General features: G+C 44.4%; 5 protein-coding genes across 6 annotated transcripts in view; 3 read left to right on the top strand and 2 right to left on the bottom strand.

Annotated features, from left to right (window-relative positions):
- Window positions 1-27,182: 27,182 nt before the first annotated feature.
- On the top strand, window positions 27,183-31,897 carry LOC4346459 (tropinone reductase-like 3). Its single transcript, XM_015795684.2, has 6 exons — window positions 27,183-27,492; window positions 27,563-27,679; window positions 28,906-29,040; window positions 29,140-29,265; window positions 30,181-30,282; window positions 31,582-31,897. The coding sequence occupies exons 1-6, from the start codon at window positions 27,361-27,363 to the stop codon at window positions 31,729-31,731; spliced, it is 762 nt and encodes a 253-aa protein (XP_015651170.1). The 5' UTR covers window positions 27,183-27,360; the 3' UTR covers window positions 31,732-31,897.
- Window positions 31,898-36,068: 4,171 nt separating this feature from the next.
- LOC4346458 (upstream activation factor subunit spp27) lies at window positions 36,069-38,696 on the top strand. Its single transcript, XM_015755354.3, has 2 exons — window positions 36,069-36,490; window positions 38,321-38,696. The coding sequence occupies exons 1-2, from the start codon at window positions 36,314-36,316 to the stop codon at window positions 38,450-38,452; spliced, it is 309 nt and encodes a 102-aa protein (XP_015610840.1). The 5' UTR covers window positions 36,069-36,313; the 3' UTR covers window positions 38,453-38,696.
- A 1,305-nt stretch (window positions 38,697-40,001) lies between these two features.
- LOC4346457 (GDSL esterase/lipase At2g42990) lies at window positions 40,002-42,694 on the bottom strand. Of its 2 annotated transcripts, none has more exons than XM_015756740.3 (3): window positions 42,257-42,694; window positions 41,667-42,156; window positions 40,002-40,411 (listed from the first exon to the last, which is right to left on the bottom strand). In XM_015756740.3, the coding sequence occupies exons 1-3, from the start codon at window positions 42,629-42,631 to the stop codon at window positions 40,218-40,220; spliced, it is 1,059 nt and encodes a 352-aa protein (XP_015612226.1). In that variant the 5' UTR covers window positions 42,632-42,694; the 3' UTR covers window positions 40,002-40,217. The 2 variants fall into 2 exon arrangements, with proteins under 2 accessions (XP_015612226.1, XP_025876006.1); XM_026020221.2 differs by having other exon boundaries at window positions 41,667-42,132.
- Window positions 42,695-50,836: 8,142 nt separating this feature from the next.
- LOC4346456 (multiple organellar RNA editing factor 8, chloroplastic/mitochondrial) lies at window positions 50,837-54,506 on the top strand. Its single transcript, XM_015756739.3, has 4 exons — window positions 50,837-51,219; window positions 52,660-52,757; window positions 52,851-52,916; window positions 53,633-54,506. The coding sequence occupies exons 1-4, from the start codon at window positions 50,861-50,863 to the stop codon at window positions 54,304-54,306; spliced, it is 1,197 nt and encodes a 398-aa protein (XP_015612225.1). The 5' UTR covers window positions 50,837-50,860; the 3' UTR covers window positions 54,307-54,506.
- Window positions 54,507-69,776: 15,270 nt separating this feature from the next.
- The window catches only part of LOC4346455 (GDSL esterase/lipase At4g26790), a 15,773-nt gene continuing 14,339 nt past the window's right edge, over window positions 69,777-71,210 (bottom strand). The window contains exon 3 of the mRNA XM_015755876.3: window positions 69,777-70,040. Coding sequence (XP_015611362.1) covers window positions 69,847-70,040 — 194 coding nt within the window. The 3' untranslated portion in view covers window positions 69,777-69,846. The remainder of the gene's footprint in view (window positions 70,041-71,210) is intronic.

Here is a 71,210-nt window from a genome sequence, read left to right as displayed (position 1 = left end):
GCCATCTTTATAAATCAAGAGGCGTTGCATCAATCTTCGTCACACACATGCCAACATTAAGAAAATACTCGAGCTTCGATATCTTCTCAACAGTTTGATGGGTTATTGTCACTGACCTCATTACCAACGCCTCTACTTCATCGGCCCTGACGTCTAAGCCCTTGCTAAGGGGTGACTATGTCTTCGCCTTCGATTGCTTCTGTCATCACTAACTTTCCTCGCCGACTTTTTATTTTGTCTTCACGGTTGGCTTACTACGCAACCGCCGATGGGAGACCTCATTGTTATCATTGACTGCTACACTGCTATTGATTGGATCAACGATATCATTATCTTCATCAACATCCTGTCAACCCTCTTCAACATAGTCTACTCTACTGCTATCAATGGGCAACTTCGTCATCATAGTTGATCATGTCTGTTGCTGCTAATCGTCATTACCGTCGGTTGCGTTTGCCATCGCCGACTATTTTCTTCATTTTCATGATTGGTGGATTTCGCCATCACCGTTGATGCACGTCTACGTCTTCATCGTCGGCTTGTTTTCATCGCGACCGACTGCTCTGTCGTTGTTGTTGGGCGTCTTCATCTTCATTGCTAGCTGACCTGACTGCTGCCGACTAGTTTCTTCGCCTCCACGGCTATGCGAATTCATCACCTTTCATTGGTGTCACTGTTTTTACTACCACTGACATCTTCCGTCACCTTTGATGAGCAATATCATCTTCATGTTGGTCATTTCATCTCCATGCCGATTGCGTCTGCTACCATCAATAGACAATTGTAACTACGACAGAAGGATAAGCTACATGCATAGGGGCTCATCAACTCAAGCGCGAGGATTATATCTTCAATTTGGACTTGATCCGGATACATTCAACATGAATTTATTGCCATGAGTCGATTTCTTATGCTCAACGATTGGACTATTCATTATTCCCCGTAAGGGCTATCAACCGAATACTTACGCCAGTCGGGATTCAATTTTTATATCTATTTTGGAGTATCCCATAAGGGATAATCACTCAGATCAGAAGCTATTCATATGAGCTACACTTGGTCTATATCACCCGGAAGATTTATTACTCGGGAGCATGTTACATGCGTTATCCTTTAAAGGGTGTCGAAGGCATATTTTTTGGCCTAGGCCAAATATGTCTGCAGCTCATATTTTCAGGTGTGGCCTGTCACATTCTTTTAGGGACTTAGGCACTTTTTGCTTAGGCCAAAGTGCGCGTGATCAAGTGCCCGATACATTAAAATCCTTTTATACCGCAGTTACTCAACTTTTTAGGAGTTGATACAATGCATCTTAAAAGGTGTCAAAAAGTAAAGCTTTATATAGCTGCCCCGCTGACTTTTTTATATAAGTCAAGGTGCTGTTTGGGTTTTTAAGCAATTGATTGGATACAATATCGTTGCTTTTTGCCACGTAAGTGTGCATTTTTATTGACCAATATTATGGCTTAGGCTGATTATATATCTTGGTCATTTTCCAGGCAGTTGGTAAATCCTTTATGAGTTTATTTACTCGGATTTTACACCACATATGCCATATATTTCCAGGTGTGATGAAACCATGTGTCTTTTAGGGACTTAAGCACATCTGTTAAAGCAGTGTGCACATGGTGTGTGCCCAATACTTTGGAAATTTCTTTATTCACAGCATATAAGCTTCTTTATGGCGATTTTGCTATGTGAATTTTCAATGATGTAGCCAACTTTAGGTTGAATGCATCATATTTTATAAAGCAGTCGGTATATCACTTGGATCATGTTATTCAGGGATTCACACCGCGTCTACTATATATTAATATTAAGTCACTTGGTTGACTACAATTATTAAAACCACTCAGTTGGTTGGATTATTTACCCCTTGACTATATGTTCAGTTTGTTCAGCTAATCACATAGTCGGGGGCTACACCTATTAGGTGCATCTATTCGATGCACCTGACTTTATTTTTCAGCCCTCCACAGTCTTCAGATTTGGTAAAAGTACTCAGGAGACCATGGCGAAGATGATTGAAGCATTCGACTTTGGAGTAATCTGGTTTGAGAGAAGGCTATTTTTTCGACTATGAAGGTCTCAAGGGCTACTGTGGAGATTATGGGTACCCCATACCCACAAGGCATGGTTATCCGACTGGTTATAGGGGATAACTTATATCTATAAAATATGTAACATATCATGACTTGGGTATTACGTTTCCTTGTAAATTATGGAACAGCCTAAAGTTCTGGTTTGATAATATTGTAAAGTAGATTTAGGAAACCGATACCGTATTGGTTAAGGTTTCTATCTTGTAATCCTGCCTCCCATCCTATATAAGGTGGGCAGGAGGCCCTCTAGGGGGCATGAGCACATATGATCGTCAGATCTATAATACACCCGGCGGATTCAAATCCCCAAACAGGAGTAGGGTATTACCTCTCATTGAGAGGGCCTGAACCTGTCTAAATCCTTGTCTCCGCATCCATCCACTTTCAGGTCTCGTGCGCTACCCCTTTTATTATTGCCGAATTCATGTTTCGACACAAGTATAGCTCAACTGAGAAGATGAAAGGAGATGAGAGTTGGAAAAGAAGACCGGTTCATTGTGCAACTATCGTAATGTTAGCCGGTCCAGTATGAAAAGGTTGATTCATCCCTAGTCCAATCTGTAAACTAGGTAAAAATTAGTAGCCCAATATGCAATTTGCTCATTTTTTTTCAAAATTTGCTACACGATATTCAAAGATCGTGATATTTGTTGTTTGACATAATAAAAACAAGATCTTTTAGACATTCTAAAAACTTGGTAATTTATTGTTGGACACTGTATCGATTATTTTATTATTTCCTATCTGTTGGGAGAGAGAATCATATCAAAAATACCAAAATGCCCATGCTCGCGGATGTGTATTGGTCAGTTCGGCTTTCGGGTGTCTACCATTGTGCCTATCGATCTTTTTTTCTACCCAAAATTGATCAACCCAGTCAAAATCCCTAAATAAATCGTATCCCCGACTCTTCAGCCCTTCCGATCCAGAGATATACGACATCGACGGCGGCGCAATAGGCAACAACACCCTCCACAACCATCCGGCTGTCACGTACATGGGCTCATACAATTAGGTTTTCAAGATCAATCAATACGCTGCTATAGGGCATCGACACAGGAGAGACAACAATACTATAAAACCAACCTGATTGCATCCAGTGGGACAAAAAAAAGATATTGAATAGAACCAGATGGTTGCGGCCTCTTCCTCCTCCTCTTGATCCCTTCTCTGATCCCCACTTCTGTTTCTCCAATTCCCCGTCTATTCTCTCTAATTCCTAACCTACACTGCTCATCCCCAATCCCCAATTCTATTATGCTACTTTGTATCCAATTGCTTAAGTTAATTTTTGTGGATTGTTGGGTGTTCTTGGATGTAAGCTTGTTGAATTGATGAGGAAGAGCTAGGTTCGTGACAATATGATATCAGAGCCGTCGGTTCATGGCATTCCTAACCAGGAGACAAGGTGGGCGACGCACGGTGGCAGTGGTGACTTCCTATGGTAGGGATTGCACCATGGAAGAGTTGGTGCTGGATGCGCTCACCAGGTGTTCGGTGAAATGCCGAGTAAGCTGGGAGGTGATGCAGTCACTGCTCTTTATGTCCAAGTGAGCCACCTCATCTACCTAGTGACCGGCGAGGTATTGTACCAAGTCTATGACCCCTATGGTGCGCAGGAAGTACAGATACTTGTGGCCGACGCATGGCGAGTGGAGGCTCTTGTTTGGTCCCGGGCGAGTGGTGATGTGGAGAAGGCTCGGGGGCCCACCCATGGCCGCAACATCTATGATGGAGGGGTGCCTGCTTGATGTCCAACACGTGCAGCCTTTCAACGGGAAAGGTGTCGACATGACGCCCACCAAGTGTTTGACGTTGGGACCAGGCAGCACCACCACTAGGCCAGCAGTTGAGAACTCTCTTGCTGCACCAAAACATGTGTTCCCAGCCACTATGAACTCATTCACACCCTCAACTACCGCAAGTGCCATTGCAACACCGTCGCCATCCATCAAGACCAACAAAGCCGAAGGCGACATGGTTCAAGTTGAGATGAAACCAGATGAGACATTCCAGGAGTTGTGTGCCAAGATGATTGCCATGCTCAACAGCATGCTCGTGACATGCCGCGACATCAAAGTTGAGTCAACCGCGAGCGTTGGTATCACCAGGGTGGTGGCAGCTACAAGCACCAACACTAAATCTATCCCCAACACATTGGAGGTCAGTGATGATGACAATTCAATCAGCTTGGTTGATACTAATGGGTTGTGCATGGTAACAGCCACCAAGTGTTTGACAAAAGGCAATGAACAAATGATCAATAATGATGATGACGACATGGCCACTGAGGATTTAGTTAAGTTGACAGAAGTGAACTCCAAGTTCACAGTACTGCAAACATCCTTCAACAATCCATGGTTTGGTCATCAAGCTATTTTTGTTGTTCACTTGACATGCTATGGTTGCCTTGACCGGAGCTCAAAATACACAGCTAGCTTTCCACCAGTCCTTGGAGAGCAGCTGAGATGACCTTAGGTTCTCGGCCCTTACCATGGCCTGGTCCACAGCTAAGTCAAGGCAGCGAAGGCGTGGTGGTGAAGATCTCACGCTATGGGCCACCTCTTCCTTGCGCTAATTGCAAAGGTGTCTGTGCGGAGAAGCAACTTGAACCATGGCCTGATCCACTAACTAGACAAGACAACGGAAGTGTGGTGGCAAAGTTCTCAACCTTGGCCACCACCTTCTCAGGCAGAAGTTAAAGCGGAAACTGGAGTACTACAAACAATTGGTGAATCTTCTGAAATTTGCAAGTTATTAATGAGCAAGACAATTATTTTTAATGATAATTGGTTGCAAAACTTGGTTGCAGAGTGGTGCATTTGCTATTGGCTACCATCCTATAGGCTATCTTGGAACTCCCTTAAATATCTGCAGCAGTTAGCTAACAGATGGGCAATTGATGACAAAGGCAATCCCCAGTTCTTTCTGCTAAGATCCCCAATGTATGGAAAGGAAAAATATTTTGGGTGTTTGTTCAACAGGGCTAACAGAGGTTTCGAAGATCATCAAATTTTGGTCTGTAGTATCAAATGGCAGGGAGGATTAATTCATTCAGCGCTAAAAGTACCTTGGCCATCACTTCCTTGGAATGCCATTGATTACTTCTTGACCAGTACATATGCAAGTGTCACATTAAGTGGAGTGGATTTGGTTGAGGAAAAAGAAGATGAGCTACTAACAAGGGTTAATCTCTATAAGTTTTTCTCAATCTCCCTTGGCATTGTAGAGCAGTTCATGTATCTTTGTTCCAGTGAAAAATGTTCACAAGTTCTTGCTGAATTTGGAACAGAGTTTGCTACATGTTTCAAGATGAGAACTTTTTATTGTTGCCTGTATTTTGCACCAGAACATAGAGTACTTGTCTAGGATACTTTATTTGATGGATTCCTTGAGCAACAAATGGATTCCTTGATGGGGTTGCAAGCATGTTCAAGCATGGAACTCATCATGTTTGATTACAACAGATATATGGAAGCATCAACTTTAGCACCTATCTGTTTTTTCTATAGGAAGTTGAATGCCACAATTATGGATGGTGTCACTTTACACATGTTGATGGCGATGCAACATCCTGCAAGCAATTGTTTATACAAGGCTAAACTTGCATGTAGCATTTTGGATTGCCAAAGGATAGTCAGGGGTATTGGGGTTTTTACAAATGATGATTTAGGAACTCAGCGGATTCACTTTCTCAGACTGAGATAGTAGAAGCGTGGTGTCCTAGTATACTCTAAGGAGGCTTCATTCGCTCTATGGCCACTTTCAGAAGAACTATATTTCGGAAAGATCCGCAAACACTGCTATCTCAAGTACAATAACAAGGGAGTGCTTCTAAAGGCTGATGGTGCACTTTTTATTTGCCCTGAAGATTTTCATGTGCTATGGGATCCTTGTGGACCCAAGGAGGTGGCTTGGGGGCAAGCCGCTTCTCAAGGAGGGAAGAATGTCACGTACATGGGCTCATACAATTGGGCTTTCAAGATCAAGCAATGGGCTGCTCTGGGCCATCGGCACAGGAGAGGCAGCAACACTATAAAACCAACCTGATTGCATCCAGTGGGACAACGAAGATTTTGAATAGAACCAGATGGCTGCGCCCTCTTCCTCCTCCTCTTGATCCCTTCTCTGAATCACCACTTCCGTTTCTCCAATTCCCCGTCTATTCTCTCCAACCTATACTGCTCAACCCCAATCCCCAATTCTATTATGCTACTTTGTATCCAATTGCTTGAGTTAATTCTTGTAGATTGTTGGGTGTTCTTGGATGTAAGCTTGTTGAATTGATGAGGAAGAGCTAGGTTCGTGACACTGGCCTCCTACCTTGGAGTTCAGGTCGATGAAGAGCTGCCCCGCCGCCGAGGATCACAACGGAGATGTTCTCACATTGGTGGACGGTGCTCCAGTTCGTCACCAACAACATCGGCTGCTCATCACCGTTAGTATCCTCTCCCAGATGCTGCACACGTTCTTGGCTTCTTGGCTGTGAGGGACAGTAGCGGTTGGGCCTCCTAGAGCAGAGATGAAGGTGGAGTAGGAGGCGTCGGTATCGGCGCACGCACCGCGTGACAGGAGACAAAGAAGCACTAGCATGCTATGGCTAGTTAACTAGAGAGAGATTTTTTTAAAGTGATATATGTAGCCTTTAAAGTCAGGAACTTTCCCTCAAACAACCCAATCTGAAATTCGCTCCTATAGAGATTTGAACTCAAGACCTTGGGGTACTACTCAGGTCACTGCAACCACTAGGCTACATGCCCTTTCATAGCTAGAGAGAGATATAGCTCATATGTGTGTGTGCGTGGTGGCCGATGCTAGCCACGCCGCTAGCTGAGAATATCTCCTTGATAATTTTTCTGGAGCTTACGCACGTCGCTGGCATGGCAACGCGTGGTGCAACATCCTGTTGAGCACTAGTACCACCTTCGAAGGATGCCCTCTACGAGGGACGTCACTTCGGCGCGATGGTCAGCAGCGAGCTCGGTGTGGAGGGCCGTGGAGAAGAGCTCGATGCTGAGGAACCAACTAGAGAAAGCGAGCAGCATAGCCTGGACACGGTGGAGTAAAAGAGGAGGAACAAGAAGAACTTGGTGAAAGAAGAGGGCAGAAATGACATTTCGCATGGTTTCTCTCTCCTCTCCTGAGTGTATATATTATTTTATTGCCTGTAGTGTCCAGCAGCCAATTATCAAGTTTTTAGGATGTCCAAACGCAAAACCACGTTTTTATGTTGTCCAATTCTGCCCCTTTTTTCCAGAACTTTTAAACTGGCTTTACATTGTCCATATGATTGCACCTAACATCGTTGTTCAATTTTCGTGATCACTAGTTTTTTAACTTGCCGGCGCTTAGAAAGTACGAAGTTTCTTAAATATACTAGAACAAATTACAAAACTATAACTTTGAAAATATTATAGTTATCAGGAAAAAAAATTTGCTACCTGACATTCTGTGGTTTTAGTTATAAGACACCACACGAAGTGACTTTTGGGGAAGATAATCTCAAAATGTGAAAAATTGTTGTTGCACACTATGCCTATTAAAATATCCATGTCTAGTTCAACAGGAGAGAGAAAACACGTGAAAAGTCAAAAAATGCCCCTTGGCTCACTTATCTTCTTCCTTTTCCTCCTCACTCTTCACCGGTGTCCCATACTGTAGCAGCTCCGATGTGTGCGTTGAAGGAAGTCATGTTGTCTCGTTTGGATGTACATGAGGGCTTGCATGTTCCATCCTGCCACTGGCACCGCTAGCGTGCGCTCTCTATGCCATTTGTCTCTCATTAGACCATCACGATGAGCAGCTAATCAAGGTCCTCACCCTCGACAGCATGGGCAACACCCACACAGGCGGGAGGAGGAGGGACATGGACCACTCCTATTTAGAGCAAATCTGAATCCGACACTTATCATTATGGAAAGAGAATCAAAGGTTGCATTGCATTTCGATGCAGATCTTGCTGTATAGATGAGCACCAAGTTCATCTTGATGTACTGCTGTTCACATCGCCAACCATGTGGCATCTCCGTTGTCAGTCGCCGTCGTCGACATTCTGTCATCAGGTGAGTCCCATAAGACCGTTGCTCGCCTCCCATCCATGGAGTCCCTCGTCATCGACTTCTTGTGTGCGTATGGGCTCGACGCTACCGTAGAGCTTGGAGTCCTACTCACCGTGGGGCTGGAGAGGAGCAAGCATTCTTTCCTTTGGGGCGTGCACACGCCGGTGGCGTCGGACACGGACTCGATGATGTCTCGAGAGGCGCGGCGAGGCGGCGTTGCTCCCAAAGGGGTTCATGGACAAGACTCGGGGGAGGAGAGGCATACTGGTGTTGCCGTCGTGGGTGCCATACGTGGAGGTTCTACACACCCGATGATTAGTGTGTTTGTGACGCACTGTATATGGATGGCGTACATCTCCGGCGGCGAGAAGGGCTTGGCTGCTCATGTAGGCGAGGGTTGTCACGGCGTGGCGGAGCAGGCGTAAGTAGAGCCCAAGGTCATTCTTGACTTTTCACATTGTTTATCCCTCCTGTGCAACCAGAAATAAATATTTTAATGGGTGCGTTGTCCGGCAACAAATAATCGTATTTTGAGAGTGTCTTCCCCCAATATCGACTTTTTTTACTTGAATTCCTGCCAGGCTTTGCCTTGCAGTGTGATTTTCATAAAAAGTCTCAAAATATTTACAAGTTACAAGTTACAGAAGAAGGAGGAAGGCGAGAAACTTAAAAAGATTACAATGTTTGCAACCAATCAAAAACTATCTGCTTTAAAGGATCCTTCATTCTACACATATGCAGAAGAACATCTTTTTTAAACAAGATTCTCCAGGAACTAAAGAAGGGCAGTTCATTCTGAAAATTTTTCCCATTTCTCCGTTTCCAAATGTGCCGAGCGGCAATAAAGAAGATTTCCAAGAAATCCTTTGAAACAATCATTTGAAAGAAATTGAGATTAAAGTCCCACAAGATTCCCAAATGCTCCCAACACCTTTGACTGAAAGGACAAAAGAAGAAGAGATGTTCTCTTGTCTCTCTCAAATTATTCACACATAACTCACAAGTGAGATCATCATTCTCCTTTGCACTCTGCCCTCTGCCAGGGCCTTGTGGATGAGCGACCGTCTGGTGGTGCTCTTGCGGGCGGTGATCTTCAGGCTGTGGCAGACGCGGCGGCGCTTGGGCAAGCTTGAGCTGGCGCAGCTCCTCCTCCAGAGTGTCGAGCTCCTTCTTGAGGCTCAGGTTCTCTTGGTGCAGACTCAGGATCCGCAGGTTGTTCTCCACCAACCCGCGCTTCACAAGCTTGTGGAAGTCGACTCGCGCGGCGTGTAGGCCTCCACCAATCACGCGAGGTGGCGAAGGGTGGTGTCGTCCTCCAGGCTGATCCCCCTGAAGCTGGTGTAGTTGTTCGGGTCCAGGCGGCGAGGGTGGTAGCGGAACAGAGTGTGCTGCAGCTTGGAGTTGTACGTCATCCCCAGCATGCCGATGAGCAGGAGAGCGGCGCTCTAGCAGGCGCCCACAAACTCATCCACCCCAGCCGAAGCGGTCATCGAAGAACGACCATAGTGGGCGGCGAGGAGCATGGCGGTAACCTCCCATCTTGCCTGGGGAGCGTCATCGTCACCGGTAGGCGGGAGCCGCACCCCCGTGTACTTCACCTCGTCGGAGTAGCCGAGGGCGAGGCAAAGGTGTTGCAGCTCCAGCACGAAGCCCAGCTGCCAGTAGCCGTGGTGGGTCAGAGGAAGAAACATCTACAGCATTTTTAAACAAAACCAGAGACCATGGTCAGAAAACAAAATAATTTTTAAAGGAATAAGCAGGTAAAGACAGAATACATATTTTTCGCAATTAGGAAGGATTTTTAGTAAACTATTCCCTAGGGTCAAAGGCTGCTCTGATACCAACCTGTCACGCCCAAAAAAGAGCACACTAAATTCCGTTCGTGGGTGCATTATTCCTTGTCCCAGGAGGCAAGGTACACATAACCAAGTTGATACATAACAGAGTTTTCAAGTGGAAGCGTAAATATAATACTTTATTACATGGGCGACAGAGGCCCAACACAGCAAGGATAAACGAAAAAGAAGAGGCGACGACCAACACACGGGCAACCACAGGCACTTGATGCGAGGCACGAGCTAGAAGTCGAACCCACCATCTTCAACGAACTCTTCTGCTGGAGGGAGAAAGCAGAGCAAGACCGAGTACACCCACCGTACTTAGCAAACCATGCAGGAACAATGCAATAAAAATGCTAAGGGCGTACAAGGGGATTTATTAAGAGTACGGGGTTAGCTTGCATCAAAAGAGCATTTTGTTTAGCAGACTTGCTAGAAGGCATTTTATTGAACCACGTCCTATCTCTAGTCCAATTGTTACGAAGCCGCGCTTTGACGCGAACTCGCATGAGCCGTGCTTCAACGCGAAACCCACTCAAGGCACTCTACAACATGACCTTGCCTTAACCCACTCCCACAGGCTCCAACCATGTGCTCCAGCCTAACAGACATAAACTGCTAACTTTGGGTCATTGTTGTTAGATTGATGGGCTAGCCCCAATTAAATCCTAATAAATTCCATTGGCCCACATTAAGTGCTATGGGTAATAATACCACCTTGGAAATCTAAGTGAAGAGGTCTCATTTTAAATACGGAGCTAGTGGAGAGTCTCTATTGACCGGTTGAGATGGTGCGCGGACAGCTAGGCGGGGTGGGGTGGGGCGAGGCAGGCAGCTGCTCTCTCTCTCTCTTGTTTTGTAACGGACGGTAATAAACACAGAGAATTGATTTCGTATTAATGAGTGCGTCGGTTACGTAATTAAACGTCGTGAATTGATTCCATCGGTTACGGAATTAAACGCCGTGAATTGATTCCGTATTAACGAGCGCGTCGGTTATGAAATTAAACACCGCGGTTGATGACTCCGAATGTTACTCTCGCGCTTACATATATATATATATATATATATATATATATATATATATATATATATATATATATATATATATATATATAGTAAATTTGTTTGGTGCTCCATATATATATATATATATATATATATATATATATATATATATATATATATATATATATATATATATATATATATATATATATATATATATATATATATATATATATATATATATATATAGGACACTCATAGGACACTCATATGGGGCACCATGGTGCCCGGGCACCATGGTATCTAATGCACAAAATCACTCAAATTTTTCAAAATTTTCAAATTGTGAGTATATACCTAGTTATAATAATTTGATTCATACCTATACTTATCAACAAAACAACTCAAATTTAACTTTATTTCACAATCCATAATTACATACCTAACTAATTATATGTATGGATGCTATATACCTAGAATCAAAATCTAACAAAAACAAGTTCAAATTCAGTTCAAACTTGCTTTAAACTAGTTAGTAAAGTAGTTAATGTTAATACCTAAGTAATTGAAAAAGTTTCATACTCATTTGAATTGGGTATATACTCAATTTCAACAATGGTGCCCGGGCACCATGGAGCACCAAACAAATTTACTATATATATATATATATATATATATATATATATATATATATATATATATATATATATATATATATATATATATATATATATATATATATATATATATATATATATATATATATAAAATTTTCAAATTGTGAGTATATACCTAGTTATAATAATTTGATTCATACCTATACTTATCAACAAAACAACTCAAATTTAACTTTATTTCACAATCCATGATTACATACCTAACTAATTATATGTATGGATGCTATATACCTAGAATCAAAATCTAACAAAAACAAGTTCAAATTCAGTTCAAACTTGCTTTAAACTAGTTAGTAAAGTAGTTAATGTTAATACCTAGGTAATTGAAAAAGTTTCATACTCATTTGAATTGGGTATATACTCAATTTCAACAATGGTGCCCGGGCACCATGGAGCACCAAACAAATTTACTATATATATATATATATATATATATATATATATATATATATATATATATATATATATATATATATATATATATATATATATATATATATATATATATATATATATATATATATATATATATATATATATATATATATATATATATATATATATATATATATATATATATATATATATATATATATATATATATATATATATATATATATATATATATATATATATATATATATATATATATATATATATATATATATATATAGAGAGAGAGAGAGAGACCAGAAGGACGAGGAGATGTTCTTCCTGACTCTTGCACTTCGAGGAGGGGTTGTGGGGTTGGGCCAGGGCGGCCCAGGCGGGAGAGAAAGGGGAGGAGGAGGCGGCTGGACCGGGCCGAGGGAGAGAGGGAGGGAGAGTGGGCCGAAAATGGCCCACAAGCCAGGAGAGGGATTTAAACTAGTTTTTATTTATTTGTAAGCTGACAGAGGTTATTGTGGCATCAGGAATATTTCCAGTGCTATGTAAGTTCACGTGAAAATGGGTTACGTATTCGGGGGCACTGGGAACTTAGCAAAAATTCCCACACACCCCTTTTGGGTTGAATCTTGATGCTTTCTTTTAAAGGTTCGGGCTAATTCGACTTTTGCAGCTTCTATATAACCATTTATAAAGGTAGAAAAATTTTAGGGTGCTTTAGGGCGCGACAGGTGGCGCGTGAGTGACTGCCAGGGCCATCGTTTTGTCACGAGCCGCTGCTCGCCACTTGCCACGGGCATGCTAATTTGGTGGGTGTAGATGGCCACTCTAGCCTACGACCTGTCTATTGATCTGGCCGTGAGCATCTGAAGAACGACATCATTGACGCCGATGGGCACCACACACTTTCCTAGCGCCGATGTTGCGACGCCCCTTTCCACCATTCGTGGCATGGGGTAGACTCTACGGATGAAAACCTTGTTCTAGATGTTCCAAATAGTGATGGTAACATTCAAGATGCCACGACCTTCTTGAAGGTGTTGTATTGGAGGTTCCTTGTGTTGGGTGGTGTCCTTGTAGCAATGTTTCTGTCACACCCTGAAGTTTCCCCTCTTTTTATTGCTTTAAAAATTGGTTAAATAAATTGCCTGAAGAAATTATCTTAATTAACCTAGAGCTAAATCCCTAATTAATAAATGCATTTAATAATCAAATTCGGCGTGGTGGAATTTTTCTTGGGTTCCACATGTCACAGAGGAAGAGGCCACTTGGGAAAGAGAAGATGAGTTGAAGGCCACCCATCCGTACCTCTTCGCCAGCTCTTTCGAATCTCGAGGTCGAGATTCCGTTTAAGGGGGGTAGGTTTGTCACACCCTGAAGTTTCCCCCCTTTTCTTGCTTTAAAAATTGGTTAAATAAATTGCCCGAAGAAATTATCTTAATTAACCTAGAGCTAAATCCCTAATTAATAAATGCATTTAATAATCAACTTCGGCGTGGTGGAATTTTTCTTGGGTTCCACATGTCACAATACATTAATAGGATTTTTAGTGGAATTTTCAGAGCCTTGGAAATAATTTTAACCAATTAAAAATGAGCAAGCGCAATATTTTTAATCCCAGGAAAATCCTTTTTCTCTTTTTCTTTTCTTTTGCCTCCTTTTTCTTCGTTGGGCCGTTGGCCCATCCCTCTCCCGCGGCCCCTCCTCCTTGTGGGCCGGCCCAAGCCGCCCCTCCCTCCTCTCTCAGGACGCCGACAGGTGGGCCCCACCTGTCGGTCGTCTCCCACCTCCGGCCGTTGGAGCCGGAGCTCCAACCGCTGCCGCCGAAACCGCCGCGCCGCCGCCTCCTCCCCTCCTCCCGCGCCCACGCCACGCCGCTCTCGCGTCCTCCCCACGTCGCCGCCCTCTCCCCCGCATCTCCCGGCCCGCGTGCGCGCTCGCAAGGGGCGGGATTCGAATTTGAATCCCCCATTCTCTCTCTCTCCACCCCCACGTCGCCGGCCAAATTGGCCACCATCCTGGCCACGTCCGCCCCATCCCGCACCTTTAAATCACTCCCCCGAGTTCCCTCTCTCGTTTCCCCCATTTGCCGCCCTCCCCCGTGCCCCTATCGCCGCCGCGCCTAGCCGCGGCCACTGCCTATCTCCGGCCGCGTGCCGCCGCCGCCGCGCCGCGCAGCCGCCGCCTCGCCGCGCAGTCGCCGCCGTCGCGCTCACCGAGCCCGCCCGCACCTCGGCCGCCGCTTTGTTGTCGCGAATCACCGCCGGAGCTCCGATTCCCTCGCGCCGCCGGTGAGCTCGCCATTGTTTCCATCTCCAGCCATTTCTCCTCTCCGTGCCGCGGCTCCTCTTTTCTCCCTAACCCCTTCACCGCCTTTTCCCAGGTCGCGCCGCTCCCGTCCGCCGTTTTCTGAAGCGCTGCCGCCGCTCATCCCCTCCCGCTCAGGTCGCCGCCCCTCCGGTGAGGACTCCCTCCCCCTCCCTTTTCTCCCCTTCCCACTTGCGCCGCCGCCTTTGGCCGTGCTGCCGCTCCGGCCGTCCGCTGCTGCCTTTCGCGCCGTCCGCCGCCGCCTCCCTCCGCCGGTCGTCGCCGTCGACAGCCGCGCGCGCCGCCGCCGCTCGCCATGGCCGGTCGGTCAGCTTTGTGCCGAGCCGAGCCATGCGTAGCCGCCGCCCGCTTCGTCCGATCGGCCTCGGGCCGATCCGGACCGCCCGTGGACCGGCGGTGGACCACCCGCGTGGTCCCGGTCCACGGCAGACCGGCCACCTTGTGCCGCTGCCAGTGGGGCCCACATGCCCAAGCCCCCTCTCCCTCCCCTTGTGCACTGACAAGCGAGGCCCACCTGTCGGCGCAGCCCCCCCTTGATGACGTCAGCCCTGGGATTTATTGCGCAATAAATTGATTAAGGACTTTTTCTTTATTAATAAAAACACAGTTTATCTTCTAAAATTCATAAGTAATTCATCCGAGCTCCGTTTAAGTCCATTCAAGTCTCAGTAAATTCATAAAAATGCAAAGAATCCATTAAAAATGGTTTTGTTTCCTGTTTCAGTAGTCTTATAGCATGTTTTGCTTGTGTGCTTTGTTTGTCGCGTAGTTTTCGGCCGTTTCGTCGATCCGCGGTTTCTCGAAGACGTTGCTGAGGTCTCATCAGTGCGAGAGCAAGGCAAGTCATGCTTTATATTTGATCATATTGTACCCAATTTACAAACACCCTGCATTTCTATTAAATGTTGCATTCTTTAACAATGTCATGTGGGATGGGTCCTATTACTCAGCCATTTATTGTTTACCATATGCCATTGATTACTTGGGTATCAAAATGATTAGATGTTGGTTTAGGAAATGCTTAGCCATGCTTAGCTCAACTAGTACACAAATGGGGATCACATTATTACATAGACTTTGGCTATGAGCATAGTTTTGGATTGGTGCCACCGCAATGGTGTTAGTTAATTAAAATACACTGAATGGTGGGCTGTGGGTGCATGGTTTTGCTGGTCGCACTCATGGCAGTTAAGGACCGGTTCATGAGAAACCCTGGGAGACTTACCGTGCTTACCACAAGCGGGAGTGGGTAACTGCTTGATCTGAAGTATAACTCGACCCTTTCCTAGGCACCGGTGGCGAGGGTGGGCGTGATGGAGTTGGGTCGGCCGGGGTGTCCGGTTGTCCAGCTGCCGGATTCACCGCGGCGCAAGAGGGGGCCGCCCACTGCCTTTTGAGGGGTGGGGGTGAAACCTTAGCGTGGTGTGGATGGTTAGGGGAGGGTTATGTGGAGGGTCTTGTCACGATTTCCCCCTTGCAGTATCATGGTGATACTTCGGGGCATGGCGACATGTGTGGAATCGTGTTTTGTGGGTACAGTTGTACACCTCTGGCCAGAGTAAAACTATTCGAATAGACGTGCCCGCGGTTATGGGCATCAACCAGATTCACCATGATTAGTCTCACCCCTAGTTTAGCTTAATGAACTGGTGTAGTTCAGGTGGTTGGTTGGGCCTGTTGCAACGTGGTGTAGCGTTGGACAGTGATTGGTTAATATTGATTAATTACTACAGCTGTTTTACTGCTTTCAACTACTGCTTTTAAATGCTAGCTTTGTGCAAAAGAACCCCTAGCCTCCTTTGGTTATATCCTGCATCATACCTCCTCTTCCGGTATGACTTGCTGAGTACAGTGGGTAGTACTCAGTCTTGCTCTCTTTTCCCCCACACCAGAGCTGAAGATCTTTCTAGTTGGAGCTATCTTGCTGAAGTTGGTTTTGTCGCTGCCGTCAAGGATTGCCTGTGGAGTTGAGTCGCCCGCTACTGAAGTCAAGCTTCCAAGGCTAGCTCGTTTTATCTTTTCCGCTGCAGTTGTAATCTTTTATATTTTTGTAAGACGTGGATCTGTATGTCAACAATTGTCATTTATGTACCCTGGCTGGTCCTGGACAGGGGTCTAATGCACATTCAGCTTAGAAATTCTGGTTCATGAATTTCTGGGCGTGACAAGTTGGTATCAGAGTCGACCTTGACCGTAGGACAAGCCAACTGGAAACCTAAGAGCCCTCTGAACCCCTTTTCATATGCATATGCCTTTTTCACTTGGATTTGTTTCGGGAAAATTTTGAGTTTTGCCTCTTTGGTTTGCGGGAAAAATCTTGGTCGTTCATTCGGGTCGGATTTTTTTAAAAAATTAGCTTAGTCTAGGGCTTTAGAAAAATTTTAGTTGGAGTTTATTCTACAGTCAATCGGGAATCTATTGGGGGTATGCATTAGGTCGTGTCTATGTTCGATGGGGCAATGTTATGCGCATCATTTTCCATGCATCTAGTCTATGCATTAATTTATTGTTTAGTTGCATTAGTGTCTTTATCTAGGTTCATGAAAAATGTTCTATGCATAAAAATCATCATGTTCAGTTATTTGTTTGAGTCATTTGTTGCTTCGTTCAATTTGGATTCGAGCATGAATTGGTTGTTATGCCTTGTCCATCTTTAGATGTCAGTCCTATCCCTCGATTGCAAGCGTCGCTCCGAGCTCCAGAGTCGCCGCCCTTAGCTTTATCGTCTTCCAAGTTTTGTTTGCTTGCTAGTTTCCGTGCATAGGTTTGTTGCTGGTGGGTTAGTCGGCGGTCGATATCATGTGTCAGTGGTATGGTTGCCTCAATTAGGAGTTGCATGCCTCTCTTTCAGTGTTTTAATCAAGATTAAGATAAATGCACTTAAACTTATAAGAAAGATTAGTTTCTGAGCCCCCTGTTTTTCTTCCTTTTCTCATATTTCTACCTATCCCCCTCCAGATGGTGAAGACAAGGAATGGTTCCTGTGACTCCAACAACGCCAGTGGCAGCAAAGAGCAGATCAGTGGAGCATGTGCCAGCGATGCACCTAACAGCAGTTCATCCCCACTGCCCGAGAACCTAACGATTGCTCAGGTGTTGGACAATCAAACTCAGATGATGACGATGATGATGCAACAGATGCAACAACAGTACCATCAGGTGTTGCAGCAGGTGCAGCAGCAAGCACAGCAGCAGCAGCAGAACTTGCAGTTTGGTCTTCAACCACCCCAGTCCAAACTGTTAGAATTTCTCCGTATCAAGCCACCCACTTTCTCAAGCACCACCAACCCAATCGAGGCCAACGACTGGCTTTATGCCATTGAGAAGAAGCTAAACCTTTTGCAATGCAACGAACAAGAGAAGGTTGCTTTTGCTACACACCAGCTGCAAGGTCCCGCTTCTGTTTGGTGGGACAACTACATGGTGACCCGTCCAGCTGGGACAGAAGTCACTTGGTCAGAGTTTTGCCAGAGTTTTAATAAGGCACAAGTTCCCGAGGGAATCATGGCACAGAAGAAGAGAGTTCCGTTCTCTGCAACAAGGAACCAGAACAGTTATAGAGTATTTGCATGAGTTCAACCGCCTCGCGCGCTACGCCCCTGAGGACGTGCGTACCGATGACGAGAGGCAGGAGAAGTTTCTGTCTGGTCTTGATGATGAATTGACTAATCAGTTAATCTCTAGAGATTATGAGGACTTTGAGAAGCTGGTGGATAAGGCTATCCGTCAGGAGGAGCACTGTAACAAAATAAACCGTAAGAGGAAGGCAGCTCAGTTCAGGACTCCCCAGGGGAAGAGTCAGAAGCCTCGTTTCACGATGGGACGTCAGGGTGGACCTTCCACCATGATTATCCGGCAGCACCGTCCCTACCACCCGGGTAGCTTCAACAAGAACCACCATAGTGGCAGTCACAACAACAGTGAGCAGCACAGCCTCAACCCTAGTCCGAGTTCACTAAAGATTCCGGCTCAATCAGTTCAGCCAGCTCTGCCAAAACAGCCCAAGAGGTTGGGAGAAAAACCCGAACTCTGCTTCAATTGTAACAAACCCGGACACACGGTTGGAAAGTGCCCGAAGCCAAGACGTGCTGGACCCAAGTTTGTTCAGGCCCGTGTCAATCATGCGTCTGCAGAGGAGGCGCAGTCAGCACCAGAGGTTATATTGGGCACATTTCCCGTCAACTCGACACCGGCAGTAATATTGTTGATTCTGGTGCAACTCATTCCTTCATTTCCAAGCGTTTTGCTGGTGCACATGGGTTATCTTTAGTGAAGCTTAAGATACCTATGCGAGTTCATACTCCTGGAGGTGGCATGACCACAACTCACTATTGCCCATCAGTAATAGTTGAAATTCAAGGGTTGATTTTTCCAGCCAACCTCATTCTTCTCGAATCCAAGGATCTAGATGTTATTCTGGGAATGGATTGGCTGACAAGGCACAGAGGAGTGATCGATTGCGCTAGCCGCACCATCAAGTTGACCAATGCGAAGGGAGAAGTGGTTACCTTCCAGTCTCCAGTGCCACAGAAGCCAGGGATCAGTCTGAACCAGGCTGCTGGTGAAGAACAAGAGGTAGCAGTGGAGGAAACCACTAAGAAGTTGGAAGATATTCCCATAGTCAGAGAGTATCCAGAGCTTTTTCCGAACGATCTGACAACAATGCCACCAAAAAGGGATATCGAGTTCCGGATTGACTTGGTACCTGGAACTGCACCGATCCACAAGAGGCCTTACAGAATGGGAGCCAACGAGTTGGCGGAAGTCAAGAAGCAAGTTGATGAACAGTTACAGAAGGGATACATTCGCCCGAGCACGTCGCCTTGGGGTGCTCCAGTTATCTTTGTGGAAAAGAAAGATAAAACCAAAAGGATGTGCGTCGACTACCGTGCACTCAATGAGGTCACTATTAAGAACAAGTATCCGTTGCCAAGAATTGATGATCTGTTTGATCAGTTGAAAGGAGCTACTGTGTTCTCTAAGATAGACCTACGATCAGGCTATCACCAGTTGAGGATCCGCGAAGAGGATATTCCAAAGACAGCATTCATCACTCGGTACGGGTTGTTCGAATGCACAGTTATGTCTTTTGGACTCACTAATGCACCTGCTTTCTTCATGAATTTGATGAACAAGGTGTTTATGGAATTTCTAGACAAGTTTGCCGTGGTTTTCATCGATGACATACTTATCTACTCCAAGTCCGAGGAAGAACATGAGCAGCATCTCCAGCTAGTACTTGAAAAGTTAAAAGAGCACCAGCTATATGCCAAGTTCAGCAAGTGTGACTTCTGGCTTAAGGAAGTTCAGTTTCTCGGTCACATCGTGAATGCTCAAGGAGTAGCTGTGGATCCAGCAAATATGGAGTCAGTTACCAAATGGACCCCACCAAGGACAGTCACTCAGGTTCAGAGTTTCTTAGGACTTGCGGGCTATTACCGCTGGTTCATTGAGAACTTCTCTAAAATTGCTAAGCCAATGACACAGCTATTGAAGAAGGAAGAAAAGTTTATCTGGTCTGCTGAATGTAATAGGAGTTTTGAAGAACTCAAACGACGGTTGGTGTCTGCACCAGTCTTAATCCTGCCTGATCAGACGAAAAATTTCCAGGTCTATTATGATGCATCTCGCCAGGGGCTAGGATGTGTGTTGATGCAGGATGGCAAAGTGGTTTCTTATGCTTCACGGCAGTTGCGTCCTCATGAAGGCAACTACCCGACGCATGATCTGGAATTGGCCGCAGTTGTTCATGCTTTAAAGATTTGGCGGCACTATCTCATCGGTAACCGTTGTGAGGTATATACAGATCACAAAAGTCTAAAGTACATCTTCACTCAACCTGATTTGAATCTCAGACAGCGAAGATGGTTAGAGCTGATCAAGGATTATGATATGGGAATACATTATCATCCCAGCAAGGCTAATGTGGTTGCAGATGCCTTGAGCAGGAAGAGCTACTGCAATGTTGCATGGGTATAGCAACTATGTTGTGAAGTTCAACGCGATTTGGAACATCTAAACCTTGGTATAGTTGAACACGGATTCGTGGCTGCCCTAGAGGCACAGCCCACACTGGTGGAGCAGGTTCGCATAGCTCAAGCAAGTGATCCTGAAATAGCAGAGCTCAAAAAGAACATGAGAGTTGGAAAAGCCCGAGGTTTTGTTGAGGATGAACAAGGAACAATCTGGATGGGAGAAAGATTGTGTGTACCCAAAAACAAGGAATTAAAAGACTTGATACTGATAGAAGCTCATCAAACTCAGTATTCTATTCATCCTGGCAGTACCAAGATGTACCAAGACCTCAAAGAAAAATTCTGGTGGGTCAGCATGAGAAGGGAAATAGCTGAATTCGTCGCACTCTGTGACGTTTGCCAGCGAGTAAAGGCAGAACACCAAAGGCCAGCAGGTTTGCTACAGCCACTTCAGATTCCAGAATGGAAGTGGGAAGAAATCGGAATGGATTTCATTACGGGTTTGCCCAGGACGTCATCGGGGCATGATTCTATTTGGGTAGTCGTTGATCGACTCACTAAAGTGGCTCACTTCATTCCGGTGCATACTACCTACTCAGGGAAGAAGTTAGCAGAGCTTTATTTGGCAAGAATCATGTGTCTACATGGTGTACCTAAGAAGATCGTGTCTGATCGAAGAAGCCAATTCACCTCAAAGTTCTGGCAGAAATTGCAAGAAGAATTGGGAACCCGTCTGAACTTCAGCACAGCCTACCATCCACAAACTGATGGCCAAACTGAGCGGGTCAATCAAATACTAGAGGATATGTTAAGAGCTTGTGCGCTTGACTTTGGTGGAGCATGGGACAAAAGCTTGCCGTATGCTGAGTTCTCCTACAACAACAGTTACCAGGCTAGTCTGCAGATGGCACCATTTGAAGCACTGTATGGACGGAAGTGTCGTACTCCGCTCTTTTGGGATCAGACAGGGGAACGCCAGTTGTTTGGTACAGAAGTTTTAAATGAGGCAGAAGAGAAAGTCAGAGCTGTCAGGGAAAGATTGAGAATCGCGCAATCTCGACAGAAAAGCTATGCAGACAACCGCCGAAGGGAGCTCGTTTTCCAAGCAGGGGATTATGTGTATCTCTGTGTCACTCCGCTCAGGGGAGTACACCGCTTCCAAACCAAAGGAAAGTTGGCACCACGCTTTGTGGGACCATATCGGATTTTGGAACGCAGGGGTGAAGTTGCTTACCAGCTTGAGCTTCCCTCCAACATGCTTGGCATCCATAATGTGTTCCACGTCTCCCAGTTGAAGAAATGTTTGAGAGTTCCTGAGGAACAGGCAAGTCCGGATCAAATCGAAATCCAAGAAGACTTGACGTATGTGGAGAAGCCGACTCGTATCCTCGAAACCAGCGAGAGAAGGACCAGAAACAAAGTAATCAGATTCTGCAAGGTTCAGTGGAGCCACCACTCAGAGGAAGAGGCCACTTGGGAAAGAGAAGATGAGTTGAAGGCCACCCATCCGCACCTCTTCGCCAGCTCTTTCGAATCTCGAGGTCGAGATTCCGTTTGTCACACCCTGAAGTAGGTTTGTCACACCCTGAAGTTTCCCCCCTTTTCTTGCTTTAAAAATTGGTTAAATAAATTGCCCGAAGAAATTATCTTAATTAACCTAGAGCTAAATCCCTAATTAATAAATGCATTTAATAATCAAATTCGGGGTGGTGGAATTTTTCTTGGGTTCCACATGTCACAATACATTAATAGGATTTTTAGTGGAATTTTCAGAGCCTTGAAAATAATTTTGACCAATTAAAAATGAGCAAGCGCAATATTTTTAATCCCAGGAAAATCCTTTTTCTCTTTTTCTTTTCTTTTCCCTCCTTTTTCTTTGTTGGGCCGTCGGCCCATCCCTCTCCCGCGGCCCCTCCTCCTTGTGGGCCGGCCCAAGCCGCCCCTCCCTCCTCTCTCAGGACGCTGACAGGTGGGCCCCACCTGTCGGTCGTCTCCCACCTCCGGCCGTTGGAGCCGGAGCTCCAACCGCTGCCGCCAAAACCGCCGCGCCGCCGCCTCCTCCGCTCCTCCCGCGCCCACGCCACGCCGCTCCCGCGTCCTCCCCACGTCGTCGCCCTCTCCCCCGCATCTCCCGGCCCGCGTGCGCGCTCGCAAGGGCCGGGATTCGAATTTGAATCCCCCATTCTCTCTCTCTCCACCCCCACGTCGCCGGCCAAATCGGCCACCTTCCCGGCCACGTCCGCCCCCTCCCGCACCTTTAAATCACTCCCCCGAGTTCCCTCTCTCGTTTCCCCCATTTGCCGCTGACGGAGCGTGGGGCTCCTCACCGGGAGACCGCGCAGGCCCCCCTTTGCCGGTTCGGCCGGGGGCCCTGGGTGAGATTCTAAGCTCCTAGTCTGTGGAAAGTTCGCGAGAATGGAAAAAGCACAAGACACGGGCGATGTATACAGGTTCGGGCCGCTGAGAAGCGTAATACCCTACTCCTGTGTTCTGGTGGATCTGTGTATGAAGAAGCTACAAAGAGCTGGAGAGCCATAGAGCTCTTATTCTAAAAACCCTCTTCTCCTTTTTTTTTTCTCGTGGGATCTCCTCTCCAGATCATCCCCCCTTTCAGCCCCCCTTCTTAAGTGGGCAAGGTCCTCCTTTTATATCTCAAGGGGATACCACATGCACCACTTCTCCCTCTCTCTTTTTGGGTGGGGTCCCATCCTATCTATAGTAAAACTTGGCTTACCTTCTCTTGGAAGCTGAAACACTGCCTGTTTTTGAGTGTGGCCACGCGTCCTCGTTCGTCTGACCTCGGGGATCACCCTGTCCTCTCTTCATAAATGGGCGGAGATTTGCAACGGCTGCTGCCCGAGTAACCCTTCTGATGGGACGGCCCATACCTACCTCCACTCCGCCGGAAGCAGGTGCAACGTGGGAACACGGTTGTCTTCCGGCGACATAACCAGTGTCAGACCAGTCACAGACCGGTCACCTTTGTCCACCACGTGTCAGTTTAGCAATCTGCATGTTCGCCCTTCTTCATACAACGTCTTGCTTATAATGGTTGGGATAAAGCCTGGCATATATCTGACCAGGACCAACGTGCCATCTCCAGGAGCTAGCACGCTGGCTCCGGCTAGGGACGAGTGCCTAGAGACTCTCATCCTGACGGGACGGGGCGAGGCGTGTGTCAGATCGCCTGTTACCTCCTAACCCGCAATCTGACCGATCTGTGACTGGTCACAGACCGGATAAACGAGCGTGCCATACTGCGCTACATGTGGCATGACGCGCTCGTCCAAACCGCAATAAATGCGGTTAGGTGAGCCCCGCTATGCTCACCTACCCCATATACGCGGCGCAAAACCCACAAGGGGTCGGGGCGCCTCGGCCCTCGGGGCCGAGACGGGAGCGGTCCGACCCCTCGGGGAGACAAAGAGAAGGGCGGCCGTATCACCCTCGGGCCCGACCCCCCCCGAGGGGGTTAGGCCACGTGGGTGATCGTGTCTGCCTCAAGTCTCTAAGTCATGATACTCCCGGTCCCATGTCACCGACAGCCGCCCTCCCCCGTGCCCCTATCGCCGCCGTGCCTAGCCGCTGCTGCTGCCTATCTCCGGCCGCGCGTCGCCGCCGCTAGAGCCGCCGCCGCGCCGCACAGTCGCCGCCGTCGCGCTCACCGAGCCCGCCCGCACCTCGGCCGCCGCTTTGTTGCCGCGAATCACCGCCGGAGCTCCGATTCCCTCGCGCCGCCGGTGAGCTCGCCATTGTTTCCATCTCCGGCCATTTCTCCTCGCCGTGCCGCGGCTCCTCTTTTCTCCCTAACCCCTTCACCGCCTTTTCCCAGGTCGCGCCGCTCCCGTCCGCCGTTTTCCGAAGCACTGCCGCCGCTCATCCCCTCCCGCTCCAGTCGCCGCCCCTCCGGTGAGGACTCCCTCCCCCTCCCTTTTCTCCCCTTCCCACGTGCGCCGCCGCCTTTGGCCGTGCCGCCGCTCCGGCCGTCCGCCGCTGCCTTTCGCGCCGTCCGCCGCCGCCTCCCTCCACCGGTCGTCGCCGTCGGCAGCCGCGCGCGCCGCCGCCGCACGCCATGGCCGGTCGGTCGGCTTTGTGCCGAGCCGAGCCATGCGTAGCCGCCGCCCGTGCCGTCCGATCGGCCTCGGGCTGATCCGGACCGTCGGTCCCGTGGACCGGCGGTGGACCACCCGCGTGGTCCCGGTCCACGGTAGACCGGCCACCTTGTGCCGCTGCCAGTGGGGCCCACTTGTGCGCTGACAAGCGGGGCCCACCTGTGCGCTGACAAGCGGGGCCCACCTGTCGGCGCAGCCCCCCCTTGATGACGTCAGCCCTGGGATTTATTGCGCAATAAATTGATTAAGGACTTTTTCTTTATTAATAAAAACACAGTTTATCTTCTAAAATTCATAAGTAATTCATCCGAGCTCCGTTTAAGTCCATTCAAGTCTCAGTAAATTCATAAAAATGCAAAGAATCCATTAAAAATGGTTTTGTTTCCTGTTTCAGTAGTCTTATAGCATGTTTTGCTTGTGTGCTTTGTTTGTCGCGTAGTTTTCGGCCATTTCGTCGATCCGCGGTTTCTCGAAGACGTTGCTGAGGTCTCATCAGTGCGAGAGCAAGGCAAGTCATGCTTTATATTTGATCATATTGTACCCAATTTACAAACACCCTGCATTTCTATTAAATGTTGCATTCTTTTACAATGTCATGTGGGATGGGTCCTATTACTCAGCCATTTATTGTTTACCATATGCCATTGATAACTTGGGTATCAAAATGATTAGATGTTGGTTTAGGAAATGCTTAGCCATGCTTAGCTCAACTAGTACACAAATGGGGATCACATTATTACATAGACTTTGGCTATGAGCATAGTTTTGGATTGGTGCCACCGCAATGGTGTTAGTTAATTAAAATACACTGAATAGTGGGCTGTGGGTGCATGGTTTTACTGGTCGCACTCATGGCAGTTAAGGACCGGTTCACGGGAAACCCTGGGAGACTTACCGTGCTTACCACAACCGGGAGTGGGTAACTGCTTGATCTGAAGTATAGCTCGACCCTTTCCTAGGCACCGGTGGCGAGGGTGGGCGTGATGGAGTTGGGTCAGCCGGGGTGTCCGGTTGTCCAGCTGCCGGATTCACCGCGGCGCAAGAGGGGGCCACCCACTGCCTTTTGAGGGGTGGGGGTGAAACCTTAGTGTGGTGTGGATGGTTAGGGGAGGGTTATGTGGAGGGTCTTGTCACAATTTCCCCCTTGCAGTATCATGGTGATACTTCGGGGCATGGCGACATGTGTGGAATCGTGTTTTGTGGGTACAATTGTACACCTCTGGCCAGAGTAAAACTATTCGAATAGCCGTGCCCGCGGTTATGGGCATCAACCAGATTCACCATGATTAGTCTCACCCCTAGTTTAGCTTAATGAACTGGTGTAGTTCAGGTGGTTGGTTGGGCCTGTTGCAACGTGGTGTAGCGTTGGACAGTGATTGGTTAATATTGATTAATTACTACAGCTGTTTTACTGCTTTCAACTACTGCTTTTAAATGCTAGCTTTGTGCAAAAGAACTCCTAGCCTCCTTTGGTTATATCCTACATCATACCTCCTCTTCCGGTATGACTTGCTGAGTACAGTGGGTAGTACTCAGTCTTGCTCTCTTTTCCCCCACACCAGAGCTGAAGATCTTTCTAGTTGGAGCTGTCTTGCTGAAGTTGGTTTTGTCGCTGCCGTCAAGGATTGCCTGTGGAGTGGAGTCGCCCACTGCTGAAGTCAAGTTTCCAAGGCTAGCTCGTTTTATCTTTTCCGCTGCTGTTGTAATCTTTTATATTTTTGTAAGACGTGGATCTGTATGTCAACAATTGTCATTTGTGTACCCTGGCTGGTCCTGGACAGGGGTCGAATGCACATTCAGCTTAGAAATTCTGGTTCGTGAATTTCTGGGCGTGACAGTTTCCATCAGAATGGGTTCTAAGACATGGCAGTGGCAAGATCCAAGCGAATGACTTATTTACAACTGAGCTAATCTCTAAGGTTTTCTCCCACTTTGGTTCGACAACATGTTCCTCAATGTTGATGAGAGTGAAATTTGATTGACAAAGGATTGACTGGTGGTTTTGGAGATTCTGTTTTTCTGATTTGAGAAAGACATTGACTACATACAACTTGTAAGCCGTTGGTAGAAACAACGGTTATACATACTCTGATCAACCATAGGGGATCATTGTCTTTAGGGTAATACTCTTATTAGTTTCTTGTTTTTAATCAAACAAATAATTTTGTAATCGGTAGTTGTTTCCTTTTACAAACTCTGTAATAATTGATTGTAACCTATGCAAAGCAAATGCTAGAATGATTTTCATTGTCAAAAGAAAAATACATAGTATAGTTGTCCACGTGCCTTGTTTTTTCTACTCAATGTCTAATGGGGTGTTTGGATGGGACTAATTTTTTTTATCCCTATCACATCAGATGTTTAGACGCTAATTTGGAGTATTAAACATAGACTAATCATAAAACACATTCCATAACCTTAGACTAATTCGTTAGACGAATCTATTGAGCCTAATTAATCCATAATTAACCTATGTGATGCTACAGTAAATATTTGTTCTTATTTATACAATTAATTTTATTATTAATCTATATTTAATACTCCAAATTAATATTTAAACATCTTATAACTAAATTTCCAAACACAAGACATTGAACCCAGGCAGGCACAGGCTGTGCCGCTGTGGGATTCTTGCCGATTCTTGCCGTCCAACCGCCTGCCTTGATTAATCCGTCGTCGTTGTGTCGTCGCACGGCGTGCTTGGAGCCTTGGAGGACCAAAGCTACGTGCGGACAAATCGTACGGCAAGTCTACCCCGCTCTGGTTTCCTCCGTCGCATCGCAAATTCGCAATATCGCATCGACGCCTCGTCCCTCCTAGGCCTAGCTAGTCTACTCCGACCAAGTTGTCGCCGAGAAGCGAGGAGCGCCGGCGATGGAGGTGAAGTGCCGTCGGCTGGAGGGGAAGGTAGCCGTCGTGACGGCCTCCACGCAGGGCATCGGTCTCGCCATCGCCGAGCGCCTCGGCCTCGAGGGCGCCGCCGTCGTCATCTCCTCCCGCAAGAAGGTCCAACTCAAACCCCCTCCCCTCTCCATCTCGTTTGTCCTCATCTTTGCTTCTCCTTCGCATGCTGCAGAAGAACGTCGACGAGGCGGTCGTGGGCCTCAGGGCGAAGGGGATCACCGTCGTCGGGGTGGTCTGCCATGTCTCCATCCCGGAGCAGCGCAAGAACCTCATCGACACGGCGGTCAAGGTGAGAATTGGGGGTTTCTGCCCTGGCTGATCCACTGCGATTTTCTTTCAGTAAGATGGTTGCCTCCAGATTTGCGGGGCTCAATAAATTAGTCTGTACCGGATTCTGGGTTCCAATTCATGGGGATTGCTCTAAATCGATCGTACTAGTATACTAGTACCAAAATACTCCCTTCGTTTATAGAAATACAAGACGTATTTTGTTTCGTTAGGACAAGGCTTTGATCAATCATTACTCTATTAGGAGTATACTATACTAGATTTCAGCATCTGCATTGGTCAACGCGAGATTAGGACTCTTAAGGCCCTGTTCAGTTCTAGGGGTGAAAAGTTTTGGCGTGTCACATCGGATACACGGACACACATTTGAAGTATTAAACGTAGTCTAATAACAAAACAAATTACAGATCCTGCCTGTAAATTGTGAGATAAATTTATTAAGTCTAATTAATCTGTCATTAGCAAATGTTTACTATAGCACCACATTGTCAAATCATAGCGCAATTAGGCTTAAAAGATTCGTCTCGCAATTTACACACAATCTGTGTAATTAGTTTTTTTTTTGTCATATTTAATACTCCATACATGTGTCCAAACATTCGATGTGATAGGGTGAAAAGTTTTTGCGTGGGAACTAAACACGGCCTAATTTTACCCCCGTCTGCTTTGGAACCAGAAATAGAGTGCACCGTTTGCTTTGGAACCATAAATAGAGTGCATGGGCTCCACAATTGTTGTGATCCTTTTATTTTTCTTTTCACTGTATGGACAGTGGGTTTTTTTTGCAGCTCAACTGAGCTTGAAACTACTCTGCTCTCAGTTTCTCTTCTTAGTGGAAAATAGGACTGGAGTTTCTGCCTTGTGGCTTAAAAAAGGTTGCATGATAGAAACAAAAGATTTTATCTGTTGGTAGTTTAGACCTAGAGGTTTGGTTCATCTAAGCTATGCTTATCCTGAAAATTGCACATTGTTTGTTTCTGCCAATGTATTACTTTGCGCAGGTTTTTCCTGCAGTGATCATGTAGTATTACATTCTTACATAGTAATTAATCGCTATATTATTTCAGAAGTTTTGGCATATTGATATAGCTGTCTCCAATCCAATGTTACTTCAAATCCTACATAGTGAAGATCCATTATACTATTTCAGATTTTTGGACATTGATATTGTTGTCTCCAATGCTACTGCAAATCCTACATAATAAACTAATTGTTATATTATTGCAGAATTTTGGGCATATCGACATAGTTGTCTCCAATGCTGCTGCCAATCCTTCCGTAGATAACATATTAGAAATGAAAGAGCCTATCCTTGACAAACTATGGGATATTAATGTTAAGGCATCTATTCTTCTTCTTCAGGTTAACAAGATCTTCATCCTAAATCATAAACACAACTTTGTAGAAGAAGAAAAAAACAGCATTTGCGTGACTAAATTGTTATTTTCATTTTCTCATTAGGATGCTGCTGCATATTTGCGGAAGGGATCATCCGTGATATTGATTTCTTCAATTACTGGCTATAATCCAGAACCAGCATTGTCGATGTATGCTGTTACAAAAACTGCCCTGCTTGGTCTCACAAAGGTACATGCTTTTACATTTTCCATTTCCATGTTTCCTGGTATCAAAATTTTCTTAGTCCTGTGCTATTTCAAGATGGGCAAAAAAATTATATTGCTGGACTGCTGATGTAATGGTGTTATTAGTTTTTCTACTAAATACATTACAGCAAAAAGCACATTAACATAAGCTGTCAATTGTTCAATACTGGAAGGAGTAGCATATGAATTGCTATGGTATTGCCCCTTGGAGATGTGCTTCACTCGGGGCGGGAAACTATACACTGACAGGGTGGGAGCATGCCTCCAAAACATAAATAAAATGGACTAGTACTAAGAAGTAAGAAATTCGTGAAGTTTATGTTGTGAAATTTTCTCTACTTGGTGTTTTGTGCCTATATAAGAGCTTCGATTTTGGATCACCTCAAGAAAGTTTGCCTTTGCTTCCAGATTTCTTCCTAATCTTCAGGGAGCCACGAATAATGTCTTCTAAAATATTGTGATGTTATATCCCAGTTAACCAGATTCACATCTAGAGAAGGTCTTGCCACTTTATATATGTGAATGGATATGCAACTAACGCACAAGTGGAATGTGAAATATGAAGTTAATATAGTAGCGTGATACTATGATAGCTGCTATACAGAACACACCGCCAGATATTATTATGTTTGACTAGCAGGCTACAACCAAATTTTATTGCATCGGAGCTATATTTCCGAGTTCATAATCCAACAATGTTCTTATGACTAAGATTTCTCAGGACAGCATGCACATCTGCCATAAAACTATGTTGTATTAAAAATAGGGCAGCTCATTTTCATCAACACACTATTTGCCAGTCAAATATTCTGAAGATATTTTGTTGTTATGGTATATGGTTGTTTTACACCTGATGAACTTATCTGTCCACTGACTATTGGATGTTCTTATTTTCTAGGCTCTTGCTGCTGAGATGGGGCCAAATACTCGTGTTAACTGTATAGCCCCTGGTTTTGTTCCTACAAATTTTGCTCGTTTCCTCACAACTAATGACACCATTGTAAGTAATTTCTGCATACCATTTTGAGAATTAATTGGTTACAGAAGAAAAAAACTATTTCACATCTAAAGGACCAGTCAGTCAAAAAAGGACAACACCAAATTTTCAAATTTTATCTCTTCTGAATATGATTAAATTGCTAATCATTGTTTAAACAGATTGTTTATTTTGTTTGGAACCTTGTGCTCTACTAACACCATTACAGCATTGCTGTAGAAACACACTGGACATCCCATGAATCCTTTTGCTTTGATAAGGACATTACTGTTTGTTTGAATTTTTGGATATGTGTAAACATTATGCAGCACCCAAAATGGGCGATAATGAATTTCAAAGAAAAACTAGATCTGTGGTAAAAGATGTGAAAAACCATTGGGCTTTAGACTAAAGTGGCACATAACATCAGCTGGAGTAGGATGGATACAGACTAAAGTTAGCATGCCGTTGGTTTCCTACAATACAATTTGCGATCACTGGCTACAGTTGACATTTTTGTGATGGAAGTGCCCTGCCTAATTCTAATGGCATGGATGAATCATCAGTAGCCTATTTTGATGGCTCACAAAAATTGAATAGGCTTACTAGACGGTGGCGGAGCCACATCATGTGGTGTGGTTTTGTAAAATTTACGCGGATGGTATTAGGCCAAATAATTCTGTAATATCGGAAATTCATAATTTCACCAGATGGTCCATAAGCATGCATCATTGATGTAACCAATCTAGTGCTTCAATGTGTATCACTGTATCATCAACATTGGCACCTCTACCATTTATTCAGATTGGTGAAAAACGTTAGCTATGAGTGCTAATTTGTTTGCCTTCATTAGGTATGTTACCGATTCACCTAAATTTATCGTTTGTATTCCTTTTGTTTTGGAATTCTTAGGTACAATGATAAAATCATTATTCTATGTATATAATGAACTATCCCTATCCCTCAAAAAGAAAAAGATGATCCCTTCTTCCTGTAGATTACCAATGAATAGTTGCATTGTTCTATATATAGGTGGTGCTAGAGTGGATTTTAGATCCAAGCCATTCCTTGACTATGTCAAAAGACTAAATTATAAGGTTCTCCATAGATAGAAAAGGTGAAAACACTGAGATGTGAATTGTGTTTCTAGCTTGATGTGGTTAGTGCTCCTACATTGGTTGTTATGAATGTAACATATTTTAGATTGATATTATTTGTATATGTACTACATTGGTTATAGTATACTGTTTAATAGGTCAACCTTGTTTGTTCTTTTATCCAGTCCATGTATATGTACTTAAAACGAACCGAAACATTTTGCAGAAAAATGAGCTTATTGACAGGAGCACACTTAAGAGATTGGGTACTGTGGAAGACATGGCTGCAGCCGCAGCTTTCTTGGCATCAGACGATGCATCATTCATTACAGCTGAAACTATTGTTGTTGCTGGAGGAACTCGATCTAGGCTGTAGATCTAAGCTGGGCTTGGCTATGGTTTGACAGGCTGGCGACTTACAAAGTGCACTTCTTGCTGGTAAATAACCTATAGTTCTTGCTATAGGCAATATAATACTATATGTACAAGGACCGATGTTAAACTGCTTAAATCGTGACCGGAACTTTTTTCGTTGCTTTGAAGTCACCCATGTCAATATGTCATTGTTTATGTGTGCGCATGCGGGAACTGTTGTGAACTGTCGTCGTCTAACGCGGTGCTAGAATATGTCTAACGCGGTGCTAGAATATGGCATTCGGATAGCATCGTAATTTAGTCCTTAGAGCCTATTTAGTTGGGGAGAAAGAAAATTTCTAGGTGTCACATCGGACGTTTGACTGGATGTCGGAAGGTTGACCGGGTGTCGGAAGGGGTTTCCGGACACGAATGAAAAAACTAATTTTATAACTCGCTTGGAAACCGCGAGACGAATCTTTTGAGCATAATTAATCCGTCATTAGCACATGTGGGTTACTGTAACACTTATGGCTAATCATGGAATAATTAGGCTCAAAAGATTCGTCTCACGATTTCTCCCTTAACTGTGCAATTAGTTTTTAAATTAATCTATATTTAATACTTTATATATGTGTCTAAAATTCGATTTTTGGGAACTAAACAGGACCTTAAACAGGACCTTAGTAGTTCCATTTCCATTAGATGGATTGGTCGGGTTTGTCTACAAAATTTGATGTACATTTCCACATTTTATCTTTTCTCTGGCACTTCCGTACGTTCTTAATTAAATCAATCTTATGTCGTTTGCATTATTGTTCCTAACTTGTCCTCTACTTTTTTTTTGGTAAAAGGTGCAATTTTACAAGCACTAATGTGAAAGTGGAACCATTGGAAGCGATGAGATCTAAAAATCCAGCAGTAAAAAAGAGTGAAACAAAAAAAAGACATTTTCCTAGTAATACCAAATTAAATGTATTTTCCTTTAATTACGTTTTGCATTCTTTATAGCCTAAAAAAAGCTAACTCATTTTTTTTTAAAAAAAAGACAAGATTTCTTTTACACATCATATCAGACCAGCAGTTCTCATCAAGGATTGTTTGGAAAAAAAAACAAGATTTAACTTAGCTCTAAAATTCCCAGACTCAGATAGTTATAAAAATCAAGAGCTGCAAAGTTGAAGCATGATGATACCTCTACTCCTCAATAATGTATTTGTACGTCTCCGTGTCATTTAGTGTTTGTGGTATTCAATTATTAATACCGCTACACATGGTGTAAATTTGATATGGCACAAGAGTAAGTGGGAAGTACAAAAAATAAAAATAATACTATCTCATGTAAGAGTACCTTACTGTTACTGAAAAACAAGAAAGCAAAACATAAACATAAGAGAAAGAAGGATTCTTCATCGAGTTTGGCTGTGTCACTGAAAAGGGTTTTTCATGGCGGTACCCTATTTTTTTCGCTATTGGTTATATGAGAGCTCCGTTTACAAAATTGTAACGAGGGGTGAAGGGTTTAGAACTGCCAGCGAAAATACATTTTTGTTGGCGGTTGCTTAAGAAATCCGCTTGCAAAAATAATCCTATGTTTGATGACGAACTTCTTAAGCAACCGCCCGTGTAAAGAAAATCCACCATATTAAAAGCCACCGCCCACTGATGACTCTCGAAGTCTCCAATCCCCACCTCACTTCTTATCCCCCGCCCTCCTTGTGCTCTCTCTTTTTCTCCCTTAAATACCGGCCTTCTCTTCGGCCCTCTCTCTGGCGCCACCATCGTCGCCTCCCTCCACGACCAAGTTGTCGTTGCCGAGGACCACCGCCGCATCAGCCAACGGTGAGGCCAAGGCCACCGGGTGGATCTAGCGACCCTGAGCTCTCTGTTGGTCGATCTGATTGGCCGGAGACGGCGGACGGCTCGAAGATGAGGTGGAGCGGGAAGACGACCAGCGGTGGGACTCAAGAACTCCAGATCTGGCAGCTACGGTGCTTAAGAACGCCAGATCTGGGGGATGTGGCGGCGGTGGTCCTTGGCGATGGCGGACGTCGGTTGCAATGTGGATCCTCGTTGCTGCCGGCAAGCGAAGCTCATGTATGGTGGCGGCAAATGGGGCGGTGGCGGCAGTGACCGCTCCTCCCTCTACCAGATCTAGCCAGCGGTGACCTCTCCTCCGTCTCGACGAAAGAGGGTGTGGCGGTGGTAGCCTCTCCCATCGTGCGGCTCGGCAATGGCCCCCTGGTTCGGCACGGTGCGATCTTTCTCCCTCTCCCCTTTCCCACTCCACCTGCGTCAATGGCTAGAACGGTGATGGCGGCTGTGAGCCTGCGACGATGACGCACCCAACACAACGACGACAAGTGTTGATCGATTTTGTTTCATGTCTTGATGTTTGCAAGTTGAAAGCAGTGTAAAATCGACTTCTGGATGTGGATGTTTTTGTGTTTGCATATTGAAAAGCAGTGTAAAATCGATTTCTGGATGTGGATTTAAATTTGGATATGATGTGGGATTTGAATCTCTGGATGTGGATGTCTTGATGTTTGCATGTTGCAAATTGATTTTTTTTGGGTAAAAACCATTTTGTTGGCAGTTCTCATAGTAGTGCCGCCTGCGATTCTTAAAGATCCACATGCAAAAATCGGTTTTCACATACGGACCACAACCACCAGCGAAAATCGTCGATTTATCCTGGCCATAGGTCGTTGGCGGTTGTGGCAGCCGCTAGTGAAAACATATTTTTGGCCACATGCGAAAAGTAACTTTGTAGTAATATGTTATCTTAGGGGTTAGGAACACTTCTTCGTCGACATGTAATATAGAACAATATATTAGCACATGACTAATTAAGTACTCCCTCTGTCTCAATATATAAAAGAAATAAGTCTAGATGAGAAACCTACAAGGAATCTGGATAGGTTAATTACATAAAAAAGTTAAAAAATAGATTAATATGAATTTTTAAATAAACCTTTCTATAGAATTTTTTTTATATAAAAGAATATTTAGCAGTTTAGGAATCATGGTATAAGTTTGAAAATTGGAGAAGAAACACACCCGAATTCACGTGGTGATTTTTGGGTGGGGATTAGATAAGTTCATTTAGGTCCCTTAGCTTTACACCGAATCCGATTTTCATCCTATAACCTCAAAGCCAGATACAACAACCGGTCCTTGAACTGTCAAAACCGGCGCAAATGAGGTCCCTTGGCGGTTTGGAAGGCGGTTTTGGCTGACGTGGCGCCTACGTGGCTGGTTTGACTAGCTAGGTCTTCGTCCCACATGGGATTGACGTGGCGTTTACGTGGCAATTCTATCTCGGAAAAATAATAAAAACCGTGGGCCCACATGTCAACTGCACAAAAAAAAGATGGGGGCCACGTGGGCCCACGTGTCATTCTCTCCCCTCCTCTTCTTCATCCCCTCTCCCCATCTCGGCATCTCCCCTCTCTTCATCTCTCTCAATCTCCTCTCTCTTCTCTCTCCAGGCACGACGACCAAAGGGCAGTGGCCGGTTGGGAGAAGGGACGGTGCGCGGCAACCACAGCTACGGAGGAACCAGTCCGGCAGTGGCGCAAGCGGAGGCGCCGCTTGGGACACCATCCTCGATGGCCCACCAAACACACGTGGTTGCGCCGCCGCAGCTGTGGGAGGCCACCGAACGGTGGCGAGGTGCGCGCGAATGGTGGGTCGGTGGCGGCAGGCTATGTGCGGCTGGCAGCGGCATCGCCATCCCCAACGGCGGCATAGGGTTGCGGGAGATCTAGAGGTTGGAGAACACCGCCGCGTACTCCGCCGCCAGCCTCTACCCTCCCCTGCCCTTTCCCTCTGACCAATCCCTCTCCCTTGTCCCCCACCTCTTCGTCGGCAGCGGCAGCGTGAACTGGGACGACAACGGCGGCGGCGATGGCCGTGAGGCAGCGCCGCGGCACGGTGAGGAAGAAGAGGGAGAGGGGAGAGGGAATGACATGTGGAACACACCATTTTTAATTTTTTTTAGCTAACATGCTGGCCTATGTGGGTCCCACCATTTTTAATTTTTTTTAGCTGATATGTGGGCCCATGGTTTTTATTATTTTTTTAGATAAAATTGCCACATAAGCACCACGTCAATGCTATGTGGGACGAAGACATAGTCAAACCAGCCACATAGATGCCACGTTAACCAAAACCGCATTCCAAACCGCCGAGTGACCTCGTTTGCACCGGTTTTGATAGTTCAGATACAAGTTGTATCTAGTTTTGGGGAGAAAAAGTGGATTCGGATAAAGTTAAGGGACCTGAAATGAACTTATTCTGCAAAAAAATCCCCCCGGCTGGGGCCCTATAAGAGGTAATGAGGCCCATTTACACATTGTGGTGGTTCCTTTCCACCCTCTCATCAGTTTGCCCACACAGCCGCCGCTTCCTCTCCCAGGCCGCGTGCACCGTCGCGGCCGCCTCCCCACGCCGTCGCCCTGCTCCCTTGCCAACTATTCCCCCGCTGGCCGCCGCTGCCCCATGCCACCATACCTCGTCTTCAAGCGACGTCGATTCTAATCATCATCATCCTTCTGCCGTTCTTCAACCACTTCCGAGGGGAAACGGGCTGAAGTGGGGAGATGGTGCTGCGGCGGGCTACTGCGGCGGTGGGCGATTGCCCGAAGAAGGTGGCGAAGCTGGTGGACCTGGTGAACCTTCCGACAGCCCTGAGGGAGTTCGCGGGGGGCCAGTCCCAGATGTCCCACCTCTCTTTCTTCCTCCGCGTCTGGTCACATATCAAGAGCAACAACCTCCAGGTACATTACATCATGCTCCTCCTTTCTTAACCAAGATTTGCATGTTCTTTTGCCTCACAAATTTATTAGGTCGCTCGGTGCATGGAATTGGTTGAGCTCATTATTGTCGCAGGTTTTTGGTAGCCTGTAGAATTTGTAAGTCTCAGATCATTTCTTAATTAGGGAATCCGGTCAAAAATTCTTAATTGGGGGAATAAAACTCTCTTCTTGCATACTGTGAACTACTGCGATGCGGGTTGATGTGTGCATGGTGAAAGAAGAAATGATTAGTTGGACATGCCAGGTTCTTGTTTAGGGTGGACAAACAATCTCACTCTGACATCCTAAAAGGGTTGCATTTTACAGTGCTATTTCCGTAGAATTTCTGTGAGCTTTTAATATAGCATCAATGCCCAGCAGACAGTGTTGGCATATCTACCACCCGAGGCAATTGTTGCCACTTTATTTGAATAAAGAATCGTTGTTATATTGATTTTAGGGATTGGGCTTGTTTTGATCAGCCCAAATGAACATAACAAGTCTTTGGCAATGCCAATAAATTTGAAATCATTTCTTTTGTTACCAATTTTTGGGTAGTGCCCAACCTTACAATCCCAGAATCTTGGTAACATGTACGTTGATAGTCTAGATGGGCTGCAACCAATTAAGAGCTCAATTAATCCTCCTAAACCTTCAATTGGCATAACATTAAATTGCCTAGCTTTACAAATTTTTTTTGCAAAGCCTAAATTTTGGCTTACCAATATGTTTATACGGTTTGCAGTGGGTCATAAACCAAGCAAGCTCGTGGTTTTTTGCTCAGAATTCTTGGAATTTATGTTTCATTATATTTCTTCTTGGCCTTGACGCCTCAACATCCCTTATGCCCTTTGAACACTACTCAGAAGATACTGCTGGTTGGTTTACAGGATATTCTTAACGTAAATAACAATATACTGTCTTTTAGGTGATCCAATGGGATGGTACCATTTTTTACTTATTGTCACCATTTTGACTTAAAATTAGTGGAGAAAACAGTTATGGTCCAAATTTAATTTAGTGGAGAAAGAAAATAGTTATGGTCCCATCTTCCGTGTGAATGTTTGTTTACGCATGCTTACACCCAGAAAAGTGTGAAGGGACTACGGTCTGAGCAAGACTCTCTTTTAGGAAATACGCAGAAGACGATCTTAGCAGGTCTATTGAGACTTAGGGCCCGTGTGAAACTCCATATAGGAGTAGCATATAAGCTGCACGTAAAAAGGGACGGCTCATTAGTGCATGATTAATTAAGTATTAACTATTATAAATTTTAAAAATGGATTTATTTGATTTTTTTAGAAAACTTCTATATGATTTTCTTTTTGCGCAAAACGCTCCGTTTAGCAGTTCGGGAAGCGTGTTAACAAAAAACGAGGAAGTTGTAGTTTGTAGTTGAAGTTTAGAACTCACCCTTGATATGCACTTTTCCCCTGATTACTAAATAATTCGACTGTATTTCTAAAGCATTGCCGTTGATTGTTCAAAATGAAAATACTGAAGGAAAACATCTGGCATTATGTAATATGTATTTTAGTCTCATGGTCTCTCAGTCACATAATTGAATTTAGTCTAAGCAGATTGCAGAATGACAGTTTCAATTCAAAAGTGCTTCTTAGCCTCTTTAGCTTTATTCTTGCAGTTCTTCTCTCAATTGATAATAATAGTAAACTTGTTTGAAATGAAGTGACTTGCTTGAAGAAAAGCTTTGTTTTTATAGTCTTTCTTCCTTCTCATATATACATAATTGTATCAATAAATGCCCACATGGAATTGTTACTAGTACTAAATGAAATTAATCCTGTTTTGCAGGACCCATCTAATAGGAACATTGTAAACTGTGATGACAAGCTGAAGACTGTATTATTGGGTAGGTCTAAAGTGGAGCTCTCTGAACTCCCAATGCTTGTCAAGCTGCATTTTCCCAAATTTCCAAAGTCATAAGAATATAAAAGTCACAGCTTTTAATAACTAAATTTTGTGGAAGCTGGTTTTATTTCTTGTATCCTCAGATAAGCAGCAAAGTCAATGTGAATTTGTTTCCAAAATGCCCGTTACTATCAGCTAACATGTGTGCAATGAACGATGCAGTTCTGTGACTCTTGAGTTCTGCCCACTCGATATATGTAATTTGTCATGTTAGTATCTTGTTGAAGAAACAGAACGATAGAAGGAAATCTGTGCTGCATGATTGCTGTCACTGTCTTTGATAGCTTCGGAATTGTGGAATTGACCAGAATTGAATTTAAGAAGGCGGCTCTTGAATGCATGCTGGAATTTGTTGGTTATGGCTTCCTACATTTCATGCTTCGGCAGAACTTAGAGTCAAACGTAGACAATGAATTGGATGGTTGTTTGGTTTGCTTTATGCTTTTGTACTCTGCAAATTGCAACAACTAGTAGGGCAGGTCTGGATAGTTGAAGAGTGCATTGTTGCTCTGTTTTTTAAGATACGGCTGAAGATCTGACCTCTGAATCTGAGGGACCCATTGGTATGGTGGAGAACGACAGCCAACTGTAGGGTTCTAATTGTTGTGTTATTTCCCTGCTGTTTGCAACATTAATTTGGAACTTTGATTGCAGCATTTGGCACGAATACCCTGTTTGGATTTTTGTTTTGAAATTTAAAGTAGTATATACCACGGTTTCTAGAAAATACCGTAATATGAAAACTCTAGATTAGGTTGTAGGATGAGTTAATATATCATGTAATCTCCTAGAAACAAATTCAGTGAGAAGACTTCACACTCCTTTGTGTTTTGACGATGAGGTACTCTGATTGATCAATCCATTCTCTTTTTCCCATACCAAAGAACTCGCACGTACGTGTAGCATTAGTAATCAATTGACTATTTCCAATCATTCTTCAAACTAGCTAATCGGCCCATAAGTAGTTTTGTGTGTTTATCAAAATCCCTACCACCTCCTATAGTAGCTTGATGAGCGCCAGTTCACACAATCATGGAGCTATAATTAAAAGGGCCTTATCTTTTCGCTTACGCTTACGCTTATGCTTGTCAGCCAAAATTTAAATTTTCAATCTTAAATTTGGAGAAGATTTTGATGTTTTTTCATTGAAATTTATTTTTCAGCTTTTGCTTTTAAATCGCTAAGAACACGTATATAAAAGTTTTATTCACAAATTACTGTTCGTTTGCAAATATACAGTTTCGCTTATTGATGGCTCCGTTTAGACGAGCGGAATGATGGTAACGAATTAAAGAATTAAGGGATACATATAGGGGAGCTTGGTTGTCATTTACCACGCCTAAGCTTTGAGAAGAAGGTTTGACAAGTTTAATTAACTGGTGAGCTGTTTAGTAGCAGCCACAATTATGACAAGAGTTCGTTCTAACAGCAAGTTAGGTCCCATATATATATTAATAATTTAAAAAGTTGGCTTGCTAAAGTGTGGCACATAATTTGATCATATGAATTTGGGCAAATGTGTCAACTTTTATTGGCAAATGGTGGTAAAGCACTAAAGTGTGGCTGGCATTGAAACTGGCGTCCATGCTTTAATTACAAAACTGATCATATTTTGATTTATACAGTAGTCCGTTCATCCTTGTACAATCACGTAGTATATATATGATCCCAAGAGAGTGAATATCTATGGTGTTTGTTTAGTTTACGCATTAAGCAACTTGTACAGTACTTTCACCGCCCGTATATATATGTATCCATCAATCCACAAAATTAATAAACTTTATAGGAACACATTAAGTGTGGTGTTCATGACTGTATCGGCAATGATCTTGTACATTTTCTCCGTGGGATGGATTGCATCAAAGAAGACGTATTTGTTGGCATTTTGACATAACAACGAGGTGCTCAAGCTGCAGAAGTAACCGGCCTCGAAGAGTCCTGTCCCACAGCAACCTTGCACTGCATTTTCAAAACCTGCTCACGTCGAAAAAAAGAGAGGAGAAACTAAGTATAGATCTCAACACAATTTACATATGTACAGCTGTACATATTAAATTCATTTCTCTCTTGTATTGGATGCATCACTAGTACTTTCACATAAGAGTTCAAAAAGGTCCAATTTTTTCAGGAAATTATATTATGTTGGTTGAGTTCTCTACACCTACTGCCGTGCGCCCGTGCCGCTACGTTTCTGTTGGAAATTAAACTTGGAATAGGTTACAAGCCTACAATATCAATGTGTAATCAAACTTGGAAGTCTGTAATCATAAAAATAAATATTAACATTGATACATGATTTTTTAATCATGAAGATAATTTCATATACTATAACTATTAATAATTATACAACAAGTATTAATGAGAATAATGATCAAACATGCTTACCCATATCTAGAAGAAAACAAAGTGCTAACTATAGGGTGGGCATTTGGTCTAACTGAGACCGAGGTTTCGGTTTGTTTTTTTTCTTGATATTTTACATGTTCGGCTTTGCAAATCAACACCGAATTTACTACTAGTACCTCTGTTTGAGATAGTAGTTAGTCAAGTAGTTAGCTAATACAGTGTATGTAAAAGGTAATCAACATTTTTCTCGTTGTGAAACAAGGACAAAAGCCGGTAGAGTCTAACCAGAATTCTACGTACGGCTCTACTCTATGGCCCTTTTTTTTTAGGCAAGTCAAAAGTTGAAAAGTTTTAATCTAAACAAACAAACGACTTTTTTTGTTTGGTTTTTTAAGTCATAAGCCACTCTAGCACTATTAAACCAAAAGTTAGGTTGGATAAGTTTTTTTTTTCTCATGTGAGATAGATGTATGACTACATTATTAAACTTAATTAGGGCATTAAATTCATCGGATTATAAATTATATAAGCCAATAAACTGAATTAAAAGTGTAAGCCAATAAATCTAAACCGGCTACATCTACCTACCCGGCAGTTGGCGCGCAAGTCCAGCCGTTAACAAGCATAGCAACTAACGTTAATGTGTATGCGTACTGTAGGACCTGCAACAGCAGCAACTGCAAGACGCCGTGACACGGCAGGAAGGCAGGTGGCATCCATGCCGACCTCCTGTTGCAGCACCGGCCGTAAATCAACGCGATGCCATGAATGCAATCCTAGCTACCGCCCCGCGCGCGCGATCACTTCCGTGCAGTTAATTTGTGAGTTAATGGAGGAGCAAATTAAGCAGTAGCATGCATGGATTGCTGTGTCACATATATACCGTAGTCGGCCGGCTTGTCGACGACGGAGGCGAGGATCTTGTAGGTGTCGGCGTAGACGAGTTGGAGGCCGGGGAGGTCCTTGTTGAGCCTGGCGGCGAGCCCCTGAAGCTTGCCGTTGAAGCTCCGGGCGACGGCGTTGTAGTCCTCGTTGCACTCGCCGGGGTTGTCGCGGTTGCCGATGCGCTCGGCGGGGAGGCACCCCATCGGCGTCAGCCCGGTGAAGTCCATCTTCCGGCCGCCGAGGGAGTGCACGTCGCGGATGGCGGACTCGGCGAGCCCCAGCAGGTACGCCTCGTACTCCGCCACCGTGTACTGCATCCGCCGCTCCGGCAGGTTGTAGTAGTTCTCGATGAAGTCGTTGGTGCCGATGCTCCAGATGTAGAGCGCCTCGCCGATGATCTCGCCGGCTTCAGCCTCCCCCTTGGCGATCCTCAGCCTCTCCTTGTACTCCCTGAAGTACTGAAGCTGCTCGCCAATCGTGATCACGGACTGCAAATCATATCAATATTGAATGCATATATGCATGCAGCTCAGTGCAAGCCGCCGGAGCGCGGTTGAGAAGAAAGACTCGACTATACAGACTACTTACTAGGACTCCGGCGGTGGCGTTGTCGAGGCCGGTGGCGGCGGAGGCGAAGGAGACGCCGGAGGCGAGCTGGTCGATGGTGAGGTTGGTGTCGAGGTAGGCAGGGATGCAGGGAGGGAGTCCGAAGGCCTCGGAGATGAAGTCGGTGGCGAGGCGGCCGTTGGAGAAGCGGCCGGTGGGGAGGCCGTCAGCGTAGTCGCGCCCGTACGGCCAGAAGTTGCTCCGCGCGATCGTCGGGATGAAGTTGTTGTTGCCCGTGTCCACCGACGAGTCGCCGAACACGATCACCGCCGGCACCTTCCCCGCCGCAGCCACCCCGCTGCTGCCCCGCCGCAGCAGCGCCGGCAACAACAAGACCAACCACCCGACTGGCGACATGGATCGATCGATCTGTTACTCACCTCGCCTCGCCTCGCCGCCCGATCACTTATTAAGGTGACCGCCCTGCTCCCATCATGTACCAAATATATATAAGGGCGGCGGCGGGTAATTTGGATTAATTAGCGGCATGGAGCACAATCAATGTGATCGTACTAACTGAGAGTATGATTAGCTGCAAGGAGTGAGAGTCGCTAGTGAGATCAAAAGAAGGTTTTACTCAGCTGCATCTGAGGCGCCTGCATTTATTCACTCTACAATGCCTTTATGTATATAAAATATAGATGCTGCCTCTGTCGCGTTGCTGGATGGTTGCCAATTTATGAGCCCCCATTCTCAACTTTTGTTTCGACCCACGCAACTAGAATTTACAGAATTTTTATTCGAAACAATTAACTTTTTTAAAAAAAAACTTTAAAATTTCCGTCCTCCAAATCCAAAGAACCTCCACGTCAGGGCGGTCGACGGTGAGAAGGACGTGTCCCCGGTGGTGACGATCGAGAGAGGAAGTCGGGGTGGTCGATGGCTCGTCTCCCCAATGACAACATGTACTGCGCCGAACACGCGAGCAAGGAGCGTGCCCTTGGCGGCGGTGGAAGCAATGATGGAGGCGAGATGGCTATTGCTAGAAAGGAGGCCTAGGGGAGGCAACACTGTAGAGGAGGTCGGGACGGACGGGTGGTCGGAGGAGGCATCGATTGGCGCTGGAGACTAGAGAGGAGGCAATAACAGTAGTCAGGTATGATTGTGTGAAGGATGAAGTGGAGATGTGGGAGAGAGGAGATAATGGTTGGACCGACGATTGGCCATCCAACTTTAGCTAGCTAAGTTTGGCCAGCTGGATGGCTTGGCCACCTTTGGCTCAAAATCGCCAAATTTTGGCTTGGAGAGTGGGATAGCCATGCTGTTGGAGATGCTCTAAGTGAGCAATTCCGCTATCCACGTAAAAATCTACTTCATAGTCATGCTACGCCCACCTCTTTGCTATCATTCCCCAATAGTAGTAACTTTTATATTAATGATGGTCACTTATTTACTTTTTCCTACACCTTGTCACTACTACATAAATTGACTTTGGTGCTAATTGAGAATCGATCATAGTTGCCAGATTTTCACACCGGCACCCAGCAGGTGGTACTGATGACTTCAGTCATCGGTGCCGGTTGTAGAACCAGTACCTATAAGACATATAGGTGCCAGTTTTTAGAAAAGAACCGACACCTATATGGTATTATATTATAGGTGTCGGTTCTAAACTAAAGTGCCACATGGCTGTTCATATAGGTGTTGGTTCTTTAAAACAATTGGCGCCTATAAATAGCATATAGGTGTCAGTTGTTGACCAGCCTGAACACGTGGCAAAAACTATAGGTGTCAATTTGTAACAAAAACCGATATCTATATGGCGAAAGGTCCTCATGGCCTGCCTCCAACAGAATGTGAATGAATGTGGCTATGATATTGTGTATTTGTTGATGAATGGATATGTGGAATTTGTATGTTGATGAATGCATGGCTTCGGCAGATGCAGCAACAACAACAGCTACAGAAGGCGGCCATGCATGCAAGATCCGCCGCAACAACAAGACCGATCGCCCAACCTCCTGCAACGTCTGTGTCCATGCTACCCGTGCCAGTGCCTCCACTGCCTACGCCTGTGCCAACACCGGTTGCATCACCACAGGTTCAGGTTCGCTTGCAACCTGCTTAGCCGACACCACCTTCGGCTCACTTGGCCCAAGCCTCGGCGTCCCATTCCACACCAAATGCGACCTCTGTCATCCAAGCCCAGTTTCAAGCTTTCATTAAGTAGCTAAGCTCGAGTCCTCCCCACAACGCACAACTGCCACCTTGGTAGTCGTGCCTTCACCAACCCTGGCCGTTGGAGGAGCAAGTCAAGGTGCGGTGGCATGGCAAACAGTGAACTCACCCGCAGCACGTTCGGCCCCTACCACGCTCCCACCAGCCGCCACCACAGTTTAAGCCACTTTGGTCGGCCCCACTCCCTTGATTCCTCTCCCAGTTGCAATCCAAGGCTAACCGCAAGCACATATCCATGGTTTGGTTTCGCCCTTCGCTCCACCATACCTAAGCCTTTCGCCCCAACTGCATTAAGGGCTTGTATCAAGTGTCGGAGGTGAAAAGAAGCTACCCTTGAGCTGGGGCCTTCGGTGATGCAGATCTACCTATCAATTGAATATTGCCCTTTGCATGCGAATCATAACATAAGATGAACTCGTTTCTCTCAAAGTCTATGCGTGAAATATATGAGAATTTGATGTTACATAATGTTTGTTACCTGATTACTTTCTGACATGAGAAATTTAAACTATTGGCATGCATAAACAACATACGGTGAGGGAGGTAGCGGTGCACATGGAGAAGATCGATTGTTGTTCTATTCATGGAGTTCATGGCATATTCTGCATTGATGTGAAGGCTTTCAACATGCATGGCTTGGATATTTGGAAACTTTATCAAGTCTACTTTCCAATGGATCCAATGGCACATCATTCGGAGTTTTTTTCACCAGCAATTGCAAGATGAAGATATGTTGCGCAAGCAGACTGGTTGACGCGCAAGTAGCGGCATTGATGATGATCATGGGCCTTGCACGACATGTTTGGATGGAGTTCTATTATCTCAAGGCCCATATTGGGTTGGGAAGGAGTCCACCTACAACTTCCTCACGGATTGAAGCCTTTCAAAGCAATGAATTTTTAAAATAAGAAAAAAAATATTCAACTCGGATTTGGTTTGGGCCAGCCTTGACATACTTGGACTAAAACATTTGTTTCTCTCTCGTCCAGAGTCTGTTTTGGACATGTGAGCACTTGATGGGAATATAACTTCATGGCCCATGTGATGGAGAGTCGCACCGACACAAATTCCTTCTGGTTTCACCGCAAGAGCCGAAACAAACCAATCGTGTTGCATATAGGTTCCCAGATTATGTTATATATAGTTTCTAGTTAGTTTCTAACCCATGTATAGGCTATATATGCCTTTGTACACGACCCAACAGGGTAGATCACGTTTATCCAAATGAAAATTTCAGCAAATTTGCTCTTGTTCTTCTCCTAGGTTTTGTGCCACCGCCGCCAAACTAGAGAGAGGAATTAGGAGTTCTGCCATAGATTGTTCTTGCTTTTCCTTGTAGGGAATTAAGGGGGGGGGGGTAATAGATTCACTTTTGCATGGTTGAGTGGATCAACCTATCAAAATGTGTGGTTTTGTGAATTCATGGTGAAAGGTGAGTTGCACGAGTAGCACTTCGTGAGGTTTCATGATATATCTGGATCCTACGTCGAGAAAGTTGGGCTTCCCCCGTATCCTTTGGAATCACCCAATCCCACCCCAGTTCAAGTACCCATATGTGGCAAGGTACACAGGTGAATTAGATCCAAGCAAATTTCTGTCAATCTACGAATCGTCAATCAAAGTAGCTCATGGGGACGAAAACACTAAAGCAGAGGGCATACACCTCGCTTTAGATGGTTTTCCCCAGTCTTTGTACTTCAATCTCCCAGAAAGTAGGATCTACTCTGGGGAGCAGCTGAGGGATGTGTTCGCCACAAACTTTCGGGGAAGCTACGAAGAATGCAAGACCTAGCAAGGGTTGTGCGGAATACGACAAAAACTTGGCGAATCAACACCTGAGTACGCGTGAAGGTTCTCCCAAGCAAGATGATAACTTCAAGACATTGCCAAAGCCTCGGTCAACAACACTGCTTCGGCATGCCTTCGCGTAGGTGACCTCACAAGGAAGATTACTCGAAAGCAACCAAAAACCCTGGATCACCTCTTTTGCATCATTGATGGCTACGCCAGGTAAGAGGAAGACATAAAACACCACAACAAAATCCATGCATAGTTCGACAAGGAGGTGGCTTAGGCCGAAATAAGCCCACCAGAGGCAAACATGGCTCCACTATCACAGCAAGGCTCAGCGCCCATGACATGGAATAAATTTCGGAGCGACAAGGGGAAGCAAGTCATGTCGGTCGAAGAGGTCCAAATCCTCCAAAAAAAACTCCAATGCAAGATAGGGGACGATGAAGGTTTTCCACCAAGAAAAAAAATACCAAGAAAGATAAATATTGTTTATTCCATGGCACGTCCTCTCATATGTCATGGTTACATGTAAGGCATACCTCCTATCCCACACCTTATGGAAAATACGGGTACGGTATACCTTCGTGTATATGGTATGTTTCCATATGTGATAACGAAATCTACAAGATATTATGGAAAATATCCTCACGAGCTGGTGATTAATAGAGTCCTATTCGGAAAGGATTGGGTTTATTTTATATTATGCAGGGTTCATTGTCTCCGAGTTCTACTCGGAGACTAAGGCAACTCACAGTATAAAAGGCACACCCCCTAAGGGGTTCGGATCATCGAATCATAGTACCGATACACTCACCATAGTTTACGAAGCCGGAGGACGCGAAGGCTACTCGCCGGGAGATCTCGTCGAACCCTTCCACGGTCGAACTACCAGAATGTCTAGAAATGTAGAGCTTAAAGTAGAAAGGCTCTTTTGGATGGAAAAACTATGACTTCGTAGTTTTCGTTAGTAGAAACCTAATTCATTAAAATTCCGTCCAGTAAAACGGAAGAATTATAAATTTCTAAAATAATAGATAGGAATACCGCGAATAAAGCCATTGCGACCCCCATAAAAGGAGTAGTCCCCCAACCCGGAGCTACTTTCCCATATTCCGAATTCAAGGGTTTCAATAAATTACCTACGCGAGTTTGTCTTGGTCCAGGTCTAGAACTATCTTCAACGGTTTGTGTAGCCATAAATTCCATTTAATGATTTGTGTTGACTTTGTATACTATTCCGTTGTAGTTGTAAATACACGATCTTTTCGTAGATCCATTGTAATCTTGAAATTCTATAAAAATGGAAATAGCAACTTTAGTCGCCATCTCCATATCTGGTTTACTTGTAAGCTTTACTGGGTATGCCTTATATACCGCGTTTGGGCAACCCTCTCAACAATTAAGAGATCCATTCGAAGAACACGGGGACTAATTGAAGTAAGAAGTCTCCCAGATGGGGAGACTTCTTACTTCAATTAAATTATTTCACTTTTTTAGTCGGAACCTTAGGTGGTTCTCGGAAGAAGATAGCGAAAAAAATTATCCCTAAAGTCGAAACTAAAAGGAACGTATAAACCAATGCTTCCATAGATTCGATCGTGGTTTATTTACAATTATAACTTCCACACCTATTCATTTGTCATTTGGGATCATTTCCCGTATAAAAAAGGAAAAAGAGTCAAAGAAGGGATGGGAGATGTTTCCCATGTCAAATAAAAAAAGAGAGGTGAAAGATACCAAAGCAATGCGGCCTCAGACTGGCTGTCTCCTCGTAGTTGGATCTCCGACTTTTTGGAATGTTCCAAATTCCACTTGAGCATCCAAGTCTGGATCAATACCAGCAAAAACATCTCGGAACAAGGTTCTAGCCCCATGCCAAATATGTCCGAAAAAGAAGAGCAAAGCAAAGGTAGCATGACCAAAAGTGAACCAACCCCTTGGACTGCTGTGAAAAACACCATCTGATTTCAAAGTAGCCCGATCTAATTCAAAAATTTCCCCTAATTGGGAACGCCTCGCATATTTTTTTACAGTAGCAGGATCAGAATAACTTACTCCATTAAGTTCGCCACCATAGAACTCCACCGTTACGCCTACTTGTTCAACACTATATTTGGATTCTGCTCTTCTAAAAGGAACGTCCGCTCTCACAATTCCCTCTTCATCTACCAAAACAACCGGAAATGTTTCAAAAAAAGTAGGCATACGGCGTAAAAAAAGTTCGCGCCCTTCTTTATCTCTAAAGATAGGATGTCCTAACCATCCAACAGCTATTCCATCCCCATTGTCCATTGAGCCTGCTCTGAATAATCCCCCCTTTGCCTGATTATTACCAATATAATCATAAAAGGCTAATTTTTCGGGAATTTTAGACCAAGCTTCTGATAAACTGAGATTTTCGGCTAACCCATCACTAACTCTTCGATATATTTCTTGCTGAAAGTATCCCTGATCCCACTGATAACGAGTAGGCCCAAACAATTCAATTGGGGTAGTTGCTGACCCATACCACATAGTTCCGGCAACTACGAAAGCTGCAAAAAAAACAGCAGCTATACTACTGGAAAGTACAGTTTCAATATTGCCCATACGTAATCCTTTGTATAGACGTTGAGGTGGACGGACACTAAGATGGAATAGGCCCGCTAATATGCCCAATGTACCCGCAGCAATATGATGAGAAGCTATTCCCCTCGGAACAAAAGGATCAAAACCTTCTGCACCCCACGCCGGATTTACAGCTTGTACTTTTCCAGTTAGTCCATAAGGATCAGACACCCATATCCCAGGACCATACAAACCCGTTACATGAAATGCGCCAAAGCCAAAGCAAGCCACCCCTGCAAGAAATAAATGAATTCCAAAGATCTTGGGCAAATCCAAAGAAGGTTTTCCCGTCCGCTCATCACAGAATATTTTGAGGTCCCAATATACCCAATGCCAGATAGCTGCCAAGAAACACAAGCCAGAAAACACAATATGCGCCCCTGCCACGCCTTCATAACTCCAAATACCCGGATTCGTTACAGTTCCTCCTGAAATACTCCAACCACCCCACGAATTGGTTATTCCTAAACGAGTCATGAAAGGAATGACGAACATACCTTGTCTCCACATTGGATCCAGAACAGGATCAGAGGGATCAAAAACCGCTAATTCGTATAAAGCCATCGAGCCAGCCCAACCAGAAACTAGAGCTGTGTGCATTATATGCACCGAAAGCAATCGACCCGGATCATTCAATACGACAGTATGAACACGATACCAAGGCAAACCCATGGAAATACCCCTTTAGCAAAGAAAAATAGACACGATGTCACTTTATTTTATCGCATTGGCAAAGACTATCCATATCCTATGTACCTAACCCTTCTACTCGGAGACTAAGGCAACTCACAGTATAAAAGGCACACCCCCTAAGGGGTTCGGATCATCGAATCATAGTACCGACACACTCACCATAGTTTACGAAGCCGGAGGACGCGAAGGCTACTCGCCGGGAGATCTCGTCGAACCCTCTCGACAAGATGCATCAACAATACATAATACATGTCATGTGGGGCCACCCCGCTCCGCCGGCTAGCTCCAAGGGGCGGAGAGAGAGAGGATAGTGAGAAGAGGGGATAGAGAGGATAGAGATAAGAGGGGAGTAGTGAAGATGACATGTGGGGCCACATGGGCCCCACCATTTATTATTATTCTGTGTGTCACTAACATGTGGGCCCCACAAGTTTTATTATTTTTCTAGATTAAATTGCCACGTAAGCACTACATCAAGGCCACGTGGGATGAATACCTAGTCAAAGGAGCCACGTAGACGCCATATCAGCTAAAACGGTGGACAAAAGTGTCGAGGAATCTCATTTGCACTAGTTTTGTGGTCCAGGGTGAATATTGAACTCGATGACAAATTGAGAGACCTAAAGTGAACTTATTCCAATGTTGTGTTTCTTCTAATTTGTTTGGGCCTGTGTTCGGCTTTGAGTTGCTTAATGGGCTTTTTTACTATATCTGTGCTTTCTAATGGGTTCGGATTCTATTTGGATTTTGACATTATTTGGCCTTTTGAAAGGCTTGGGTTATATTTGGGCTTTTATAAATACTAGTTGGGTGTCTGTCTGTTGCAACGAGAAAAAAAATATATCAATTTAAAATTACACGTGGCGAAATGATGTTAAATAATAGTTAGTGTAATTTTGTTGTAAAGAAAACGTTAATATAACACGAACAATAAATTTTAGGTTCCGCTATTAAATGAGCTCCGTTGATTACTTGGGCTTTTTAATGGATTCGGATGCAAATCGCTGATCGAATTGTGTTTGGAGTTTCCTGTTTTTGTCTAATTTTTTGTTGTATAGAATCTGAGCTGCTAGATTTAGATATAATGGTTCAAAAAAATCGGAATGATAGATAGTAGCCACTTTTTTCCGTCGAGTATAATATGCGACTATAAAATGGGCGGCTTAAACCCTCGCCTCCCCATATTCCTGAATCTAGCTTTTTCACGATGATAGATAGTAGCCACTTTTTTCTGTCGAGTATAATATGCGGCTATAAAATAAAATGGGCGGCTAAACCCTTGCCTCCCCCATTCCCCAATCTAGGTTTTTCGCGATGGTGTCGGCGTCGCGCTTCGTCCTCCTCTCGAGGCTCCCCGCCGCCGCCGCCTCCTCCCGCTTCCTCCGCCCGCTCGCCGCCGCGGGGAGCCTCCTGCCGGCGGCGCTTGCCCCCTTCGCCCCGCCCGCGGCGGGGGCCAGGTGCTTCGCCACGCAGCCGGCGACCTCGTCGCTGCGGGACTCGTCGCCGAACTGGAGCAACCGGCCCCCCAAGGAGACGATCCTCCTAGACGGGTGCGACTTCGAGCACTGGCTGGTCGTCATGGACCCGCCCCCCGGCGATCCCTCCAACCCCGAGCCCACCCGCGATGAGATTATCGACGGCTACATCAAAACCCTCGCCCAGATCGTTGGAAGGTATAGCCATCTTGGCAATCCTCCCCCTTCTTCCTCTCATGCGCATCTCACATCCGTTAGATTCTCGTTTTAATCTGATGGTTCGTGATTGGGGGTGAGGAAATGGGACGGGGGAAGTTGATTTGGTGATACTATAATTAGGTGATATGTTAAGTTTTTCCATGGTGTTACTTGTTAACTTCATCTGTGGTGGATTGGCTGATAAATATCTGTTTCAGTGATAGGGTATTCTATGTTGTTGATGCATATTTCATTTTATTCTCACAGATGTAACTGGGAGTTTATTTAGATATTCAACTTCCACATGTATTTGTCAATTTCTTTTAACTTGCTGCTGTTTCCATATTAATATGTTCTCATGGTGTTACATGTAGTAGTAAATTATTATGGGTGAATAAATTAGTATTTCTGTGGGGGGTAATTTGTAAATTAGAAGGGAGGTCATGCCCTCCTGTTATTAACAGCAGGGCCGGCTCTAAATTTTTGAGGGCCCTAGGCGAACTCCTTGACATGGCCCCTTAAGACGTACGCTCTCTCTATATATACACAGATGCGCTTGGCACTTTTAAAGTATAGTACTTTTAAAGCATTCATCAGCTAATCATGGTGAAAACAAATACTCCCTCCGTTTCACAATGTAAGTCATTCTAGCATTTTTCATATTTATATTGATGTTAATGAATCTAGACATATATATCTATTTAGATTCATTAACATCAATATGAATGTGGAAAATGCTAGAATGACTTACATTGTGAAACGGAGGAAGTATTGATAATATCCTCTATATATGTTGCTAAAAATACCAAAAAAAGCATTAAAATGGAATTAATATGGTTAGCTCCAGGGACTTCATTAATAATACTTGACAAAAGAAAAGATGACAGACATCCATTTGCTTCTCATAAAAAAAAAACTCCTTCGGGCATTTCTCGATGCAAAATCATTAATGATGGTTTCAAGATCAATATTGTCCAAGACATTCTTCTCAATGCAGCACATAGCCAAGCCATTTAATCTTTGTTGTGACATGGTTGATCTCAAATTGTTTTTCAATAACTTTAATTTTGAGAAGCTTCTTTCAGCTGAGGCTACTGTCACAGCTACAGTTAAGATGATTCGATAGGGAACTGAAACATTGATTGTGTTAATGCCCTCCTGTTATTAACAGGATGTTTTTTAAGCATACTTCATGCCCTGTTTTGAAAATTGATGTGTTATATCAAATCTGTCGACCATTGACATATTTAGGCGTCCATCTTTATGGTAGCATGTGCTAGTTTTTCTGGTTTCTCTTTAACTATCGCATCATGTAAGTCTTTCTATAGAACAATTTATGTGCTTATTTTTTTTTCTCATTTTCTTGATATATGCCCTGGGTATTAGCCATTGTATAAATTGTTCATAAGTTTTTTAAACCAAATGCACCCTTTTTTCCAGTGAGGACGAAGCACGGCATAAGATATACTCAGTGTCAACTCGGCATTACTTTGCTTTTGGTGCTCTTGTATCTGAGGAACTCTCCTACAAACTCAAAGGTATTTATGGTTATGTGAAATTCTTTGTAGGGGATGTTTTGTGGGTTTCACTTGTTTTTGCTTTAATGCTGTGCTTTTAAATTATTTTGCTAGAGTTGCCCAAGGTCCGCTGGGTTCTTCCAGACTCATATCTGGATGTCAGAAATAAGGACTATGGAGGTATTGTTCATTCTGTTCCTTATTGAATTAAAAGATCATCACTCTTTTTTGGAACTGTTTTTACATCATTTGCATATTATGACTAAAATGATTAATTCTAATGTCCCTGTGCAATGCTTTGAACTGATAATATCTGACTTGTTTTTATAGAGGTTATGTTTTTCCGCATCAAGTATATGCTTAACCGTAGAGTACTCTTCTGCTGATTGCTCTGGTGTCACCTTGTATTCTAGCATACCACTAAACTTTTTATTTGGAGCCTATATCTTGTGAAATCTCATAGTACTAAGGATATCTTTAATTTAGTTTGCTATTTCTTTCCTAGACCATCTGATAAGTTGATTGCTTGATTATCAGTACTCATCGCAGTGAAATCAACTGATTCAAGCAAACTTTATAAACTTGAGTCAGTAATATCTATTTAGTTATCTTGCTATGAGGGAGTAAATGGTAACCTTGGCTGTAGCTTTACATATGTCATGGTAGTGGTACTGATTGCAAGCTGTCCGTGGCAGTACCATCTTCTGTGGTTGAGAATTTGAATAAATATGTTCTTAGTGTGTTGTTTGTTGTTGAGTTCATAGTTGTATCTAGCATAATCTTATGAGTTCATAATTACTTTTATCTGTTTTGTAATGTCTTTATCCATGTGATGGAATCATAGAGATGTGATCTATGATCATTTGGTGTATTTGACATATTATCTTTTATCACAGGAGAGCCTTTTATAAATGGAGAAGCTGTTCCTTATGACCCTAAGTACCATGAGGAGTGGGTGAGAAACAATGCACGTGCCAATGAAAGGACCCGACGCAATGATAGGCCTAGAAACTTTGACAGGTCAAGGAATTTCGAGAGGAGAAGGGAGAACATGCACAACTTCCAGAACAGAGATGTGCCTCCTGGGCAGGGATTCAACAGCCCTCCCCCACCAGGGCAGGGCCCAGTCCTGCCTCGTGATGCTCCTCCGATGCCTCCACCTCCATCTCCACCAAATCCAGGTGCTCCTCCAAGCTACCAGCCCCATGCACCAAATCCGCAAGCAGGCTATACAAACTATCAGGGTGGTGTGCCTGGTTACCAAGGTAGAGCCCCTGGCTATCAAGGTGGCAACCAGGAATACCGAGGTCCACCCCCACCCCCACCCTCTGCTTACCAGGGCAACAACCCTGGATACCAGGGAGGAGGGCCAGGTTACCATGGTGGCAACCCACCTCCTTATCAAGCCGGCAACCCACCTCCTTATCAAGCCGGCAACCCTGTCTTTGCTGGTGGTGCACCAGGCTACCAAGGCCAAGGAGGCAACCCTAGTTACCAGCAAGGCAGCGATAACTACAATGCCGGTGCGCCGGCCTATAAGAGGGATGAGCCAGGGAGGAATTACCAGTAGAACAACACTGCTAGAACAAATGATATGTAGAGTCTAGTACGAGCATAACGCTATTTGCTGTCTGTTTTGGAGTCTATCGCATGTATACTCTTACCCTGCTTTGCAAACTCAGTTTCTTATGTGTCGACTAATTACTTCGATGTGTCTGAAACTGGCGATTGTTTGAGGCACTTCTAGCATTATAAATGTTTACTCAACTAGTGTTTTTTGTCCAAATAAATACACTGCTAACTGCTCTCGCACGGAGCTCGGAAGCAGCTCTGTTAGTTTCATTTCTATTGAGCTGTAAATTGTTGTCATGTGTGCTCTGTCTCTGTTGATGTTGCTCGATTACATCTGGGTGCAACCAAACAGTTGTACAATTGGCAGCCACGCCCCTGTGCAGTAGTGCTCTTTGAAACACTTGTTCGTGGCTGGAGGAAGGATACATGAACATGATTACTTTTAAGTAAATTACATGATCGGTCTTTAAAAGTTGAGTATGGTGTCACTTGTGTCAATGATATAGTAAAATCAACATTATGATCCATGATCTTGTTTAAGTGAATAATTCCGGTCCAAAACACGTTTGATCGGGTTGACTGTCTCACGTGGCCGGTCCAAAGCACGTTTGATCGGATTGATTGTCTTATGTGGCGGTCTGCCGGTCTAGTGTGAGCATATTTAGGTTCCTCCCTCAGTCCCCAAATCTGTATTCTTAGTGTGATTTTTAGGGTTGCGATGATAGTGGCGATTGGGGTGGTGGTGGAGACATGGCGGCGACGAGGAGGACGAGGAAGTCTGTCCCCAAATCTGCCTTCTTAGTGTGATTTCTAGGGTTGCGATGATATTCTTAGTGGATTGGGGTGGTGGTGGCTCCTCTCTCCGTCCCCAAATCTGCATTCTTAGTGTGATTTCTAGGGTTGTGATGATAGTGGCGATTGGGGTGGTGGTGGAGACATGGCGGTGACGAGGAGGACGAGGGAGTCCGTCCCCAAATCTGCCTTCTTAGAGTGATTTCTAGGGTTGCGATGATAGTGGCGATTGGGGTGGTGGTGGAGACATGGTGGCGACGAGGGAGGCGGGTATGGTGGCAATGACAAGGTAGGCGGCGACGGGTTCATGAAGTGCTGTGTGTTTGGCGGATATTGCATTGTGGAGTAGGTTTTGTTGTTGAAGAGTTTCTTTGTGATGTTTTTAAGCAGAATCTAGCAGTCCCCTAAGTTATATATAAGAAATAATAGACATAATACTTGTTATAAATTTAAAAATTCATATAAAATACACATTAACTCCTTTTAAGATTGAACTAAACTTCTGTAAAATCACAATATTTTGAACTTTAATGTAGTAAAATGTAGTATAAGAACCATAAAACATGCTTCAACTTGTAAAATTGATAGAAAATTCATTTTAACTCCAAATGGAATGAACCCGAATTTATGTAGAACCAGCAGAATGTGAAATTCAATTTGGTAAAATAAAATTTAACACCTTCTGTACCCAAAATCAGCACTAATAATTTGTATAGTAAAATGATCATCACAGTCACACACATAATCCAACTTAAAAAATTCATAGGAAATTCATATTAGCTTCAAATATTATGAACTCAGCTTTGTTAGGCTAATAGAACCATTTTCTTATATTAGCAAAAACATATGGCAATACTATTTTTAAAAAATAAGTCTCTAAAATATTATATAGGAAATTGTTAACACATACCACACTACTACTTGTAAAATACATAATAAAATCATACAAACTCTAAAAAATTGTGAAACCAATTAGGTTGATCTAGAAAACTAAACACTTCATCACTGCAAGGTAGAATTTGACAAAACTACCTCTTAAACCCATTCCAAATATCTTCCTAAGGGATAAATACTATAATACATAATTTATAAAATTCATAACTCTCAAATAAAAATAGATAAAATATAAATTCATTCACCTAAAATCATTTTAGACCAGTACATGCCCACTGTGCATAAATCATGCATTTCGGAGCATTTTGTATTATTCGCATAATTTGATATTCTTTCCGTTTCAGGCTATAAGACTTTCTAGCATTGCCCATATTTATATAGATATTAATGAATCTAGGCACATATATATCAAGATTCATTAACATATATATGAATGTGGACAATGCTAGAAACTCTTATAATATGAAACGGAGGAAGTATTTATTTGTATATCGTGCATTTTGTATAGATCATTGCATTGACGGTGAAGGAGTGAATTAGGTGTTGTCCAACATATCCGAAGACAAGGCAAGTTCTACCTTCCCTTCCCTTTGATCACAATGAAACCAATGATTTGGGAGATGAAATGTGTTGTTTGTGAAACTACACATGTTGACATTTTATAAAAACGATATTTTATTTAAAACTTGGTTGATGGTAGCTATAACCTTATTGCTACATAATCCACCTTGACATATTGACATCCCGCTGTTTGTAACCATAGGTTGAGTTTGGGAATTTTCTAAATGCTCATTTGGGTTTAAATATGCTTATAATTATGCTAGTTGCTTAGTCATGCCTAGAACTAAGCAAATAGCCTTTCCTCTCATCTCATGATTGAAATTTTGGGAATTTGTTTATTGCTGGACAGAAAATGAAAATGCTAAGTATCTATGAACCAAAATGAGAAAAAATGATTTTAGACTTGGGCGACAAGTGGTATGCATATGGTAGTAGATGCACATCGATAGGGGGAGTATTCGCTTGAGACAGTTAAGGACTGAACTTCGTATCACTAACTAAAGCATTATGTACATTCACATGTGCTATTTATGGGGTGGTCTTAGCTAATTAATTTATATAATGTCTAGCCTTACATTTTGGTAGGCCGGGAAAGAATGATTTAGTCTGAGCGATGATTCATAAGAACTACCTATTTACCTTACTTTTTATTTGGATAGTTTAGGCGTCTAAATTTGTCCAATTCAATAGTATAGTGCCTCGTGGGGGAACGGATGTGTTCACTGCCACGGTGTTAGGTTTAAGGCATAGGTCCACCACCTAAGGTTCTGGGTCATTGCCAGGGTGTATTCACACCTACTGTGTTGTGCAAGGCTATGCATTATATATATAATGTAAAAGCTATGTTATGACCTTTAGATCACATTCAACGTGTAGAGTGTGGTGAAGCAATGCAAGCTTAAAATAAACTAGAGTGTTCATATGATGTAGGTAAATATATATAAACTCTATAGAGTTCTAAAAACAATCGATTAGCTGTACTCACGGTCATGAATTGTGTTTGTGAATTGTGAACTTGGAAATGATGGATTGGATTGGGTTGGATGAAAATGATGATGGAATTATGCCTTGTTGCCAGGAGGGGCAGCAAGGGTATGGTTATGATGATTGATACGATGAATATTATATTACATCTTTGTTCATACTATACTTTGTTAATTGAATTGTCAACTTCCTTTACAACTATTTGCGAACCAAAATTTATCCTTATGTTAAAATTTGAGCTAAAGAAAACCTTGCTTTAAATTTTGGGTTTAGTTTGACTTGAGCTTGCCAGTGCAAGTTAATGCACTGACTCTTGCGTTACTATCCTAATCTTGTTTGTACATGTTAGATTTAAATTAAGTTGAGTGCTTCGGATTCGACTGTTTCTTTTATGACTTGGTTTGATAGGGCTCTACCCCTAGTCGGCTGCTGATGTGCACTAGGGTTCCCGATCTTCCGAAAGGTTCTGATAAACAACGATTTGGGCGGAGTCGCGACACAAATCGATCTGGCTTCTTGAACGCGCACGCTCTTGAGCCTCGCAATCGCAGCACCATGTCTCCTCTGGTTATCACCCGTGTCGAAACGCGGATGACCTCACCGAGAAGGCTAATCCCTGTTTGCCAATCGAAGAACACAAACAAGAACGAGATAGAAAACAACCAAAATTGCAGATGAATGATTAAGCTCACGAGTTGGGGACTTACAAACCGATCTAGCGGCGAAACTGTTCTCGACAGAATAATCTAAGCAAAACCCAAAACCCTAAAGATAGCGGCGGGTACTGATATATAGAGTTTAGGGTCGTGCCACCTCCTCTCGACGCAATCCTAATGGGTTCCAACACGATACACGGCCCAAAGGCCCAAGTACGGTGGTGCAGCACCAGGATAGATTCTGGACATCAACTTGTTCGGTCGATTCCCATTTACTCTGAAAGAATTTGGATACGGGACCAAAACCATTGGAAAGGTTATCTTCTTAGCTTTCCATCCATATAAAGAACGCCCCAATCTGAGCACGTATGCGACCTGGGCACCCGTTTTAGTGAAGACTGGTCCTGAACTCCGAATTGCACCCGAGGTCGACTTGGTTTGGGCGTCCACCTTGACTTGGACGTCCTCGATGATCCTCCATGGCTCTAAGTCCTTCTCCAGATATCTCCTTGTCCCCTCCATTGTTCCTAATCACAATATAATCATTAGGTAGCAATCTATTCTCGAATTCGTACAAAGAAGAACATAGGAACGAGCTCACCTCTAAACTCAATTGTCGTGCACGAGCTCTTGTTATCGGTCCTTGAATGACCGTTGGAGGATTGCTGTGTGTATCCGAAGGAGTGATGTGCGCATCATCCTCCCCCTCTTGAATTGAAGTCGTCCTCGACTCAAGCTCATCTTCTTCTCCCAAGTATGGCTTCAAATCTGAAATGTTAAACGTGGGACTAACCCCAAACTCGGGAGGCAACTCAAGTTTATATGCATTATCATTAATCTTCTCAACAATTTTAAAAGGACCATCAGCGCGAGGCATCAACTTAGACTTTCTCAATTCTGGAAATCTATCCTTTCTCAAGTGCAACCAAACTAAATCACCTGGTTCAAGCTTAACTTCTTGCCTACCTTTACTACCAGCAATTCTATACCTTTCAGTCATCTTTTTAATGTTCTGCTTGGTTGTCTCATGCATTTTCAAAATAAATTCAGCACGTGCTTTTGCATCATTATGAACCCTCTCACTAGTAGGTAAAGGCAAGATATCAATAGGAGCACGAGGGTTGAAACCATATACTACCTGAAAAGGACTTACCTTGGTAGTAGAATGTGTTGCCCGATTGTATGCAAACTCCACATGAGGCAAACATTCTTCTCACATCTTCAAATTTTTCTTCAAAATAGCCCTCAACATGGTACTCAAAGTACGGTTGACTACCTCCGTTTGGCCATCTGTTTGTGGGTGACATGTGGTAGAAAACAATAGCTTTGTACCCAACTTGTTCCATAGTGTGCGCCAACAATGACTTGAGAATTTTGTATCACGATCTAAAACAATAGTAGAAGGCATACCATGCAAGCGAACAATCTCATGGAAAAACAGATAAGCAATATGAACAGCATCATCACTTTTATGACATGGTATGAAATGTGCCATCTTAGAAAAACGATCCACCACAACAAAAATGCTATCCCTCCCCCTCTTAGTTCTAGGCAATCCCAAAACAAAGTCCATAGAAATATCTGCCCAAGGAATAGAAGGTACAGGAAGAGGCATATACAAACCATGTGGATTCAAACGAGACTTAGCTTTCTGACAAGTGGTGCAACGTGCCACGAACCTCTCAACATCTTTTCTCATCCTTGGCCAAAAGAAATGCAAGGCCAAAACATCTTCCGTTTTCTTAGCTCCAAAATGTCACATCAACCCTCCTCCATGCGCTTCCTGTATCAACAAAAGACGAACGGAACCAACTGGAATACATAGACGGTTAGCTCTATAAACAAATCCACCATTGATCACAAATTTGTTCCAAGTACGTCCCTCTTTGCAATTCAACATCACTTCATTAAAATCAAGATCAAGCGCATATTGTTCTTTAATTGATTCAAGTCCAAAAATCCGACAATCAAGTTGGGACAAGAAAGTATAGCGCCTAGACAAAGCATCAGCAATAACATAAGGAAAAGATTCAAAAAATTCAACCCATTTAGCATGTCTACGATTCAAATTATTTTGAGAGCGAAGATATTTAAGCGATCGGAGTGAATAACAAATTCTTTAGGCCACAAATAATGACGCCACGTTTCTAAAGAACGTACAAGAGCATACAATACCTTATCATACGTGGAATAATTCAAAACAGGACCATGCAACTTCTCGCTAAAGTATGCAACAGGCTTACCATCTTGCATCAACACACCCCTAATGACAACTCCACTAGCATCACATTCTAACTCAAAAGTCTTACCAAAGTTTGGAAGTTGTAGCAATGGTGCGTGTGTAAGCTTGTCCTTCAAAGTGTCAAACGACTTCTCCTGTGTCTTTCCCCAATGGAAGACCACCCCTTTCTTCGTCAGCTCATTCAATGGTGCAGCAAAGGTGCTGAAATCTTTGACGAAACGGCGATAGAATCCCGTGGTCCAAAAGATCTTGAACTTGCCGCTGAATTTCCTTAGTCTCCTCGGGGTTGGTTCGATAAGCAGCATGGTTTGGCAGTGATGCTCCCGGAATCAAATCAATTTGATGCTCTATCCATCTCATAGGTGGCAATCTCGAGGGTATCTCAGCTGGAACGACATCCTTATACTCCTGCAAAAGGTTAGTAACAATAGAAGGTATCGAACTAGCAATATCATCTAGAGAAACCAATACTTGTTTGCATATCAAGGAATAGCAAATATCATCATCTGAAATTTCAGCAATGTCACATTTTGTTGCAAGCATAACACCACCCTTCAACTTAATTCCCTCAACCTTAGAGCTAGGTGAAAGCTTATCCTTTTTAGTTGGAAAAACAAATTTAGCAACTTGCTGATTTTCAGATTCATTAAGTTTCAAACTAGCAGCTCGCTCTTTATCAGCTTCTACAATTTCAGCAGGGGTCAAAGGTAGCAAAGTAATTTTCTTTCCATTATGCACAAAAGTGTATTTATTACTCCTACCATGGTGTGTAGCATCATTATCATGTTCCCAAGGATGACCCAACAAAAGTGAACAAGCTTGCATAGGAACCACATCACAATCAATAGAATCTGCATATGAGCCAATGGAAAACGAAACCCTACAAACCTGTGTTACCTTTGCTCTTCCGGAATCATTTAACCACTGAATATGGTAAGGATATGGATGTGTACGTGTGGTCAAGCCAAGCTTCTTGACCAAATCAGAACTCACCAAGTTGTTGCAGCTACCTCCATCAATGATCACACGTGCACGACGGTTGTTGATGACGAAGAAAATCTGAAACAAATTACGGCGTTGAAACCTCTCAAGCTGCTATACCTACGTGCTGAGCACCCGCTGCACAATGATGGTCCTGTAGGCCGTTGTGTCATCACGACCAAAGACTTCGTCATCCTCATCCTCAACTTCTTCTTCCTCCTCTTCCTCTTCCACGCCGGAGGTGGTGACGTAGCCATATTCTGTAGCAACATATGCCCGTTTACTAGGGAAATCTTTGTGCACATGCCCAAACCCATGGCAACAGTGGTACTGAATGTGTCCCGTCGAGGCGACAGATGAGGCACTCTTGGCGGGTACCTGCAAAGAATGTTTACCTGACTCTGCTGGTCGTGGAGGAGATGGTTTTGGTGCCACAGAAACTCCGGATGCAGCTGGTCACTTGCTCGCTAGCTGGGAAGGCGCCCCAAAAGAGACGGCCTTGGGCAATCCTGCAGATGGCGTCGTGCGCGGAGTGTATATACTCGCCTTGTTCTTGCCCTGCTGCTCACGCCCTTGCAATTCCTTCTCTGCAAGCATAGCAAACTGAAACAACTGGTTGACAGAGTTAAATTCCTTATAATCAACAATGTTCTGAATTTCCTCCCTCAAACCAGAATAAAAACGACAAATGGCATCCTCGATCCCCTCCACTATGCCACAACGTCTCACACCCTTTTGTAGCTCACCATATTAATCCTGTACAGATTTATCCCCTTGTTCCAAACGCATCAGTTTCTTGCGTAAATCTCTATGGTAAGATGGAGGAACAAATCTATCGCGCATAGCTACCTTAAGTCCTTCCCAAGTAGTAGGTATAACCCCCTCATCAGATAACCCAGCCCACCACATGATAGCAAAATCCTTGAACTCACTACTGGCTTGTCGAACTCTATGTTGCTCAGGCACAAGGTGGGCATTAAACATTTGTTCTACTGTTATCTCCCAATCAAGATATTTCTCAGCATCATAATATCCTGAAAAAGATGGTATTTTAAACTTAACCTTAGCATAATGTCACGCCCGGAAATTCACTAGCAATTTCCGAACTTATTTGTGCATAAAATCCTCGTCCAGGAATCAGCCGAGGTACACAAACTGACAATTTAATATACAAATCCATCATAATAATAACGTTACACACTTACAAAAGAAAAGAAAATAGCAGCGGAATAACGGTCTAGCGATGGCTTCAGCTCCACTCCCACAGGCAGTTCAACTGGGGGTATAAGCCAAACGTCTTCTCCTTCTGGATCCTTTTTCTTCAACTGAGGTTGATTGATTATTGCAAGAATGAGCATATGACATACTCAACAAGCCACACATCAAATATGCAAGTGCACAAGGATACCAAAGGATGGCATAATATAGGCTCATTTGCAAAAGCAGCATTTAGCAAAGAGTTAAGAGTAGTAAAACAGTAGAGTAATTAATTAAAAATTTTAATCAACACTGAACAGCACACCCATGCTGCACAGGCCCAACCATCCTGAACAACCATACCCGGCTGTACAGATCTAACTCCAAACCAGGAGCTAAGCAAATTATTACCAGTTATAGCATCCATAATTATTGTGAGAGGTGTGAGACTAATCACGAAAAACATTGCTCAACCCGCCCATAACCGCGGGCACGGCTATTCGAATAGTTTTACTCTGGCCAGAGGTGTACCACTGTACCCACAAGACACAGCCTCAACATCATGTCTACCATGCGTCGCGATACTGGAAAGTACCCGAATAGAGGCTGTGACAATACCCTCTGCACAACACAACTCACCACAGTGCACCATTCCTGGATCATAATCACCCCCTTATAAAACAAGGCATGGACTCCCCAGCGACCCCCGTGGGCTTATCTCCGCCACTTCTCAGTCTGGTGCTCCGCAATGAACCATGTTATACAAAAGGTAAAGCCGTTGCCCACGCTGGCTTGTGGTTGGCACGGTTAATGTTTCACAACAGTAGCTCGCGAACCGGTCCTTAATTGTCATGAGCACGACTCTCAAAACCATGTGCTCACAACCCACCATTAATCATATTTTAATTACCAATTAATTATCATAACACGATTAACCATCGTGAGCTACCATTAAATATAACCATAAATAATAATGTAGTACATATAATTCATCCCATTAGTGAGCTAATGTTTCTAAGCATGGCTAAGCAATTATATCTAACATCTAGTTGAACCAATATATATAAAGCTCAACTAGTCAAATTATAATATCCCAAGGTATCAAGGAATAGAGTAATCAATGCAAACAGGCCATAACAAAGGAATAGGTTCACACCACCCGGTGACATTCGAAAATAAATGCACAGTTGAAATAAATAGAGAATTTAAATATAGGATCAACATGCTCAAAGGATTGTGTTTAGGATCTGTGTGACTTGCCTTGCAATAATCGGTCTTCAATTAATCTTCTTGAATACTTCCGGCGCACTCGCGAACCTTCGAAACGACGGAAACGACAAGCTAACACGCAAAACAAGGAAAACACTAAGAAACTCCAAATAAACAATAAATATAAAGTAAACAAACATGTAGATCATAATTTTAGATGAATTTAGAGACTTGAACGGCCTCATTCCGATTTCATATGAATTAGTTACAAATTTTACAAGATTAAATTCCAATTAAACCTATTAAAGAAAAGACTATTCCAAATTAATTAAACAATTTACAAATGATTTATAGCTGAGACAGAAGATTAAAACATCCTCCGGAAAAAGATTAGATCATATTTGGTAGATGACATATATTAAAAAGGAATAATATGTCATTGAAAAGAAAGAACGGATTTATATCAATTTTGGACGGCTAAGATTAATCTTGCAAGCGAACCTCACGAGATACCGACTCAACGAGTCAATTCTACGTGACACGGGATCACCCAAATGATCAACCGAAACCGGCGAACGGAACCGGCGGCTCTTAAAGGCTCTAAACTAAAGGACGACTCAACACGGACGAACGGACGAAGCACGGGGAACACCTCGTTCGAACGAATGAGCAAACGACTCAACAACGACCGCGGCTAAACCGGTGGACTAGACACGATTCACGGTAAAGCCCCGGTAAGGCAAACGATAGGCCGATAGGAATTTAGGGATGCACCTACGGCTAGACAACTTGGCTACCGAGCAACGGCTAAAGCGGCGGCTAGGTTTAAGTGGCACACAGCTGCGACACGGCGGCACTAGGGCGACTTGGCTCGGCTAGGCGGCGGCGACTCGGCGGAGACACGTGGCTAGGGTTAGGGCGACGGCACAGCGACAACGGCACATGGCTACGGCAGAGCGACGGCTACTCGACAACAAAAACAAGAGATTAAAAACTAAACCGAGGGAAAACGGATAGAAGTCTCACCGAACCAAAATGATCGGAGAGGGAGAGATGACGATGGCTACCCGGCGGCAACACACGGAGACGACTACTACGCTAGACAGACAGCAGATTAGGTTAGATCGGATTAAGGCCCTAGGGAAAACCTCACAGGTGAACGGCATAGGAGCGGCGGTTGCCGGCGAACCACGGCACAATAACGCAAACGGAGGGCACCGGGAGCGAGAGGGGATCAAAGTGACCCTTACCACCATTTATGCGACGACGAACGGCAACGGAAGATAGCCGGCGACGAGCTTCGAAGGGCGGCGAGGTACTGTCCACGGAGGCGACGACTTTCCGGCGATGTGCGGCGACAACGGAGGGGTGGCCGGGCTTCACTTCGCAGCTGCTTATCCAATGGAGGCAGCGGCGAAGCTTGGCGATGACGGGAGGAGCAGCAGGGCTTCGCCGGAGATCAAAACGCGACGGCGAGCTTCGGGTTGACGGCGACGATGGAGCTCTGGTGGATTTCGGCTTCGGGGAGATGGCTGCCGGGCTCCCTCTCCTTCTTGCGAACCCAACGGCGGCAGCGGCGACCAAATGCGGCGGCTAAGGCGGCTGCTAGCTGCGGCTGGAGATCGGAACATGACGGCAACCCAATGGTTCATGGCGAGGACGGCTTCCGGCGAAGTTTCGGCGCAAGGGGAACGGCGGCCGGGGTGGAGCTCGACCTTGCGGAGCCGATGGAGGTGGCGGCGCAGGAAGGAGGCAGATGAGGCGGCGTCTAGGGACGGCTGGAGCGGCGCCGGCGTTTCGAGAGAGAAGGAGAGCGCGGGGAGAGCGTTTCCGGCGACGGCGGCGGACAGGACTTGAGGGGATGGGTAGAAGACGACTAGGGGGTCCTTTATATAGGCACGGGAGCTCGGGATCAAGCCCACAACGACGGGAAAAACTCGGGAAAGTCTAGGGTTCTCGCCGGAAAAAAGAAGGATTTGATCCGCGAAATTGGAAAGAATTTCCATATAAAATTTTGGGGATTTCTTGGGGAAAAGGAAGAGGAGATTGAGTGGATTCCATTCCCGCAACCAATTTGGAAAGAAGAACAATGGAGATGTTGGATTTTGGAAGGGGATCGGCGGCAACAGGCACGGCACGGCTCTGCTCTGGCTCTGTCCAGAGCTGGAAGAAGGAGCACTGTAGCGCAAGGGAGGTAAACTAGACTTTTCTGCCGGCTGACAGGAAGGGAGGGAATGGGCTGAATTCGGCCCAAGACTAGGAAGGATGATTTTATGCTTTTCCAAATAAATTAACCAATGAGATGATCTTTCAATTGTTAAAAATACTTCCAATGCTCAAATAATTCCAAGAAAAATCTTGAACATACTTGGACACCCAAAGTATTTAACAATATTAAAACCAGACCATTTAATGATTAATTTAATATGTGGATAATTACTGAAATGCTCTTTGTATGATTAAAAATTAGGAATTGAGCTCCGAAAAATCCGAGAATATTCCAGAGAGTATAATTAACCATGGAGAATTTAATAAAAATTAAATCCATCCATGCTTTATATTTAGGAAATTTTATTTCCCACATTTAACTTCACTTGTAAATTAATGAACATTTAATATAAATTCTAATAATAATTTATTAAATAATTTATAAATCCTGAAACAAAAATCAGGATGTGACACATAAGGATCATTGGGCACACGATTATTATTACCTTGTTGGTGGCGAGTGCCACCCATACCTGTGCGGTTTGTGCGTAGACGACATCGTAGCCGTGCTTGCCTGGTAGCTTGTGCGTCAATATAGCCACTAGAATCATACACCATGTCTTGAGGATGACCATCGTCGTCACCACTCACTTCCTCATTGGAAGGTGTCTCCAATGCAGCAACCCGATCAGTTAGCATGGATATCCGCTTGTCCAGCCTCTCCATGTGCTTCAGGAAGCCGATTTTAGTGAAGGCATCTTGGACAGACTTTGCAACAGCCTCCGTGATGTCCTTTTGAGTATTTTCTTGGAGAGTTCGTAGTTGCTCTCGACTGACACAGTCAGCAAAATCCTGGGGAGTCCTCTCATCATCGTTACCTGCCATTGAAACACCAAAACAGAAACAAATGGTGAAGGTTATCCCTAATAATCTACTACGCAGGTGTAGTGGTGCCTCTCAACAATTCTCAGCAATATGGAGTACCTAACCAAGTTCTTATAAGGTTCTTACCAGCAAAGCAAAGGATACCTAGAAGGCGTAGTCAACGATTGAAGGGATCAAGAACCTGTACTGTCCAAAAGTAATATGTGGAGCTAGGAAGGCCAAATATATGTATATGAGTGGTACACAATCCAATGACAGATAGTAATGCTGAATAAAAATCCCAAGTCACTTGCCCTTAGTTGCTGGTCTACTTGTGTTCTAGACAGTAGTGGTAACAATAATGGCTCAAAGAATATGACACTAGTAAACAACAAAGAAGGACTAGCAGGCAAGCTTCGGCGAGTTTCAGCAAACACAGCAAAACCAAACTGGTAGATAAGCTTAACGGAGCGCGTCGTGATCTCAATGCACTAGTGGAAATCAACTTTTCTTTTTTTTCTTTTATTTTTGTGATATTTGTTTTTCTTTTTCAGGAACACGAAAATAGGCACACCTCCAAGTTACAGCTCAATCGGAGTGGATATGTGGCCTATGGAATTTTCTGAAACCACTTAAACAAGGTGCAGGAACTTGTGAGCTTGAACAAACAATTTTGCAAGCCAAATTTCGGGATTTTGGATTCGCCAAACCCGCCAAAGGGGGAAGAAACAGATGTAAATTTTTTTTTTCTTATCCGAAAAGTTAAAATTTGCCTGATTCCGAGTCCATATGCAAAAGTTATGGCTGTTTGAAGTTTCGGCTTCCGGCTAGGTTTTCCAGAGGGGATACAATCTAGTCTGTTTTGCGGTGGAATTGGAATATGGTGGCAGCGGAGTATGTAGGGTGTTCTGGTGATGCGTGGTGATCTGGGTGGGTGTTTATGATGGCGGAGACGGCTCTCAAAAGATGAACCCTAACACACAGTGAAAGGTGGCGGCTAGGGTTACAAAGGAAAACACACGACTAGACTAAAACACGCACTAGACCAGCAATAGGAACTTAAACTAGGCCTCAAACTCAACACTACGGACTCTGAAAAAAAACCATGCAAAGGCTAAACACGGTCTAGGTAAAGGTAACTAACGACTAAACTTTTTTTTGGCTTTTCTGTAGACTCTAGGATAATTGCGAAAAACAAAAACTAATCTAGGGCAAAGAAACTGAGTGAACCTGACGGTGAACCTAGAGCTCTGATACCACTTGATGTGCACTAGGGTTCCCGATCTTCTGAAAGGTTCTGATAAACAACGATTTGGGCGGAGTCGTGACACAAATCGATCCGGCTTCTTGAACGCGCACGCTCTTGAGCCCCGCAATCGCAGCACCACGTCTCCTCTGGTTATCACCCGTGTCGAAACACGGATGGCCTCACCGAGAAGGCTAATCCCTGTTTGCCAATCGAAGAACACAAACAAGAATGAGATAGAAAACAACCAAAATTGCAGATGAATGATTAAGCTCATGAGTTGGGGTCTTACAAACCGATCTAGAGGCGAAACTATTCTCGACAAAATAATCTAAGCAAAACCAAAAACCCTAAAGATGGCAGCGGTAGTGATATATAGAGTTTAGGGTCGTGCAACCCCCTCTCGACGCAACACTAATGGGTTCCAACACGATACATGGCCCAAAGGCTCAAGTACGGTGACGCAGCACCGGGACAGATTCTGGACGTCAACTTGTTCGGTCGATTCCCATTGACTCGGAAAGAATTTGGATGCGGGACGAAAACCATTGAAAATGTTATTTTCTTAACTTTCTATCCATATAAAGAACGCCCCAATCCGAGCACGTATGCGACCTGGGCGCCCGTTTTAGTGCAGACTGGTCCTGTACTCAGAATTGCACCCGAGTTCGACTTTGTTTGGGCCTCCACCTTGAGTTGGACGTCCTCGATGATTCTCCATGGCTCTAAGTCCTTCTCCAGATGTCTCCTTGTCCCTCCATTGTTCCTAATCATAATATAATCATTAGGTAGCAATCTATTCCCGAATTCGTACAAAGAAGAACATAGGAACGAGCTCACCTCTAAACTCGTGCACGAGCTCTTGTTATCGGTCCTTGAATGACCGTTGGAGGATTGTTGTGTGTATTGGAAGGAGTGATGCCCACATCATCCGCTTGTGGGGATGGGTATACAAGCTTCTGTTGGACTCGATATATTTGGCTAGTCAGCCACTTTATAATTAAACTAGTTGTAATATGAATCTTAGTTTACATTCATGCCTTATTTCTGATTTATCATTGCTTAGATGAAAATGCGAGACAAGTGCTTAGCCTGAAAACTAGTTTCACATGAGTGTGAGTTTAGAGCATTTGAGATGTCGTAGACCTCTAGCAATTTGTCACTCTATTGAGATGTGTGACACATCTCGTTGCCACCTTTGTGTGGTGCAACGGGTTTGTCCTAGGCTGGAATTGGCTGTCCCCAGCAATATCTCTTATGCTCTCTACTCGACGCTTCGGGTTTCATAATGTGTTTGCTATTTGACTTGATAGGGCAGCGATGAGGTTGGATGGTTACCGTTTTATTTATGTTTTGTTGAGACCCCATTCAACTAAATATTCGTGCTGTCTTTTCAAATAGCAAACACAATTTTTATTTAATCTGGGGTGTTTCTATAATCATGTTTCCTTATTTTTACTTTAGGAGTTAAATTTAGGTATTAACACACACGACGAGGGGTACAAAGAGGTGAGGTAGGATTGGGAAGTTAACAGATGATTTCACCAGAAGAGCATGGAATCGATTTTGGCCATTGAATCTTGAGATCAGATGGTCAGGAATGATCGCGTACACTTTTTCGTGGATGGCTGTAGTAAAGTTCAACTAGCTTATATCTCAGTATAGATTTCAATTATCATTACATGTAAACTCGGAACATACATATCATAGTACTAATTTAAGATCTGTATTAATGATTTTGTTAGCTATAATCTGATATGTTCTCTCCGACGGATGGACTGAATCGAAGAACACATAAGAATTAGCATCTTGACATGTCAAATGATCGTTGAAGCCGCAAAGGACGGATGTCTCAATAAGTCCTGTGCCACAGCAACCTTGAGCTATATTCACAAACCCTGATCACCACAAAATTTAGTAGAGTTAATCTGGCCAATTTACACATAGGTAATATGGCATTAAAATAATATATTAAAAATACATATTTAAATTTTCGATGAGATATACAAGCAGATCGATAATGTCTTGCTTCTGGTGTCATGGAACAGAAATAATCAAGTTGATGATTTGGTATGTGTGATTTCTGATTCTTTCTGATTCTTTCTGTGCATGCGTAAGTTTTATACTACCCTGTGTATTCTACATTTGTACTATCAGGATATGTCACTAGTAGTAAAAGAGATGTAAGTCGTTAAGTAGTGACTTCTTCTGCCAGTAATTGAAGTGGCAGCATCATCTATTAGGTTAGAAAATAAGAACATCTACATTGATTTTACTTCTAGTAGAGACTATTATAAAACACATATGAGCTTTATGGGCCTCTCGCGCTCCCGCATCGTCCACGTGTGGACCACTGGGGGCGAACCCTATCCCCCGCTGCCGCCACCCTCCCCTCCTCTCCCCCCGCCTCGCCACCACCGGAGCGCCACCAGAAATCGCGCAGCTCACCTAGATGGTGGCGGCGGGGCCAAAACCTCGTTGGCGGTCCGTCTCCGGCGCGAGGAGGCGGCATGGTGCACTCGGAAGGCCGAGCGATGGTGCAGTCCGACGCTACGGAGCCGGCACCGCCACCACCGGATCTGGCGCCCTCACCCCCGATTGGATCCAGTGTCGCTGCCGTCGGAGCTGACCGAAGGAGCAGGCGCGGTGAGCCGATGGCGGCAAGAGTACGCGCAGGCGACGGTGGCAGGAGATGGTAGCAGACGGCAGCAGGAGGCGGCGGCGGATGGCGGCAGGAGGCACGGGCAGCACATCGAGAGGTCACTGCGACTGGTGGGAGGCGCAGGCGACGACAACTGCTGGACGGCGGGAGGCGCAGGTGGTTGGCCGACGGGAGATGTGAGTGATGTCAGCGGCTAGCTGGCTCGACCGGCGTGGGCGACGGTAGAAGCTAGCCGGAGGAAGGAATTGTGGTGAGCGGCAGCAGATGCGGGCGACGCCGACGGTGAGATGCCGATGAGTGCGTGGTGACCGTGGAGTGGAGGCCACGTGGCTAGCGAGCGTGGCGTGGAGGCTAGATCGGTGTGTCAATGAGCTTGCCATGGTAGGAGCATAGCACGGCTAGGGCG

Source organism: Oryza sativa, chromosome 9, assembly GCF_034140825.1.
Source record: "Oryza sativa Japonica Group chromosome 9, ASM3414082v1".
Taxonomy (NCBI): Eukaryota; Viridiplantae; Streptophyta; class Magnoliopsida; order Poales; family Poaceae; genus Oryza; species Oryza sativa.
Note: the sequence above shows the minus strand (reverse complement) of the source record. Positions and strands in the feature narration are given on the sequence as shown.

What these genes read in the sequence shown, in the direction of transcription:
- LOC4346458 (XM_015755354.3), top strand. Translation starts at nt 36,314, where the DNA reads ATGGTGCTGCGGCGGGCTACTGCGGCGGTGGGCGATTGCCCGAAGAAG. An exon ending in TCAAGAGCAACAACCTCCAG is followed by an intron (nt 36,491 to 38,320) that starts GTACATTACATC and finishes CCTGTTTTGCAG; the next exon opens with GACCCATCTAATAGGAACAT.
- LOC4346457 (XM_015756740.3), bottom strand. Translation starts at nt 42,631, where the DNA reads ATGTCGCCAGTCGGGTGGTTGGTCTTGTTGTTGCCGGCGCTGCTGCGG. An exon ending in ACGCCACCGCCGGAGTCCTA is followed by an intron (nt 42,157 to 42,256) that starts GTAAGTAGTCTG and finishes TATGATTTGCAG; the next exon opens with TCCGTGATCACGATTGGCGA. An exon ending in CGACAAGCCGGCCGACTACG is followed by an intron (nt 40,412 to 41,666) that starts GTATATATGTGA and finishes CGACGTGAGCAG; the next exon opens with GTTTTGAAAATGCAGTGCAA.
- LOC4346456 (XM_015756739.3), top strand. Translation starts at nt 50,861, where the DNA reads ATGGTGTCGGCGTCGCGCTTCGTCCTCCTCTCGAGGCTCCCCGCCGCC. An exon ending in CTCGCCCAGATCGTTGGAAG is followed by an intron (nt 51,220 to 52,659) that starts GTATAGCCATCT and finishes CCTTTTTTCCAG; the next exon opens with TGAGGACGAAGCACGGCATA. An exon ending in ACTCTCCTACAAACTCAAAG is followed by an intron (nt 52,758 to 52,850) that starts GTATTTATGGTT and finishes TTATTTTGCTAG; the next exon opens with AGTTGCCCAAGGTCCGCTGG.
- LOC4346459 (XM_015795684.2), top strand. Translation starts at nt 27,361, where the DNA reads ATGGAGGTGAAGTGCCGTCGGCTGGAGGGGAAGGTAGCCGTCGTGACG. An exon ending in TCATCGACACGGCGGTCAAG is followed by an intron (nt 27,680 to 28,905) that starts GTGAGAATTGGG and finishes ATATTATTGCAG; the next exon opens with AATTTTGGGCATATCGACAT. An exon ending in CATCTATTCTTCTTCTTCAG is followed by an intron (nt 29,041 to 29,139) that starts GTTAACAAGATC and finishes TTTTCTCATTAG; the next exon opens with GATGCTGCTGCATATTTGCG.